The 72,089-nt window shown below is 37.1% G+C and overlaps 2 protein-coding genes, 1 long non-coding RNA gene and 1 pseudogene across 4 annotated transcripts; 2 read left to right on the top strand and 2 right to left on the bottom strand.

Moving 5' to 3' along the window:
* Window positions 1-18,786: 18,786 nt before the first annotated feature.
* On the top strand, window positions 18,787-48,467 carry LOC147510960 (ARM repeat superfamily protein). Its single transcript, XM_086602776.1, has 23 exons — window positions 18,787-19,088; window positions 19,168-19,378; window positions 19,783-19,864; window positions 20,930-21,230; window positions 21,942-22,044; window positions 22,146-22,282; window positions 26,771-26,944; window positions 28,892-29,094; window positions 35,068-35,211; window positions 35,301-35,389; window positions 38,153-38,300; window positions 39,412-39,464; window positions 40,498-40,553; window positions 41,482-41,645; window positions 43,452-43,642; window positions 43,915-43,966; window positions 44,076-44,148; window positions 46,386-46,487; window positions 46,914-47,010; window positions 47,075-47,203; window positions 47,289-47,560; window positions 47,686-47,826; window positions 48,007-48,467. Exons 1-23 carry the CDS (start codon window positions 18,846-18,848, stop codon window positions 48,205-48,207), a joined length of 3,366 nt encoding a protein of 1,121 aa, XP_086458902.1. The 5' UTR covers window positions 18,787-18,845; the 3' UTR covers window positions 48,208-48,467.
* Window positions 48,468-49,421: 954 nt separating this feature from the next.
* LOC147510959 (uncharacterized) lies at window positions 49,422-51,216 on the bottom strand. Its single transcript, XR_015219131.1, has 3 exons — window positions 51,077-51,216; window positions 50,874-50,981; window positions 49,422-49,730 (listed from the first exon to the last, which is right to left on the bottom strand). It is a non-coding gene; the product is annotated as an uncharacterized LOC147510959 (long non-coding RNA).
* A 43-nt stretch (window positions 51,217-51,259) lies between these two features.
* Window positions 51,260-56,148, bottom strand: LOC147510958 (ATP sulfurylase 1, chloroplastic-like; annotated as a pseudogene). Its single transcript, XR_015216023.1, has 4 exons — window positions 55,856-56,148; window positions 52,427-52,836; window positions 52,021-52,281; window positions 51,260-51,925 (listed from the first exon to the last, which is right to left on the bottom strand). The product of XR_015216023.1 is annotated as an ATP sulfurylase 1, chloroplastic-like (transcript).
* A 3,643-nt stretch (window positions 56,149-59,791) lies between these two features.
* LOC147510957 (4,5-DOPA dioxygenase extradiol-like) lies at window positions 59,792-60,635 on the top strand. The gene is made up of 2 exons (XM_086602777.1): window positions 59,792-60,285; window positions 60,429-60,635. The coding sequence occupies exons 1-2, from the start codon at window positions 59,879-59,881 to the stop codon at window positions 60,616-60,618; spliced, it is 597 nt and encodes a 198-aa protein (XP_086458903.1). The 5' UTR covers window positions 59,792-59,878; the 3' UTR covers window positions 60,619-60,635.
* The last annotated feature ends 11,454 nt before the right edge of the window (window positions 60,636-72,089 follow it).

The raw sequence follows: 72,089 nt of genomic DNA, 5'->3' as shown, positions 1-72,089 counted from the left end.
AAGGATTGCTTAGGAATGAGTTTTGGAGGTGTCATGTTTGATGAAGATGCAATGTTTGATGAAGATGTCATGGTGGATGAAGTAAAGAAAAGGGTAAGGATAAAGGCAAACTGGATGGATAAATGAGTATGGAAGAAAATAGACCCTCCTGTAATGACATTGAAAATCACATGTTAAAATTATTTTAGTCACAACGTAAATGATGACAATTCTAGTAAGCATTTCTTACAAAAGAAAATACAAAGGTAATAACAAAATTCATAATATGACCAAAAATGCAATGATATATTCGATTATTTATTTATTGACTTAGGATTATTATTTTATTTTTATTCAATCATAAAATCATGGATTATTATGTTGATTTCGGAGACGCATATCGTGCACCAGACTATTTAGTTCTTCAATTTGTTGGCTGAGCTGCATCTGAATGTCCCCTTGGCTGGTAGAGAGTGTAGTTTGATTCTCCTTTAGGAGAGCGTGATTTTACAAGGACTGAGAATGATTTTCCAAGATTTCCTCCTGTTCAACATCATGCATTGCTTGACGTTCTTGGAAATCCTTAAGAGTTGTAATGATGATATTCTGACAAGCGTGTAGTTCCCGCATGCCTTGATGAAGAAATTAAATGTCTTCCATGGGATTAAAAATGTTTAGCATGACATTTTCATCAAAGAAATGTTTAGAGTTTGAGCTTGGGTCATTCTGTTCATCTGTCAGAGTATCAGGAGTCCAAAAACCAATAGAGTAGTTTGTGTGGAGTACACTAATATTTGCTCTTTGAAGGGGTGTCTCTGGAGAAATTACTGGATAACCCCAACGCATCATAATTTGCGTGACTAAAGTAGGTAGAGGTGCTGACCTTCTTGTTTTCCTGGTGATCGCGTTCCAGAGGTGTTGGATTAGACAAAAATCATTCCTTTGAGTCTGCAAAATCCAAAGTAGGTGAAGTTGAGGCTTTGTGACTTCTGATTGGTGTGATGTACCTACCACATTGTGTCCCAACTAGTGGAGCACAACTCGTTGATTCTGTTTCAAAGAGCGTTGAAGAACAACGTGATGTCTATTTCCGACTTCGCCATGAGATATGGTAGCTCGTAGTAAAGTTTTGACGGAATCAAATGATGACTCTGGAAAAATGAACTCCTGGGTATTCATTGGGATTTGAATTATGTCGGAGATAATTTCCCTAGTCAATTCAAATCGTCGTCCATAGGCATTGAAGTAGAATTTTCCATTTTCAGGTCCGCTAAATTGGTAGAACATCAAAACCAATTCTGAATAACCACCAACAGACCGAATGATATAGAAGAAGAGGCCCATCCTCGACGCATAATTTCGTGTCAAAATAAGGAGAAAACCGCCATCTTCAAAAAAAAAAAAAGTCTTTCTCAGGCATTATTTTTCTTGGTTGATCCATTTGGAAGTATTACGGAGGGAAGGATAGTGAAGAATGCTTGAAATGAGAATGGCTGAAAAGAAGAGATTTATAGCCAATCCATGAGTATGTACCAATCAGGATTCCAAGTGTAGTTAAATCTAGAATTAATATATGAAAACACAAGTGACTCATGTGTTGTTGTGACACCTACCTTTAGGAACAACAACAATGGGTATCCATAGTAAGTCTTTTCATATCAAAATCCCAAAAACAATTAATGAGATGTTTCAATGTTAGAAAATACGGAGGAAAGTTTCACAGGGCAGTTAGACCTACACGTAATTTCAGAATTGATGATCATACCTTAATAATAGAAGATGGATAGAATAATCGAGCTGCGTGTATGACAAGTGTTAGGCGTACCGTGTAGCGCCCACGATCTATTCCGAAAACAATAAGTTAAGATTGATTTATTTTGGTGCGTTATTAATTTTGCTTATTTGTTATTGTTTTGATAACTATTTTTCGTTTATGATAAGGTAAAAATACAACTAATATACACAATTATTAAATATGGTACTTCTCCATTTAATACGTAACCCGTACAAATGGTGGAGAATTATTTAACACACCATAGTAATATACAAAGCGACAAAGAAAAAAAAAGATGTCGGTTACGTAGATCTAGATATTCTGGAGCATGTTATGCATGAGCGCAGTAGAACAATGATAAACACGGTTATCACGAATCCTGTGACAACCCATTCGCGTTGCTCCTGTTCCAATCGCTCGATCGGATTCATTATTTTGAATGAAAAGATAATATGTGAAGATAAAACTGTGGAGAGTGAGAGAATGGGATGAGTGAAAGTGGATGAGGTTGGATTTTATAATGGAAAATCTGACCACCGTTGGGTATCTGACCGTTTGGATCAGTCCGTTGGGTTTTGACCGTTGGGCTTAGAGAGTAGACCCAGTGCATCAAGGAACAAACTAATATATTAGGAATTACAATAATTGCATAACAAAAATAATTTCTCATTCAAACCGTCTAGATATACAAAATTATGAGAAATCAAACGATATATAATTTTTCATCACTAGAAAAATAAAAATGCAGTGCATAAGGGAAATAAACAACTACTGGGAATCCTCCGGGTTAGCAGAAGATGAACCAGGGTTTCTACTTCTTCGACCACAACAAACTCTTGGCTGAGCTGACTGGTCTGGAATGTGGCCTAAAGACTGTAGCAGTTGATCTTGGAATTGCCGTTGATTTGCCATCATCATTCTCTGGTAACGGCCTTGGCGATTACGCATTTCTTGCTGGAAGTCATTTTGGGAAGTAAGCATCTCTTCCTGACGAAGAAACATCCTGCGCATGCTAGTGTTCATGTGTCTCAAAGCTTCTATGGGAGTGCTGATTCGGCGCATGGTATCCTCATTAAAATAGTTGGGTGGTGAAGGAGGAGGGGGAGGTACGTTATCACGCTCAATATCATCTCTCGCTATAGGGTCCCAGTGATCCACACAAGTCTCGAAAATCGCAAATTTTTTGAAAGACCTTGTTTGAATTAAAGGACTAGCGGACTAGAACCCTAAATTAATCATAATCTGTGTAACAAGTACAACAAGAGGAGCTGACCTGTCAGATGCAGTTGTGAGGAAATGGACCATGCAAAAAGTTTCCTTCTTCTCCTGAAATATCCAGAGCAGATGCAAGAACGTCTTGTTGACGTCAGACGTCTTCGATGTACCGATGACGTTGTAGGCCAGCCATTGCATGACTGCCAGTTGGTTTCGTCGGAGGGAATGTTGGTACACGCATCTCGAGGCATCATTATATTTGCCCTCAAGAAGCGTGTCAAACATCAACTCCATTGTATTCGGATACTCTGATATCAGCAGTGTCGGACTATCAGAGTTGATTGGAATATTCGCCGTAGTCGATATCAACTCCAACGTGAGTTCATATTCCAACCCATCCGCCGTTATCCAAAACTCATTCCCCCAAAAACCTCCATTGTTATAGAACTTCAACACTAAATCTTCGGAGTAATGAGCTAGAATTCAATACAAAAGGTATTCCCACTCCCTACTAGCAATTTCCTCATCAAAAAAGGGATGAAACATGTCGGAATTATAGAGATTTGTAAAATTTCTCTCAACTGTGATTCTCCGATTTCCAGCCATAGAGTTATCGAGATGAGTTTCTGAGGGTATATATTGGTTGTGCGAAGTGAGGAGATGGTGGTGTAAAAAAATTGGACGAATCGGTGGTGTATTACTCGCGTGCGCGAGGGAGTTTGAGGGGAAGCAAGATCCGGAATTTTGGGGGGAAGAAATGGGAGAGGCTGACGCATGGGTTTCCTCGCGGGTTGGGTTTTGTGACCGGACTCGTGAATTGGGTCAGGTTCTAATTTTTGGCCCAAGCCCAAATGATTTCCAGAAATTCCCCTTATGTCCCGAAATTTCAAACGTGGAATTTCGATTTGTTTTAACTCCAAATTGAAAGAATGAGATATCAAAACGATCGACATTAAAAATGTTATCCATTGGAATATGACAAAATCACATTCAAACCTTTTTATTTTTATTTGGGGGGGGGGGGGGTTTAATCTTCTAAAAACAGAACGCAACCCCCCATTATTTTTTTTTTAAGAAGTTTTTATTTATTTACAAATTTTATATACAAATCTACAAGGGTTATTTATTTATAAATTTTATATACAAATGTACAAGGGGAGATGAACGTGTCAACAACACCGGACTTCAAGAAGAAAATCATTACTGTAAAATCAGGCAACTGTCATGTCGGCTCTGGAGCGAACCCAATCTAGCTAGACTGTGGCTTAACCTTTATGTTTTGGGGGCCTAGGGTTCAGGACGGTACCATCCTTGACCAATGTGCAATGGTCTAATAATAATATTACCCTTAGTACATATGGTATAGCCTCAAACCCCGACCGTCATCAAATAGAAAATTATTTGGGGTTGGCCTGGTGAAATCCATTGCCCGTGCGAATGAGGGACCATCCGATGTTGCATATCACGACTCTCTTTGTGCACAACACTTAGTGCAACGGTGAAAATAAAAGACACGAGTATATACATGTTGAGTCTTTTAACGTCAGATCCTCAAGACGAATGTGAGTCGTTTAATGTCAGATCCTCAAGACGAATGTGAGTCTTTTAACGTCAGATCCTCAAGACGAATGTGAGTATTTTAACGTCAGATCCTCAAGACGAATCCCAACCTGTGGGAATAACGGGACGACGACGAAGTTTATCCTGCTGAGCTGGTGTCAGACAATAATATACCTTATACCGGCTCATCTCGGATAGCATATCAAGACCTGGACAGAAAGGTGTTTGACAATTCATACACCACCCTATCATTTTCGCACGTCGCTTTCGAGCAAAAGTACTATGACCATTACCTATTCGAGATGGGTGAGATTTACACCAAATGATTAGTTGAAGTTCGCGAGGAAGAGAATAGAAAAAGGAAGAGAAGGAAGGAATTGAAATTTTTGGTACCCATTGTTTACCAGAAGGCACGTTTGCTCGATTAACAGAAGACATTTATACTCAGTTCTGAAGTAGAGTTTTTGTGGACTAAGGTTCCGGCACTTGCAACCACACACTCTAGGGATTTTTAGAAAAGAAAATAGAAGAGGGTCTGGCTACCCTAATGGCGTACTTTCCCTGTTTATATCACATGGAAAGAAATACACTAGTGAATCTATTAGTCTGTGTAGATTGGATCTTTGAGAAAAGTCTCTTCGACATCTGGAGAGCGCAACTCATGATAATGTTTAAGGCGTTGACCATTTACTTGAAATTCGCTGTCATCATTTAAGTTTTTCAAAGATATAGCCCCATAAGGGGTGACAGCAGAGACAATGAAAGGACCAGACCATCTAGTTTTTAATTTTCCTGGAAAAATGTGTAATCTTGAGTTGTACAACAAAACTTTTTGACTTTGAAATCTTTTCTCAATATGTGCTTGTCATGCACTCTTTTCATGTTGGCTTTATAGGATTTCGAGAGAGCATAGGCATCACTCCGAATTTCCTCAAGCTCATTAGCACGACATGCCAACACGTAGTCAACTGCTACCAGTATGTATAGGAAACCATGAGAATTTGGAAAGGGACCCATGAAGTCGATGCCCCATACATCAAAGATTTCCACAATTAAAATGGAATTTAAGGGCATCATATTGCGTTGAGTAATGCGTCCTAGCTGCTGGCAGCGGTTGCATGCTTTGCAATGCTCATGTACATCTCTAAACAGTGTTGGCCAATAAAATCCACATTGTAGAACCTTGGCCGCTGTTTTCTTACCATTAAAATGACCACGACAAGATTGTTCATGGCAGAAGGATAACACGTCATTGTGTTCCCAGTCGGGAATGCAACGACGAATTAGTTGGTCGGAACAATACTTGAAGAGGTAGGGATCATCCTAGAAATAAAATTTCACAGTGGATAAGAACTTTTTTCGGTCATTACGAGACCAAGATGAAGGGACTTCCTCGGTAACTAAGTAATTTACTATGTTAGCGTACCAAGGGGACGAAAAAACGGAATATAAGTGTTCATCTGAAAAGGAATCACAGATAGGTTCGGTATCAATATCAACATCACTGACAAGTCTTGATAAATGGTCTGCAACCACATTTTCTCAACCTTTTTTATCTCTAATTTCTAGAGTAAATTCTTGCAGAAGGAGAATCCATCGGATTAACCTCTGTTTTGCATCTTTTTTCGCTAATAGGTAACGAAGCGCCGCATGGTCAGTGTATACAATTGTGGAAGAACCCACTAGGTAAGGACGAAACTTATCCAAGGCATATACAACGGTGAGAAATTCTTTTTCAGTGGTGGTATAGTTACGTTGAACTTCATTAAGGGTTTTACTCGCGTAGTAAATGACAATTGGCTTATCTTCTCGGCGTTGCCCTAGTACAACTCCAATGGCATAGTCACTCGCGTCACACATTAGTTCAAAAGGTTTAGACCAATCAGGTGGTTGAATTATGGGAGCGGTAGTTAAGGTGGATTTTAAAGTCTCAAAAGCTTGTTTGCAATTGAAACTGAAGTCAAAAGCGGCATCTTTAAGCAAGAGATTGGTTAAAGGTCGAACAACCTTTGAGAAATCTTGAATAAATCTCCTATAGAAACCTGCGTGTCCTAAAAATGCAAGAATGTCGCGAACTGTTTTTAGTATAAGAAGTGAAGCAATTTTTTCTATCTTAGCTTTGTCGACTTTGATTCCGTCCTTTGAAATGATATGTTCTAAAACTATTCCTTTTGTAACCATGAAATGACATTTTTCCCAATTAAGAACAATGTTTTTCTCTTCACAATGTGTAAAGACCTTTTCAAGATTTGATAGACAGCTATCGAAAGAATCTCCATATATTGAGAAGTCGTCCATGAATACTTCCATAAAGCGTTCAACCATATTACTGAAAATATGAAGCATACAACATTGAAATGTACCAGGTGCATTGCAAAGGCCAAAAGGCATTCGTTTATATGCAAATGTACCAAAAGGACAGGTGAACGTGGTCTTTTCTTGATCAGCAGGGTCTATGACTATCTAAAAATAACCTGAATAACCATCAAGAAAACAGTAATATGCATGACCGGCTAAGCGTTCAAGCATCTGATCGATGAAGGGAAGTGGAAAATGATCTTTATGAGTGACTGCATTAAGTTTGCGATAGTCAATGCATATTCGCCATTTCACTGGAATATGAGCAGAAATGCATTCATCTTTATCATTTTGCACAACTGTAATGCCAGATTTCTTTGGAACCACGTGTACAGGACAAACCCAAACACTATCAGAGATAGGGTAAATAATACATGCATCAAGTAATCTTAAAACTTTCTCACGTACCACATCTTTCATAGTTGGGTTTAGACGACGCTGCGGTTCGCGCGACTTCTTAGCATTTTCTTCAAGGTGTACGCGATGGGTGCACACAGTAGGGTCAATGCCTCTAATATCATCGAGGGACCATCCAATAGCAGAACGATGTTGTTGAATGACATTAATTAAACGAGATTCCTGATCGTCAGTACCATCTGGATCAAGCTGTACGTATTTTAATTCCGAAAGAAGAGGTTTTAAGTCAGGGGTGGGTGGAGTGGGTATTAAAGTTTCTTGAGGAAAGTCGTTTTCCATAGAGTAAACAAATTGATGTTCATCCAAGTCACTGGACATCACAGTCGTAAGGTCAAATAATGGTATTGACTCTAATAACTTGTTTACTTCTTGTGTATAATCATCGTCCTCAAATTCAGATTCGCTAAAGGAAAGAAATTGGTATACTTCATCTTCAGGAAAAAAAGTTTGTTAAATACTTTTGTGCAATGCTGTCAACCCATTTCACCTCACCATCAATGTCAGGCTCTGGAATTTGTTTCATCAACTTGAACACATTCACCTCGACCGAAAGATTCCCGAAGGATATGGTCATGGAACCATCCCTATAGTTAATAAGAGCATTAGCAGTTGCTAGGAACAGACGTCCTAAAATGATAGGAAAGGAATCACATGCAACTTCTGTATCCAAAATAACAAAGTCTACAGGATAGTAAAAGTCTTGGACTTTTACAAGGACGTTTTCCACAATTCTTTTTGGATACTTAATGGAACGATCGGCTAACTGTAGAGTCATGGTGGTAGGTTTAAGCTCATGAAGACCTAGTTATTTAAATAAGTAATATGGAAGTAAGTTCACACTAGCTCCTAGGTCTAGTAGCGCAGTAGCCGTATATTTGTCACCTAAGGTGCATGGAACCGCTGGTCTACCAGGGTCCTTGTATTTGACTATACCATTGTGTTCGGTGATGGATGGAAACTGTTCGATGAGGAACGCTTGTTGAGGAACATTAGTTCTCCTTTTTGTGGTGCATATATCTTTCAGAAATTTTGCATGTTTTGGCAATAGCTTTAAGGCATCGAGAAAAGGTAAGTTGATTATCAAATTCTGAAAAGTTTCTCGAATTTCATCAAAATTCTCATCAGGTTTATTCTTTGTCAAAGCGTCGCAGGAAAAAGCGTGCCTTAGGGGCTTAAATTTGGCAAAGGTGTCTACTGGCTTGTTTCCTAAATTCTGAGATGTTGACTTTGTTGGATTTGGTGAATCCTCCATAGGTTCATTATTGGAAATAGATTCCTTGGAACCGTCGGATTCCTTTGGTTGATCATCTGGCATACGTATTTAATTGTCTACAGTTTTTCCAGATCGAAGAGTAGTGATTGTGTGCACCTCACCTTGGTTGGGAGTACTTGTACCAGGTGCATTGGTGAGTTCAAAGGCAGTGTTTGCTGGCTTAGGATTTGGAACTGCTTGTCCAGGAAACACGCCTTTCTGACTCTTTTCTTGCGCCAATTGTTGAAGTGATTAGATAGACGTTAAAATTTGAGATTGTTGGTTCATGTAAGCTAAGAAAGTCTCGCTTGTCCTATCCGTAACGAGTGGCGCAGGTTGTGCAACAGGTACTAGTTCACGATTATTGTTGAGAAGTTGTTGATTATAGTTGGGATTTGGATTGGCTGGAATAAGGCTGCGGTTGGTTTGATAGTTAGCATCGAAATTATTTTGAAATTGATTTTGACTTAGCATCGACCTGATTATTTCCTTGGCAGTATGGAATAAAGTTGTTGGGTGGTCGAACAGGTGGATTTGCAAAACCTGGAGGAGCCCCCATCTGTTGGTTATTTTGGCGCCAAGCGAAATTCGGATGTTGTCTCCAAGGTACATTAGGAATGTTGAATGCACATGCCTCCTCCGATGGTTGAGTAGGGGAAGCATATAACAAGGGACAATACGCATCAGGATGGTCAGGACTAAGACAAAGAACACATGGAGAGGTGTCAACGTTCATGACCTGTTTTGGTAGTTGATCGTTTATTTGAACTGCAAGGGCATCTACTTTTTTAGTTAGGAATTCTATCATTTTTTTTATTTGGGATCAGGTATTACCTCAAAAATAGATGTAGCTTTTGTAACAGTATCATTTGATGACCTAGACGACTCAGTGTTACCCCAGTGTGTACCTTTTTTCGCTTGTTTTTCAAGAAAAATATATGCTTCAGTAGCTCCTTTGTCCATGAAGCAACCGCCGTTTATTATATCAAGAGTTTCTTTTTGATGATCAGAAAGTTCATTAAAGAATGAATGAACAAGGATAGCTTTGTCTAGTTGGTGATGAGGACATTCTAAAAGAAGATCAGTAAAGCGACTCCATGCTTCCGTAAAGGATTCATGAGGATTTTGACGAAAGAATTGAATTTTCTGAAACATTTCAGTCGTTTTCTTTTGAGTGTAAAATTGAAGCATGAAAGCTTGAACAAGTTTATTCCATGTGTCTATGGATTGTGGCTGTTGTCCTGCTAGCCAAATTGACGCTTTCTCCGCTAAAGTGAATGGAAACATCCGAAGCAAGAGTTGTTCCTTAGAGACGGCTGGATGGTGAAATGTTGTGGCCACTTGTTGAAGCCTACGAAAATGATTGTACAGTTTTTCGTGATCCAAACCATGATACATAGGTAACAAACTAAAAACGTTTGGCAGAATTCGAAAATCACCGACAATGTCCTCAAGTTTGATGCAGGAATAATGTCCTTCTTGTAATGCAGTATAGAAGTCTGACAGGGGCTTCTCAGTTGGTGGAGGATCGTCGGCCATAACGACATAAATTAATGGCGACGAAAGATCTTGATGAAGGTAATTAACAGAAGAAGAACAATTTTTAGGTGAGAACTTACGCAATTGCTTATTGTATTTTTTTCGACGATAGGTATGTTCAAATTCTTTAGTGGAACCATACCTTAATCTCATGCAAGCATAAAATTAGATCTAATTGACAGAAGGAACTTATTATTACTTGAATTTTATGATTCTCTTAAAGTATTAGAGTTGAACAACGTAGGCCTAAGCTGCTGCTAATATAGCAGTGAAGCGAGGAATACATGTGCATAAACCAACGGCCAGGTTACAAGAGAGATATGAGGGAGGCTTTCCGTGCAAGCACGGTTCTAATTAAGTAACCTCAATCTTTCAAGTTTTCTAGACACCGTTGGAATATGATTAAGATTTATGGAATGAAAATTTATGCAAGGTCTTTCTTTATTATTATTATTTTTTTTATTATTTTTAAGATTTATGTAAGGGTGAAAGTACAAGCATGCAAATACGACCTACTCATACAATACTAGATGCAGTAGCATGTGAAGATACTCTACTCATATGTATAGCAATACGAATAGGCAAAGATGTATCATCGATAAATACTTTGATACGTCTGAACAAATATACATCGATAATCATTATATATGCAGCTAATTTGTAAATATATATTATGTAGACGGATATCTATAGTTACTGGCAAATTTGAATCACTCATACGTATCTAGATACATTAGCATGCGAAGAAGTATACGTACGCGGATAGATACGACAATGCGAAAACTAAACATGCAACGTATTATACATAAACTAAAATACGACTCTTGTATTGCATAATAATTCGATTTCGGCAATACTCATTGAGATTGCGAGTGTCATATAGAGAGCAGCTTCATCCCGTAGGGTTTAGAAACAATTTACCCAACTCAGATTTTAACCCTCGTTGGAATGTTCTCCTCTTTCTTGACAAAATCGACTTATTAAACAAGATCGTGTACTTATACGTAGAGAAATACTAAACATGCAACAATAGACACTTATACGTATAAATAGAGATAACCATGCAAAACAGTACCATTTGTATATATATATATATATATATATATATATATATATATATATATATATATATATATATATATATATATATATATATATATATATTTACAGTATTAAACATGATTCATGCATGTTTCTAGCCTAATACGTAAATAATAATCCATAAACTAGTACATAATAACTACATACATAGCATTCATGCAAAAATAGTATAAAATTTGGAACCTGTAGCGTCCCGCAAGTCCGCCAAAGAATTAAAACAGACGTTTCAACCCGTCGACGTCGTTAATCCCAGAAGATATTTGAAGTATCTGTTACAAGTCCAAAGAGTTAGGCCTGGAAATGGAACAAGATTTATCAGTGGATGCTGGAGATGGAACAGGAGCACCAACAAAGAATAGACACCCGCAGATGCGAGTTCCACCAGCAGACGCGAGTCCAGTATCGCGCACGCGCAGGATTCTTCCACAGAGAGCTCAAATTTGCACAACAACCTTATATTATGGTGTAGTTTACTTTCCCGGTCCTAACTTTTTTTTCTTTGAAGTACAACAAAAAATCTGAAAGTGGTCAGGTCTTTTGCGCGGCAAATTTTTTTGAAACAAAACAAAAAAAAACGTAAAAAAACAGAAAAATGAAGGAAGGATGAGAGTGGGGAGTTCCCCTTGGAGCAATTTCTAGTTTGTAGCACAAGTCCTTGGTCTTTAAAATGGCAGCGGCGCCATTTTGATGTTCACCTTTTGCGTATCTTAGAGATTTGAATCTCTTATTGGACAAAGTGCGAATTTAAAGATAAGTCCTTACTCACGATCTTCGTGTGCGTATAGTTTTTAAGTAGGGATTCGAAGCAACATAAATTCTAGGACCACTTACAACTTGGTTTTACTCTTTCAGGAAACTAGTGAGTAAGTTTAGCTATGATTGTATTAATACTACTACTTGGTTTCTTTTAATGCACAAAAAATGAAAACCTTAAGTTACGTAAACATGCAACTAAGACAAGGTAAAAATTGACTAAGACCAAAAGTGGAGAGTTAATTTTCCTCATGTGAAGATAACCTCTATTGTGTGATTTTAAGTTCTTGCATCTTAATCTTTCTAGAACTCATAGACAAGTCCTAATAAATATTAACTTGATCCCTAACACTATGACTTATCTCTAAGATGATACATGCTAGCATGTAGAACCAAAGCAATGACTTATCTCTAAGCTCATCACTTTGATTCCTAACTAGACTCTACACTAACTACCATTTTGGGATAGGATGTAGGTCTAGTTGTTCTTCCTAAACAAACTTACTAAAATCAAATAACAAAGGTTATCCCTCATATGAGCATCATTAACCCCCCACAAAAGGAAGGTTTAGCTCATGATCCTTGGAATAAAAGAAGAAAAGTGCATAATATAAATATCAAATGAGAGAGAGAGAGAACAAAAAGAAGAAAAAACTATATTTATGAACTCACTTGCATTTAGATTTATTTTTAACTAGAAGAACACAAAGTTTCTTCCATTAAAACTATTACAAGCTTTCTCTAAAAACTAAAAACTCAATAAAAAATAAGACTAAGGAACTAAAATAATGCATGGTAAAGAAAAAGAAGTCAAGGGAGTAAATGGAGTGTCTCCCCCCTTGTTTTGTTTTCTTCTCCATTTGAGAGAAATCTCATTTCCTCCCACATGAAACACCAAACCACATTTACTTCCTTCTTAACCACACAATCCACAACAAAGTGACACCTATCTTTTTTCACTATTAACACCTAATCTCATCTAACTTTATTAACTACATGCAAGGTGTCACTTTTGCACCAATTATTTACACCTTTGTCTTGACTTGTATGATGACTCATCAAATCTTATGGGCCCGCATAGTAGGTCCACGTGCAGTCTAGTGGCGGTCCGGTTTTTTATCAATTTTACAACTTTCCGCCTATGCGTAGAGTTCATCGCCCTGATTGTCTGAGCAGCTCACTTGTCGCATTCGGAGTCCTGGTTCAAGAGGTAGGAGCTTCGGAAGTTTGATGATTCTGTGCGAATTTGTTGGGCTTTACATGGCTGATTTGGAAGAATTTATATATACATCGTTCCCCGTGCTTTAATGCAGGTTTAACTAATATTTTCATGTTTACTACGAATACCTGCAAAAGTACGAAAATATATTCATTTCATGATTATTAAACACATAATTAACCAAATTTATATGTCTCAATGGGGGTTTCATATTACAGTTTTGGGTGCTTATCAATATGTCTTATGTAGTTGATCGTGCCCAAGTCATGGAAAACAGTGAGGACTTTGAACGGTCTTATTTATTTCCAGGTTTGATAGCTTTCAATTGTGTCCATAAGTTTGTCTTACAATTTATTCAGTTACATGCAATATTAGTTTCTCAGTATACATAATTAGAATTTGTCTGTGACACATTTATGCGATCGACATCTCAAACACATTGTACAACACTACCATTTGTACAAGATGAGAGCATAATTCTGCAATTGATTGGCTTGCAGCAATTGATTGGCTTGCACGAATAACCTCATTAAGCAATGTAGACCTAGACCTTTCCCTGAATAATCTTTAAGTCATTTTTTTTGTTATTTGGAGAATGCAGAGTTTAGCTTTATATCATAATGTACAAACATAGTTTGAAAAGCTATGGTGGCATTATCGAGATTTGGATAGTTAGATTTCAAGTAACATACTCCATTTGTAGGTATGAAGTAAACAATATTTAGTATTTTGACATTATGTTCTCTGAATATCATGCTATTATTATTTTTCCTTCAATATTCGTGAATTCTAACTATATGTATTATTCTCCTATTGTTGTGTTGTTTTACTCTTATGTGCTCAATTCCTTAGAGGTTCATATGTTTCATAAAGACTGTATAATTCTTAGTATATTAGTAGAGTTATACGTTCTATTACAGTACTGAAATTTATAAGCCTCAATTTTATTGATTAAGTTTTGTAACATGTCCTTCATACCCTCATTTGTACTACATTGTGATTACCGCTATGTCAAATGCACATTGCGAGAGCCTTTCTTTTACTACGAATCTATGACCATGTTCGTTTAGCATCTAATCATAAGTTCAACAACTTGAAGGCCTTGAAGTCACATTCCACGTGTCTGTGAGTTCATATTTGGGATCCAAACAATTGAGTTTGATTTTCTTTTGTATGTGAACATTATAGTTTCAGAGACCAATTAAAATCAAGATGCTGGATTCTTTTAAGGGGTATCAAGACATGCTTGATCGAAGCATTTAATAATTCTTTGCTTGGAACTTCTTGGTGAACTAATATATAGAAGTTAACATTACTCATCCCTTATAGTTAGTAAACCAATTCGTCCATGGTCCTTAAGAGTCACCAATGTTTTTGACGTTTATAGTCTATGACTCTACAAGTTTGTTTTTTAATTAAACGAAGCAATATGTTTTCTTACTATTGGAAATATCTTTGGCTTAATCTAATAATGGTTTAATATATTTCCACTTTTCAAAACTTAAATGTTTCTCATATACTTTCTTTAGACATGAATGGTTGTATTATTTACTGGATTGAATGTTATTTTTTTTGCAGGTTATTAGGCTTGACTGTGATAATAAAAGAGCGTTGCACCTGGGGAGGAGAACCAAGTACCAACTATATTTGATCACACATTAAATTCGACACACGTAGAACTCTTAAAGCAATTATCAATTCAAGTTGCATTACGTACCGATGCCATTCTTCTTCTGCTCCATGGTTTATGGCCAAGTGACCATCGTGTGTTGCACTGATTTAGCTTTTCTCTACAAGTATTTTATTATGACTGCTAGATCACTATCTACTCAACTTACAAATCCCAGTAAGTATTTTTTGAAAAATGCTTTGTTACATTATGATTTTTTATTTGGCGTTAAGACCACTTACAATAGACTCGCAATGTCTATTTTCTGATATCAAAATTTTATTTTAAAGACATATGCTACAACTGTATCATGTAGAAAAATGTTCAACTCCAGTAGAATGTTTTTATTAGGGTGAGTAGTTACTCGATGCAGGAATATTAAGTGGTTTTAGTGATGGCTAGATAAATGACGGTTCTTTTATAAAAAAAAAAAGTGATTGAATGTTCAAAGTACTACTGCATGGCTTTCAGTTCATGTTGTAGAACCTTATGTTAGTATTTATGCTTTGGATAGGAGATACATTGTAGCAGACTTATACTCGACGTATGTCTCCACAAGTTTGTACCAACATGGGTATGTCAGGTTTGTTGAATGTTTGATAAGTGTAACTCTAACTGCAAGAGGAAGTGTCAGAGTAATTGGTTAGAATTATTTATGTAATAGTATGTTTGTTTTTTTTTTTGCTGATAGTATGTTCGTTAAACACGAGTCTATAAGGGTCTATACAAGTTGGTGTTACAAGCAAGGTATAACACCAACCCGTATTTGAACCATACATCCCGACTATTTAGGATATAACACCAACCTATATAACATTTCTTTATTTCGGTAACACCAACTGTTGCCATCGGCCCTTCTCCTGGCTATCTTAACATAATATATCCAAAGCATCAAGTACAGTGTGTGGGCCAACACTACCAATGGAAACAAAAAGTTGGATGCTGGATACCAGGAGGCTCAGGAAAAGTCTGGTGATTGTCATATGCTTCATATTCTAAGGACAACTTCCTATGTTCCATGTTCAACATTTTGGTTTAATCAGGTCTCTTCTCCAATTTTCAGGTAAACACCAGTGGGCAATTTGTGGGTCTCACAGAGATGGTGGGTCAGTTGATTTTACCAAGAGTGTAGAGTACTGGCAGCAAGATAAGTGGAATGGATACTTCTCTGTCAAGTGGCACATTGTAAAGGATGCACTCGGCCAATTAATAGTTTGTCAAAGCATCCAGTTGCAACATAAATGAGAAAGATGCAGCCAGTTATGATGGTCAAGTCATCAGTAGCCTTAGTTCATGTTGTAAGCGGATAAAGAAAACAATAAAAGAGACAATGACAGAATAAAAGGTAATAACCAAGGCGCGAATTAGGCTGTCCTTAAGGAAATATTTCGCCCCTTCCAATGGTGCAGAAAGGCAAAAGTGGTGTCTTCCTCACAGGATTCAATGGTTAACAGCAGCCTGACTTTGCACTAGAACAACAATATAACTCTCACACAGCAGTGTTTAGGTAGAGAAAGCAGCCGGTTACCAGATGGGAAAAGGACTCCTCATAGTCGGTTTCACAAACAGCTAAGGAGTCCTCCCTCCTAACACAAAAGCATTTGTACTCTAAGGGCACACCCTTATGGTAGAGGAATTCCTCATATACCTCACTTGCTAGTGGTGATTCACCAATGTGGGACTAAACACAATGCATTAAAGTGGAGAGAATACACATAGTTAATCTCCTCCACTTTGCAATACTCTTGGAAATTCCAACAGTTCAGAGGCAACTTTGGGTGGTGTACCTGAAAGTTTATATGCTAATCAATTTGATGATGTCTTGAAATTAGAGGCATATGAGCGGATGTTCAACTCACAGACAAATGGGGACTGTGTCTGCTGTCAACATGTGCACGAGTTTGGAAGACAGTTTGGCAAATTCATTCTTTCCCAGGTAAATGGAGACAGGAGTGCATGCTGCTAAAAGGCTTTGTGATCTCGCAACATCTCTCTACAGTTGTACGCATATTCAAGTATCTGGGAATTCTCAAACTCACTCATTCTTGCAGATCTGCATTTCTATATATGCAGCGTCTCTTCCTCTATTTGATAGTTTCTCAGACTATTTTGAAGAAATATACGATTCAATTTGTGTGGTTACCCTGTGATGAATTAGTGGCTTTGGCATTTCAAGATTTTCTAGGAAACTTTAGGATCAAGAATGATGGCATAACCACCACTTTAGACTTTATATTTCTTTTTTGTAATTTCTACGTCTCATTTATGTTTTGAAGCAGGTGTATGCATCAGTTGTATTTCTTTTCATTTCAACGTATCAGATAGGTTCTATAACCCATAGGGAAGCACTAAATTTTGTCTATTTGGGTTTCTTTCTATTGATAGGAATGGCCCAAGGGTGTATATTGTTTTCTGTTGGATATACCTTTAAACGTGTAATTCGGTTCTTTCTTTCATCTGAAGACAGAACCTCACCTCTTATTCTCTTAAAGAATTTCGGCCATAAACATTTGACGTTGTTTTGTTTATACTTGATATAACGAGCCTGTGACAAACAATTGGGATACCCACGAGGTGGTTGTGCTCTGACGGTTACTTTTATCATATTTTGGAGACTCCATCTCCTCTTACCAAATAAATCACATGATTATATTGTATAAATCTTAATGAAACGACTTATTTTATAAGGTACCCTATATAGTACACTAATGATGTTGCACCCAAAAGTAGTGTTTTCCACATTAAATTGAATCTAGAAAAAAGAATTTAACAACTGAACAAAACTAAAGAAAAAAATTGAGTGTTGTTATTTTCTCTGTAAGAACAGAGATTGAAATCTATTGAGTGGGATGGAATATGTCTAGATTGATGCCATTGACTATAGTGTGTAAGCTCATCTAGAGATTGGGTTTTGGCAAGAAATTAGCCGTTTGGTTTGGGGATGAATTGATGAAGGACAAACGACTTCGGATAAACTGATAAACTATTCGAACATTTACCTTATCAGTTATCACACCTACTCAACATGTTTTTTGTTTTTTGAATGACAACTTACCCACTCCCTCAACATGTTGATACGTGAGAAAATCTATCAAACTAAAAACAGCCCACTTTAAAATGGACCAGGCTAGTTTAGTAGTTGACTCCAAGAATTTTGTAAAGCCCAAAACACAGATAAAGCCCAAACGTTTAAAACATAACAATGAAACAGGCTAATTCCTTATAGAATTGTTGATTGAGTGCTATTTTTCGCTTCATATATACATTTTATAATATTTATCTAATAAAAATGAATGGTGTGGGGCGCCACAGGGCTCCATCCGATGGCTAATATTGTATTTCACAAATTGTGACATAATATTTTTAAGTGAGCTCAAATAGTGCTGGTTAGCTAAATACTGTTGGGTGACACTGGATCAGACTTACAAGTCAACAAGGACGGTTAGATTTGGGCCTCTGGGTAAAAGGTTTAAAGGGTCTGTGTCTTGACTGTTCATCGCTCATCGCCAAACCGTAGGCATGGGCATCCCCTAGTACTGTAATACTGTATATTCTCAAAGAGCTGGGGATCACACTTTAGACTTCGGGGTTTTAAGGATTTGGTCTCTCCAAATAACGATTTATTTATTTGTATTCATTTTTCCTTCTTTTTTTCGCTAAATGTATTCAAATTGGGATAATGACTTCTGGTTTGTTCCCTAAAAGTCTAGTACAAATTTTCAGTTTACATATCCATTACTGATTACCAAAAACAACCAACTGATTTAACCATTGTTTGCGAGGCTGGGTCCACCGGTAAAATATTTTCTAGCTAATTGTTTGATGACACCGTGCCACATTTGGTGTTTTATATCGGGGCTGCACGGTACAGCTCTTTAAAAGAGGGGTTGCTCGTACAATCTGGCTCCATTCACTCATTTATAAATCTGCAACTTTCGAAATTTCATTCCATTCATTTCCAACTAACCAAAAACTAGGGTTTTAAACAAATAAACCTCCTCTCAAAAAAATGGAAGAACAAATAAAAAAATCAGATTCCACTTCAATATTTTCGTCAAATCTCGGTCGAGTAATCAACACACTTCTCACTTCCCGTCCTAGAAAACTCGAAACCACTATTTCTAATCTCGGTTCTAATTCACAACAACAAACTTCTTTAGAGGAAGCACTTTGTTTTTTAAGGAATTACATTAGTGACGTGGCAAAGAAAGGCGAGAATTTGGACCAAATTCTCGTTCCAATGATTGAAAATGTAAGACTAATAATAACAATTTGTTTCTTTTATTATTATTTTATTCAAACCTTGATTATTTTGAAACTCTTTTTTTCAGTCATTGAAGTCAAAGGAGTCAAAGCACGGAAACCAAGTTTTGGTACTACTCAAGTGGCTATTTCGAGACGAAATTGTTTTCCGGACTTTGGCGAATAATCTTGCTGAAATTATTAGGAGAAAGGATGACCGTTATATAATGCTTGGATGGTGCACCTTAGTATGTGGACTTGTGGATTATGAAACTACTACAAGTCAATATAAAATTACTGGTAATGTTATAGATATGATTATAGAATTGCCAAGTCTTCTATAAACGATTTATGGGCCATTGAAATTTGATTTGATGGTTTTAGATAGTTTTGAAGTTTGGTTTGCATTTAAATTTTAAATGCAGGTCTACTATTATGTTCCTAAATTAGGTTTACTTTTAGAAACATTGCCGTGCTTCACATACGGACAGATGCTTGTTTTGTATTTGCTTTGATTTTTTTTTTCTTTGTTACTTAAGTGGAAAGAGTTCTGCAGCTTTTTTGTTCCATCTTAAGTGTATAACCATCTCCCGTTAACCTACTCATTTGTAAAACCTTTGTATGTGCTCATTCAGATTTTTTGTTTTTGTTTTTTTCATTGGGTGTTTGCTCATTAGGTTGCATCTTACTTTTGTCAATATCAGGGACACAGGAGAAGGACAGAATTCTTTTGCAGATTCTTTTCAGTTCGATATCACATCTCTTATTTGTGTTATGTAGTGGAAGGTATTTATATCTACACCAAGGCAGAATATATCTTGATGCTTTAGTCTGTACATGTTATTTTGTTTATCTAATGGACAAATATATTCCATGGACTTTCATTATTTTAGAGCAGCTCAATCCATCATAATGACTTTTTACCTAGATGTATTTTTGTTTGGTATGTTAAGTATAAATTCGTGGAAAAGCATATTGGACCAAAATACAAAAGTATGTAAGGGTAATGACATCGAGAAAGCCATGAAGTCATGATGAACTTACTTGTAACCTTCAAATAAAAAAATCAAGTGAAGACTCACAAGAATCTGGTCTTAGAACACTCAACTATGTTGGACCAATTTTAGGACAGAACCTTGTTCCCTTTTTTTCGCGTTTTCCTTTACAAAGCTTTGACTTTTGCAATAGATTTGCACACAAGTTGACAAGCTACCACATAAGCCTAGTCCTTCTATAGGGGGAGCATGCGAATGGACACTATCTCTCCCTTAATATGTTAGCATATTACTGACAAAATTACATACAACATTAGCTAAGGGAGGAAGAAAAACATTGCGTACCACTGGGCCCGTTTAAGAAGCTAAGCATCCAGCAGGCTTGTTGGTTCCTGTATAGACATCGTAGCAGTATTTCCTGTCAAGTAGGTCTGATTGAGTGGACAATGTAAAAGAAATTCCAAGGAAGTATTTTCCCTCTCTTGATTATCTTTATGGCTCTGAGTTGAGTTAGAGAAGTCTCTATGCTTTTGTATTTCATCTTGCAGTAATCTCTAGACCTTTGAGTAATGCCATTCTCTACGAAAATGCCATATATACTTCTTTACCAGACTATAAATCTTCGAGTTTGAACCAATCCTCAGACATACTTGTACAGTTGTACCGTCTTTGTGAAGCCTGGAGTCGGTCATTTTTTCGTTTTCTAGAAAAGCAGTGCTTTTGACGTCCTTCTATGTCAATTTGGAAATCTTAATCATTTTTTGTGGTGGATTATTGGGTGTTTCCTTATTAGTTTAAGTCGTTAATCTTGTTTTAACATATTTTGAGGAAAGTTTTGACGCACTTGTATTTGTAGTGTTGTACAGGATGGGTTTGAATTACCGACCCGCATTGCTGTGGCTGCTGCGGACTGCATTTTGGTCCTGACTGAAAGATCAATCATAGGGACAAACACTTCTAGGATTTCAAATCCAAAAACAGAGTCATCCGAACAAGATTTGCCAAACTATGTTGGTAATTTATCATCTAGTCCTAGTGTTGGAAAGAAAGTTAAGTCAGCTAGTAGGCTTTTGCAAGGTTCTGAGAACATGGAAATGGAGGTTTTGCTTTGGGATCATTTGGATGACCTCATCACACTTGTGCAGAGACTCATGGCTGTATGTTCTGGATAAAGCCTGTTTGCTTTCATAGTTTATATTGCCAGTTATATTGCGTTATTTCCTTCTTTTATTACATCAGTTTCCATATTCCTGAACCTAGTAGTTAGTAGATGCATGCGTGGAAAAATATTTTGAAGGTAGAAAATGATATAGGTATTTGAAGGATACTAATTGAATCCGATACTTCTAATTATGGTACAAGTAATTGATGTATGAATTCATTTGGGTATCCAATTTTAATTTTTGAATTTGGTATTGATCGACGTATGTTATTAGATATGAAAGTAGAATCCCTGTATAAGTTTACTGCTTGAAAAAAGTTTGATATATGACACTTCTACTGTTTTGAATAAGGCAATAGAAGAAATTTCTAGAAAAAATGTTATAGCGATTTCTGGTCTTATAACGCATTAGAAACCAAGCCATAGAGTATGGATGTCATCATTATATGCATATATGGTTGTGTAGCTATATTAGCCACCACTTCGGGTGTAATAGTTCTCATTTTGAATGAATATTTCTTTTATTGAGGAAAATATTGACTGTTTATGGAACTGGAATTTTCAGTTTAGCAAACGAGTGCATGCAAAGTGCGCCTCTATAGTTGACTCTTTGGAAATACACGTAGAAAAGTTTGTAAGATACGGTGTTTCTTATTAACTTGAATCATAGTGAAGGTTGAAAAAGCTCATATTATTTTCCACACAGTGGAGCAGAAAAAGCCGCCCTTTGCATGGGAAAGGGTTGGAGCAAGTGCAAAAATGGTTGGAGGGGATAAAAGGGCATTGTGGTTCTATCAGAGTTAAGGCAGGTCCTATTCTCAACTTGTTGTTTGCTTTTTCCGCATTATATTTGTTAGTTTAGGTTGAATCCCTTACCCGTGCTTCCTTTTCTTAAAAATACTTGAAATAGGAGGAAGTATACTCACAACAGGACTGTCACTACTCTCCTCTTGTTGGAAGCATTACAGCATGCTCCTGCGCTTAGTGGATCACAGATTTTCTCAACAATACCTGGCGATGTTGAACCAATACATTTCCGGCATTGAGGTCTGTAATTGTTTCATATCTGATAAGACAAAAAATTGAATAAATTCAATATCATTGCAATCACGTCCACCAAACATATTAAAATAATATGTCCTATTTTTTTTTTTTTTTTTGGCAAGCCTGTTTTAAATGAGATTAGTAACTCTTTGATGCTGGTGGGGTTCGAGCCCCAGACCTTTGGTATCATCACCCAAAGGTTTTACCGACTTTGCTAGTCGACACCTGTATAATATGTCCTACTTGTTTTGTCCAAAATCTAAAAGACCTAGAACAATGGCAAGTACGAGTCGTTCCACAAGGACTTTTAAAAAATGATTTTTAAACTAAAACTACAATTATTATTTTTTCTTAATATCAAAGTCCTATTGACCCAACATAGATTTTTAATTAATTAAATGAACTTCTCTCGGCTTTCCCAAAGATTAAAAAGTCCAAATAAAAGAATGTCTGGTCCTAAGAAATTAAAAATATACAACTCAAAGCCTACTACAAAATTTCTAAGAAAAAGCTTAAAAATGCAGTGATTTGAACAAAATGCTTTGTTCAACAAGTTTCTCTGCTTCAAATAATCAAAAAAATTCTAGAAATCGCACTCCCTGAAGTAGCTTGTGTCTACAAGTCTTCCTGCTCGCCTGATCTTCTAGCGGTAAACCTAAAAACAAACATGTAACCAAAACGCGTTAAAGAGAACAAAAACTATTTTTTATTTTATTTTTATTTTCGGTTCCCCTAATCTAACACTACATTAAAACTGAATTTTAAATCTAAAAACCAACTTAAAGTCCCTGGCGACACTAATTTGATTAGGCAAAAAATTGAATATCGTTGCAATCATGTTTACCAAACAAATTAAAATGAAGTATTCTACATTTCTAAATCTAAAAGACCAAGAACAATGAGAAGTACGAGTCATTCCACAAGGACTTTCAAAAAAAAAAAAAAAAAAAAAAACTTAAAATATAATTCTTAACTAGTAGTCCGATTTTTTTTTAAGGAATTTGGAATGGATTTTTAAACTAAAACTAAATGATACCAATGAAGTTGTTGTGATCTAAGGAACAAGAAATACTAGGATATTGGATTCCACACATTAACATGCAAGCAAATTGATCAATTACTTTCCAAACGAATTTCCCACTTGTATATTAAATCGAATATAATTCAATATAAGTGATTTTAGATGTTCTTTCTTTAAGATTCAAATTAAGTTTCTTATGTATAGTTTCATTCACTTCAAAATTATGATTTCTCAATTTTACAAATCAATCTATGAGTATAATCCATCAAAAGACATTTTTCTAAGCTTGAATTATCAAACATGGAAGCATTAGCAAATTAAGAAAGTCATTTAAAAAAATTACATCATTAGTTTAAAGAAGTGAAACATTATTGTGTGCGCAATAATTTGGATGAGTAACTAACAATTAAACTTTAATACTAATCGCTTCCTCCTCAATCCTAGTTAAGGGAATTAGCCACTTATAATTGAGCAAACAGTATGAGGTGAATAATTAATTATTAATGAAATTGAAGGAATTGCAGAATTTCGAATTACACCACTTCTTTATTTGCCTCCTCCCTTATTACTTTTCATATCTCAATTTTTGGTTGCCCCCCACACTTCAACAAAGTGTGATTATTCTATATATGTGATTGGTAGGGTTTAGGGACGCGTGAAATTGCGATAGAATGGAATAAGAAAGAGGTGAAGGAATAAGGAAAGACATGCGGTGAGAATAGTAGGTTCACGTGGACAACAAGGTAGTGTTAGTAAGTTGATCTTTTGTGGAGGGCATGTGGTCATAGTTACCAAGGAGAGAAAGTAAATATGAAGAGGAAAGATATGAAGAGTAAATATGAAGAGGAAAGTAAATAAGGAAACAAAAGGTAGGGTGGAAAAATTTGACCAAACAAAAGAGTATACACTAAGGGCTAGGATCAATATACAACACTTTTTATACAACAATTTATACAATGGCCTTCATCTTTCTTTACAAATTTACTTACGACTTGATTTTTTGTAGATATCATCTTCCCACAATAGATAACATCCCTTCTTAATATAGGCTCATTTGGAAATTTTTAAAGATGCCAAAAGAGAATTGCCAAAATTTCAATCCTGGCCGTTGAAATAAATCACATTTTCAAATCAACTTTTAAAAGGGGTAGAGATTTGAAACGATTTGAAATTTTGTGGACATGATATTTATAGTGGTAAGATCATAATCACAAAGTTTTAGCCATTAATTCAACTTACAAAAGGGTGTTGTATATGGATCCCTCCCCATAAACTAATATCTCTTGTACCATCTCTTCTTTCAAACGTCTCATTTTATGCTATTCTTTGGCCCACACCCATCTCGATAACTAAACATTTTACCTTGAATTTTAATCTAATTCTTAGGTAGAAGATAAAGTACCAATGATACTGAAAATGAAATAACAACAAAGAACTTTTACAATGTTACCAATTGGTTTTTCAGAACCTTGGTATTGTTAAGTCCTAGTGTGTTTTCTCTCTCACACTCTCTAGGGACTCTAGGTCCTTATATAGGCCAAGAACAGATTTCTTAACCTTGTTCAATTTAGATTTGAACTCTTATTTGTAATCTTTGTCCTTTTCTGAAAACTATTTACTTAGTCCCCAAGCCTTCCCACTTATTGACAAAACTATTGTCAATATTGTGATTGGTGAAACTTGAGATTAGCTGGCTTCTCTCAGGTTGCTTGACTGTCCAGAAGCTCTCTTGCTACTAAAACTTGCTGGCTAAGAAAACTTCACTGTTAAGGAAATTTGCTGGTTAAGTAACTAGCTGAATTCCTCATACTAGTTCAGGTGTTCCCTTTTCTAGTTTGAATTAGTGGGTTAAGCAGAAATGGGACCAACTAATAAGATCAAATTTAGTGTTTCCAGTAGCACCAAGTACAATTTACGGACCCAAGTACTAAAAGGCATTAAACATTTCCACAAAACGCCTACATCAACCATATTTGGACCATGTATGGTCGTAAGTTCTTGCACTCTAGCCGCCATAAATACCCGACAAGTTCCAACTTATAACAAAATTACTGCATTACAAAAGAAATGGAATTAATTAATCATTTATTCTAATCACATTGGGGCATGGGGTAATTAATATAATGTGTACAAATCACACAAACATACCAATGAACTCATGAGAATGTGTACTTTGCAACGGTATAAAGAAAATGCATGGTTTTACATCATGATAGCAAATTATGGGCGACGACAGTCGATATTGCCCGTAAGAGATATAGAAAATACAGAAACTTTTCCACTTATCAATTACTCGTCAAGTATTAATTCTCATTCATCATATCCTCAAGATATTATGATATCGAATGTGTTATTTTTGACGTCCTATTATGATCTAAAGGTGGATATCATTTGAAGGCACTCTCTATTTGATTGGTAAGGGTAAAAGTGTTATTAAATACCAAACCTAGAGAAAGGAGGAGAAGATGATGTTGAGATGTTTAGTATTGGTCTATATGGGATGCTTAATTCTTGCAGTATATGTTCATGGGCCTCTCTACTCATTACCAATTGATTTTGAGTTGGATGCTCCAAATTTTAATATGGTATCACTATTGTGTTTGGCCTGAAGGGACCCACTTACTCCACGTTACCCTGGTATGTTTGCCCACCACACGTGAGGGTGTGTGATGAGATGTTTAATATAGTCCCACCAGCACAATGGCGGTGGGGGAAAGATGTGAAGGGAAGGGGTCTTATTCGAAAGAAGCCGATGGGGCGTAATGAAACGAAGAGGGCGAATAATATTTTTTTTTTTTTTGGCAAAAGGTGGGGGTTGGATGTTTAGAAGAGTAAAGGGAAGATACTTCAACTAGTTTGACAGGAGAGAGAAAAGGAAAAATCAAGGTCGAAATGGAGGATTTATGACAACAGATAGGGGAGATTTCGATGATTGGGAAGATTACCAGGAGGTAGACCGGCTGGAGCTCGAGTGCTCGAAGGAGATTGAATACGAGGAGAGGGGGTGGGGGGAGGGGTGGGTGGGGTGATGGTCTGATGGGTGGAGATGGTGCAGGCCCTGGGGGAAATTAGTTGATTTGTATCTGTTTCCTTTATTCCTTTTATTATTTCATGTTTTTCGGTTGTTCCCTACTGGGTGTAGGTAAGATGAAGTCTTGGGTGTTTGGGGGTCTTGGATGCTCCAGCTTGATCCTAGTACTACCAGCTGGGTAATTCTAGGTGTTGATGGTGATTTTACCTAATTGTATAAATATTTTAATTTTTGTGAATCAGAAAACAGAAAAGAAAGAAAGAAAGCAAAGTTCAATTGGTAAATCTTGATGAAATTTGAATTCGGTTTTCCTTTGATATTAATTAGATTTGCAACAACCTAATCCTACTTTGAAATCCAAAAAAAGCCAAAATTTTCATTTTATTATTAGTTACGTATCTTTTAATTGGTTACTGATCTAACAACACTTATCATGCAGTTTTACATGAATGAGTACTCCAATCAACATTCTGGAGCTATAGACGACGGCATGGAGACGAGGAAGTTCTTCTTGATTAGCATATCCCTTCTTTTGGGTCGTCTTGACAACAAGCAGTTTGAAACTGCAATGTCCGAGCATGGGTTGCAGGTATCACGTCTTTTGTTAACACAGGTTAGTAACAGGTGGGTTGACTATACTGTTTTAACCCGATTTACTTTAGTCTGTTTAGTTTTCTTGAAGTTGTTGTAATGTTTTGTAGGATATCTCATCCAGCTGCTTTGTATTCTCGTTTTATCTATACTAGTATACTGCATTGCGGTGGGGGCGTGAGCGGAGCCCCTGTGTATGCTATTGTTATTCGACAAATTCACTCTCCCAACATCAGACTACATGCAAAGAAGTTTGATATCAAAGCATAACCAACAAACAAGAAGTTAGATATTGCATGCACAACAGACTGAATATACCCAACAATAATGTCAATCAAGTTTAACACAACTAAATCAATTGTAAGGTAAGATGTACTCAGTTTTACTGACCTGCTAACAAGTTCCAATATACATGCAACTTAACAAGTTCCAATATATGCAACTTTCACTAGCTCCTTTTCTAGTACATAATGTTATCACCACTTGTTTAAATCGCTGCTCTGTCCTACAGAAAACCAACAGAAGGAGATAACTAGATAAGACTATGAATTGGCCTAGATCATGACTGCTTCAAAGTAAATACACAACTTGAGATACTCACATGAGGCACTGGAAGAAGTAATATTACTAAAAAAAAACATGTGTAAAGAATATATTGCAATGCAATGCACCTGCCTACCCAATTCAATTGCTTCAAAACCAACACTCAAACGTAAACTAATGATACTCACAATCGTAACCTACACATTACCCTAACCAAACTCAAACTCTCAGCCCACAACTAAACCTCCTCAAACCCCAAAAGAAAAGCATTAATAGACAAAATATTCTGCAGAGAAATTTCATCAAACACTTTCTACGCATCATCTAAAATTAATTCGAATAAATTTGGATATTGATTCGAATAAAACCCAGATTACTGACATTCAATTGCTATTTTACTTTGAACAAATTTAGCCCACGCAAAAATGGGAAACCAAAGCTACGAAATCCTTAATTAGTGTTCTACTTTGAAACAAAAAATCAACTAAAATTCATAAAGAAAAAGTTATAAACACACGTGAATTATACGGGTTAAGAGAAATAAAACTCACCAATATTTGTTGCAAGATCCAAGGAGCGAGATAATGTTGGGACCTACTATAGAAACGAGAGTGAGAGAGCTGAGGAGTTATCGAGTGAGGAGAATGAGAGAGATAGAGGAGTTATTGAGTGAGGAGAGTTTTGGCGAGAGAAAAGTGGACAGACAGACAGAAACCAACCAAACAATATTTTGGGCCAGATACCCCCCTCGCCCAGGACGTTCGCTCCGCTCACTTGATAATTCAACATATACTGATAAAAAAAAAATTGGTGGTAAGATTGATTTTATTTTTATTTATTTTTTTATTTTGAGAAATAGAAGGTATCTTTAATCCATTGATATTATGTGCCTGGAGCATTTTGGAGCTACCGAGACCTATAGGACCGAAGCATTTGTTGATGTGTTGCGGGTGCTTGTTTGATGATGATGCTTGCAGTTGGAGCTTGGAAATTTTATATCTTTGTATTTGGAAGGGAGACTTTATGTGATCTAACTGTATATGCTCAAGGGAGAGTGTTATCTGTTGATTAGTTAATTGTTTTTGCAAGCTTGAAATATATATAATTTGTATATTTCTGCTTGAGGGGGAGTGTTGAGAATGTTAGGTCTTATCTGTCTTTTATTGTGTAGTGGTATTTAATCCTACATTTCTCCTTTTTTGTCAGCGTGAGTCATTGGTAATTGCAACTGTTGCAATTATCAATATAATTCTAGATTTCTTGTTTTCCTAATCAGATAATCGGTGCTTCAAATTTTTTGGCAGTATTCTAATAAATTGATTTTCAAAAATGGATTGGAATGTGTATGTACAGACGTACAATAGAAATGTTTTCTAATGAAAAATGTGTGTGTTCCGCTAATGGTCTTACTTTTGCATTCTTGAAGCTTCAATGCGTTGATGGGGATGTCATAGAGGTGGCTGTGGACATCCTAAGGGCGACCATCTTTAAAACAAACTCTTTCGTGACAAACAGTCTCATTAACACTCAGCAGCTGGAAACAGTCTTTCCCTTACTGCTAAGCCTTTTAGATGAGAGGGACAGCACATCGAAAGCCATTGTTATGCTCACAGCAGAATACTGCTCCAGGTATTCATTTTGTACTTTGTGAAATCCTTTATGTTTCATCTAGTCCACGTGGGAAAGGATCTTCTATGTTTTTTGGTGGTTTATTTCACGTACAAAATAATAATTTATAATTTAATTATTGTATTACAAAAAAAGTCGCATTGCAAATTGGTAATTATTTCTCGGGAGATTTGGGGTATTAATAACATGGATTGGATCAACCTACCTTCTGTGGGGACAGCAAGAGGGGTGTGTGCTCTACTGCTCTTTAATGTGAGGATAAGGTGATGGTCAGCAGGTGGGGTGTGCTCTTTGGGATTAGGATAAGGCGGAGGTGTCTGATAATATTGTTGGGTTGTATGTAGTGTTGCTGGTTTGTAAGTTTGTTGGGGAAACAAATTCTAAATTGGTTACCACTGTTTATGAGCCTCTGCTAAGAAGCCTCTTTCTAGGGAGAACTTGATAATGTCTATGCCTTTAGTAGGGGAGGCTCTTAGTGTGTAGCGGGTGACTTTATTGTGGTTAGGCTTTCTCGTGAGAAGAAGGGCGAATGTCGTATATCTTCCAAAATGAGTGATTTTTGAGGAGTGGGTGCGGATATGTGCGCTTCTTGACCTTCCCCTCACCAGGGCAAGTTCACTTGGTCTAATAAGCATGGAAACTCACCTTTTCGATTTTGGACAAATATCTTGTGACTTGTGAGCAATGATGTGAGGAGGGCTGGGCCTCGTTTGATTCAAGTTGTGGTCCCTAGTATGACTGAATATCACCATCCCCCAGTCTAGTTAAAGAGATAGGTAGGGGCAAATCCACTCATTTTAAATTTGAGCTTTATGTGGTTCCATGATCCTAATTTAGTGGGGATAGGATTACAGAATAGTGGGAGGTTAATCAAGATGGAGATAGAGCTCTCATTACGTTTGCTAAAAAAATGCAGTCTGTCAAGGTTTAAGTTTAAGGAGAGTGGAATGATTTGGTCAGAAACATTAACTGCAATGGTCTTAAAGCTAAGATACTGGGTGCAAACATCAACTCTTTTCTTGAGAAAGATGGGATCATTTGGACTCCAGACCCAAGAGGGACTTTTAGTTCCATCTCTGCATACAATGCTCTAAGAATCCCTAGGGAGAGAGTTTGATGGTATAATTTGGTCTGGGGTAAGATGGTTATGCTGATATTCATTCACGCATGGCAACTGTTTGCAGGTAACTTACCTACTCAAGATAGATTAATTAAGAAAAAGGTGTTACATAGTTCCTCTTGTTGTCTGTGTAATCGAACTATTGAAAATTCAAAACATTTATTTTTTGAATGCCCTTATTGTTAAGGCCATATGGAAAGCAGTTAAACTGCATCTGGGACTGCATATTACAAATGTTAGCTCAAATGCTGAATGGTTGGAAGTTATAAGAATCTGTAGCAAGAACTCTATTGATGCAGAAATAGTAAAAGCATATGTATGTGCTACTGTCTACTCTATTTGGATAGAGAGAAACCTGAGAAGATTTCATAACAAGATAAGGTCATGGCAAGTTGTCAAGGAGAGTCTACTCAAGGAAATGCAGGTCTACATTCAGGGCCAACTTGAAGAAGTTAAAGATTCCCCTAAGTTGAGAGTGCTACTGGATAGGATTGGTATAAGGGCTAAGTATAAGATCCTTCTTCAGAAGCATTGTGTGTGGTTGAAGCCTGAACAAGGTGTTCACAAACTAAATGCAGATGGTGCTCTCTCAGACTCAAGAAGTGGTTCAGGAGGAGTCATTAGAGACCATAATGGTGATGTTGTACTTGCCTATACTGTCAGATCACAAGAATAATTGTGGCTTCAGATTCTCTAAGGGCTATAATGATTCTCATTGGGAGGGAGGAAGCAGCATGGTACTGCTCCAACCTGGTGGAAGAGATTAAATACACATCTTTAAACTTTACTTATGTTAGGTTTAAGCATGTGTATAGAGAAAGCAACAGAGCTGTTGACTTCTTAGCAAGTATTTCAAATGTAAATGATGTATCTTATTTTGTCCCTCCCCTTGAATTTGGCTTGCATGCTATTGTTGAGGAGGACAAGATGGATAAAATCTATTTAGGATCTTAATGCAGGTAAGAGTCTGCCTAACCCAAAAACTTATTCAAAAAACAAAAAAAGTTGGAGAGGAGTAAGAGGGTGTTCGGCAGGCTGTATATGAAAAATGATCAGCTTTCTCTTGAGGGACAAGGATTTTAGATATGAAGGAGAAGGGAGTAGTTGAAAAGACATGTACAATAATTCAAAATTCGAGAAGATGGTGAACTTGGAAGAGTTATCTTGGCAACAAAAATCAGGAGGGCCAGTTGAACACTAAATATTATCACCAATGTGCAAAAGCCATATTTAGAGAGGATTTTCTTGATGGATTTTGGTTGAATGCGATGAAGGGAGTTCGGAGGATAATCTCACATATAAGGTGCCGAGGTATTATTTAAAGTTGTATATGCAGCCTAATCATATCAGCCCTCGGGTAGATAATCTTGTTTTATATTGCATATTGGATGGGAAAAAAAGATGAGTTGGAAAAGGACATGGAGGAGTTGTGGGAATTGGTCTCTATGAAGTGTTTGATGAGCGATAAGTCTCCTGGTCCAGATGGTTTTCCCATTGAGCTTTTTAAGAATGTTTGGGATTTGGTGAGAAACAGTTTAATGGATATGGTCTGTGATTTTCTTGATTCAAGTTTCTTGTTCCATAGCCTCAATAATACCTTCATCAAGCTTATTCCCAAAAGGAAGTGTTCAAAGTCTAACTGGAAGTGTTCAAAGTCGCATTTCCTAACTTCATGGAGGGAATTAAGCTAGCTGAGCACGGGAGTCCTATCCTTGAATTGTTATGGAACACAGGTTTGGTGGCCGGCATGGTAACCATATGGAAACAGAGAAACAAGCTCTATTTTGAAGACATCACCCCTGATTTGAGGTCCTCTAAACTCTTTATCAAATACCAAATCAGATGCTCTGCTGGCCTTACCAAAGCCCATATGTTTAACTCCACTGATGATGATATGAGCATCTTGAGATCCTGGAATATTTCTTTGAGACCTCGACCTGCTCCCAATATATTCAAGAATGTCAATGGGAGCCACCAGAACCCAATGTGATAAAGCTCAAAACTGATGGCACTAGCTTTGGGAATCCAGGTCCTTCAGGCATAGGTGTAACTTATAGAGATAATGAGGGTGCATTCAAACTTGCACTCAGCAACAACTTGGGGATAGGCACAAGCTTCAGAGCTGAATGCAATGCTATTGGTATGGGTGCTGAAGTTGCTCTTGGAAGAGGGTGGAATCAGATACGGATCGAATCGGACTCTACATCAACAGTAGGTGCTTTTGGTACAGGGAATGCCCCTTGGCAGCTCAAGGTGAGATGGAATAACTCTGTACACAAATTCCAGTCATTAAAGCTTACCTTGATTTGGAGGGAGGCAAATTTTTCTGTAGATTTGGCAGCGAAGAACGTAGTGAGTCTTTTGAACAACTAAAACATGATATATGAGGGGCGTCCTACATGGTTACACAAGTGGGAGTCTCTGTATGGATACTACTATAAGTTTCCTTAATTTGCTTGTATGGTGCATCATTGGTACAATGGTTGCAACAGTCTGAACTTTTGGGGAGGGAGATAATGTAACTTTCCTCAAAACCATTGTACATTCTTCCTTTTTAATACATTTTTAAACTTACCAAGCAAAAAAAAAAGTCTAATTGGAAGCGTGTACAAAATATTTCCAAGGTTATCCTACTAGGTTTAAAAATGTGTTATCTAGAGTGATTGCTCAAGAGCAATAGTTTTTTTTGTTTTTGGGCGACAAATTTTGGATGGAGTGTTAATTGCCGAGTTCATTCACGACCGGAGGAGTGGTATCATTGACGTCTTATGCAAAATCAATTTGGCTAAAGCTTATGATCATGTGGATTGAAATCTTTTAGATTTAATTATGATGCGTATGGTTTTGGGGTGGGGTTAAGTGGAAAAATTGGATCAAAAGATGTCTTAGCCGCCTCCTCGTCCATTCTCATTAATGGGTCACCAACGAGAGTTCTCGAGGTATGAGGCCGGGGATCCTTTTATGGTGAAACGGTTGAGAGGGCTAATATGTTAGGGGTTTTAGAAGGCTTAAGAGTGGGTAAGGATAAGGTGTTGATCTCTCACCTTTAGTTTGTGGATGATACATTGGTTTTCGTTGGGTATGACTTAGAGCAGTTAAGATATCAGAGGGGTGGGGCATACTCTATTGCATTGAGGCAGTATCGGGTCGTAAGGTGACTATGGAGAAGAGTACTATCTCTTGGGTGAGTGGTGAGGATAGTTTGGCTTCCTTGGTAGCTTGTAATGCCGGTGCCGGTACCCTTCCTTCCAGTGGGTCTTCTCTTAGGAGCTAGTAATAGGTCTAGTTCCTTTTGGGATTTGGTTATTGAGAGATATAGTCAACGGCTAGCTAGGTGAAAGGGTCGAGTGAGCTTGATCGAAAATATTTTTTCTAGCCTTCTTGGTATTATGTCCCTTTTCTACATGCCCAATAGCGTTGCAGCTAAATTGAAGCCAATTATTAGAAATTTCATTTGTCCCATCCCGTAAGACCTAATAGAGATACGAGGCTTTGGTCTACGACAAGAAAGAGAGATTTTCTTCTAGATGTTTGTCCTTCAAGCTCTGTTAACTAATCCTTCGTTGTGGTCTTACAGTCCTTCATAACTTTCCTAGTCATATTATTTTATTTGGAAATCTAATGTTCCGTTAATAGTTGCCTATTTTGTTTGGTTTGCTTCTCTAGGTAAAATCTTGGCTATAGACAATCTTAGGAAGAGATGTGTTAAAGAGTCTATTGTCAAATTTTGTCTTTTGTGTTTAAGTGATGCGGAATACATGAATATTCTTTGTCTTTGTCGTTGTCCTTTTTCTTGGTGGGTTTGGCGTCATTTTACTCTAGAGTCGGGGTTTCTTGGTTTGTCTGGTTTCGTTGATGATTATTACTTATTAGCTAAGTTACATTGACACCGATAGGTGTGTCCATGTCTGACACGGATACAAAGTGTTGCGAAATATAAAAAATTGAGGTATATCACATACGGTTCCGACACGGACACGTGGATATGTATCCGACACAGATTATTTTTGAAATATGGCGTGTCCATGTTACATAGCTTATTAGTCATTAGCCTTATTGGACTTGAAGTCCATTCTCAAAAGGGGCGCCAACTTGGAGCATGTTACCTTTTGCATTTCTGTGAGAGAGTCTGTGAGGTATTTGGTTGGAGAGGAATAAGAGACATTTTAAAGGCGTAACATTTTGCAAGGAGAAAGTTGTGTTGGACTTCAAATCACTTTTATTTTTATCCAAGTTCTGGTTGAAGGCCACAATGGCACAATGAGATCTGAGACATACCATTTGAGGCGTTTGTGTTTAGATGGGAGTCCATTATGAGATACTTGGACTTGCATTTTTTGTTTTATGTTTTTCTTTATCTCCTTATGCTTCTGTAATGTAGAATATATCTCATCTTATAGTATCCTTGTTCTCATATATATAATAAAATTATACTTTACCTATCTAAAATATAAATATGAATATATCGGTAACATCTTAGTTATTCCAAAAACACTGGCTCACGTGAATATACGTCCTCATATCTTAGATTGCTCGTATTAAGATCCAACATACTCATTTTACAAAAGTGATTTTTCGGTGCAAATAACTTGGTGCAATATGGAGTCTTTCTTGAAGAATCCTGTTGTTGCTTTCTGTTCAAATACTCGACCATGTTGCATGAATAGGCATTTCCAGAAAGCCTTGCCAATAGGTGACAAGTGTTGATACTTGATAATAGGATCTGATCCATAAAGTGATCTTACTTCATTAACCTGAGATCCGAAAAAATCCTTGCCAATGATGGAGTAAATATTTTCGTTTATGTTACATGGTTTTTGTTTGGAATTTAAACTTGACCAATGATTTCCCAGAAATAAAGATGGTCAGTGTCTTCACGAAGTTTTCAAGCGCCTTGCTGCAGAAAATCTGCTACAGAGGAGGAACGCCATTGATGTCATTTCAGAAGTTATTCATTTTTCTTCTGATTCCAGGAACTCACTTTCTCTTTCAATGAGGTATCGACTTTCTAAAATCTTGTGTAGTTTTTTGTACTGTTATTTCTTGAAAAATGCGATTATGATGGACAGGTTGTTTACATTTGCAGACAAGATCTGGCCCAAAAATTACTAGATCGCCTTGCGGATGGTGAACCTGCAATACGCGTGCAAGCATCTAATTTACTTTCGACTTTTGGTTAGTTCTTCCACCTTCTGATATGAATATCCAGCCTGGACTCTTTTCCTGTCATTTCTATAGTTCTAGGTAATTTGCAGAAAAATTTCATCTATGTTGGAAATGATGGTTATCAAGAAACACTTCCTCGATTTCTTAGAAGCTTTATCTCTGAAGTAGTTAAATATTTCAGATGATATAAAGGAAAATGGTATTTGTCAATTATACAGTACTCTATTGCCATAGTAGTCACTAAGGAAAGTGGTTGGGTGCTGGGCTGCTAAGAGCATCTCTAGGTGGGTAACAGAAATTCTTGAAACTTGCTACCAAGTTTGAAGAATTTTGCAGGCCAAATATTGTCATCTCTAGATGAAATCTCAAATTGTGCAAATAGGGACCCACAAAATCTAATAAAGTTGTTGAGTGCATATTCTTTTATTTGTTCTTTTTATTTTTTTTATTTTTAAATTTCAATTATCCTAAAGAAGTGGCGAGATGGATTGCTTGGGTTTTAGTCTAAGTCACATACACGGATACAAAGTATCAGACACGGCAAATATAAAAAATTGAGGTATATCAAGTACAATGTGTCCAACACGGACATGTGGATACGTATCTGATAACGGATTACTTTTAAATTATGGCGTGTCCATGTAACATAGGTTTTAGTTAAAAAGTCCACTCGATAACTCATGTGTCGCTTCATATCCGAGAAAGACGAGAAAAAAAAAAGTCAGGTGACATTTAAGTTCTCGTGCGACACTCTCTTTGTTGTGCCGTATCCACAAATTTGGTGGAAAATTTGTTACCAAGTTTGCTACTAGAAAGTGGATACTACCTACTTGGTATTCACCTAGAGATGGTTTTTTGTGTTTTTTCAGCAAATTTTTGGTTTCATACCAAGTTGATATTCACCTAGAGATGCTCAAAGAATTGCATCTTCTTGACAAAGATGACTCTAGTACAACTTATTTTCACGCTCAAATGACTGTAAGTACGCCTAGAAATGTATTTTAGGCCTTCTCTGCATGAGGAATGGTGGGCCGTTCGATGGATTGGCTGGGATGTTTCCACATGTCCTTCAAGAGATAGTTGAGAGGGGGTAGTTTCGTGATTTTAAATGGAAGGGTAGTGGATGTCATCCAGGAGAGATGAGTATGGTCATTGGATAAATTTAACAGAATCTTGACATGTGTCATTGAAAGACTTAAACCCTACTCAGGTCTTGTGAAAATTAAGAGGCAGAAGAGTCATTTTAATCTTTAAGGGCTTATTGGTCGTTTCCTGTGCCTTTACCGAAAAGATAACTGTCAATGAGGGTTGACTTGGATGTGTGTTTGTCTTCCGGGAGGGAGGCATGTCAAATAATTGGAAGAAAGTAAGGAGTGTCTATTTTGACTGTAGTCGTGGGGTTGAGCAGGTACGTCTAATAAACTCTTTCTTTTTTTTTGTGCGTGTGTGAAGTAGTTAATTTGTAAAGCATTACCTGCTAATGTTACTTATATGTTGGTGTAATTTTTTATTTACCATATATTCCATAATGCCAGCCTTTTCTTTTTCCTGCCAAATCTTCTCTTCCAGCACTTATTCCTCGGCCCTCCTCAATTGAAAAGAATATTACTTTTCTATTTGTGGGTTGTTGTAAGTTTTGGATTCAAGATTTATTTTCTCTTGCACTAACTATTTTCTTCTGCCCTTGCATAGCCTGGTCCCTTGGAAAATAGCTAATCTAGAATCTGCTTTTATTTGGTTCAGTAATTTAAGTTCTCAAAACCCAAGACACAGTAATGGTCTTACGCAAAAAAGCAGATATTTATCACTTTCAAAAGTTCGTATCCCCCATTTGGCATTGGTTATTTTTGTAGTAAAGCAGTTTTTATAACGCAGTTTATAAAAAGTAGGTGTGTGTTTGGCTCCATTAGTTAGAAAAACACTTTTGCTTAAAAACCTTAAAAATCAAAATAAAAAAGCATCAAATTGGTGCTCCCGAGTTATCTGCATTTTGATTACGGCTTTTTAATTACTTTGTGCAACTTAACCTGGTTTTTTGGTTGGTAAACACAATTGTGACATAATACCAGCTTTTAAGCAATGCCAAATGGACCCCGAATAAATTAGTATAGACTAATTAGTTAGGAAAAGTGGTACACTAAAATCACTTGCTGAGTTAATTTACGAAACAACTCAGAAGATGGATAGGTTGGTTCAGGATTCCAAACAAATAGAAGTCTTGTTAAACGTGTAAGATGACTCAATGCTAAGTTGGCATCTCTATACAGTGTCATATAGGATACAGATACACTAGTAGAATTCCTTAGGTCTCAGGTGAATTATTTGCCTATCCATGCATTGCCTTTTGAGTTACTTGTCTAACATCCAGATAGAGTCAACTTCGTCATACACAAAATAACTAATGATCTCACTTTCGCGCATGGAATGTTCCGTTGATAATCGTTTGAAAAAAAACAATACATATTGCGTCACTATCATGATATCATTGGGTATTCTTTCTCTTACGGATGCTTCGTTTGTAACTTAGAACTTAATGGTTGGTTGTCTTTTTTGTTTGCCTTTGTCAGTGTAACTTTTACTGTTTAAACTGTGGTTAACATCCTCAGTATTTCTATGAAATAACTATGTGATGCTTGGGCATCATCTGATAGTAAGGAATGTTGAATGAGAAAACCTTTGTATCATCATCTGAACCACTTTTGTTCATTTTTCTTAGTAATGAGAAATAGCTTTTCCTCATATCTTTTACAAACCACTTCTTTTGGCATGCAGATCCTTCAGTAGTTGTGCCTGAATTAGTCTGCCTTGTTTACAGTTCAATAGATAGAGTAAGAATAGCTGCTGGTGATACCCTTGTTGCCGTGCTCAAGTGTCATAACCAGAATCCTGATGCGATAATTATGCTGATCGACTGTCTCAGGTTTTATGCTAACCTCATTGTGTGCAAATGATATTAAGATATGTTTTAAGAAATTAGGTTCTTAATTCTTTGGAAACTGCTCCATTTATCTAGGCATACCAAGGAGCTTGCCTGACAAACAAGGCAATGCGAGGTGCAATACAAATTTTAGAATTCCTTGTTTGGAAGATGCATCGACTAAAGTGAAAAAGGCACGTTGAGGCCTTTAAGCCAAACCTTTGGATTCCAGCCTGCTGGAAATCTCCTCTCTTTTCAAAAGAGTTTGGAGATCCTTAGTAGCACCTGTTCTTGAGATGAATTCCTCTTGTATGAAGCCCCTTTATTCTTCCACTTTGTCAAATGGCGCATTGATACTTGATTTCTGTCAATTCGGGAATCAACCAGTTCAAAGACTTCCCTATTCCACACATTTTGTTTTTGTTTGTATCTGAGTTTCCTCCACCAAATCACACTTGGGGAGCCCTTGAACTAAGATGTCAAATTGATATAACATTAAAATGACATCAATACTTAGGGATCTAACCGGTGGCTACTTCATCTAAGACCAAGAAAGTAACCCCATGACCCTTAATTAAAAAATTAGCAAAGACCAGAATGGAAAACCAAAATAAAATAAATAAAAACAAGAAAAAAAAAGCCATAAGGCTGATACAGAAAACAGGGCGAAGGCCATGAACCACCACCAAGCTACTGCTCACCACCCTGCCGACCTGTGGACCATCTTCACCCTTCTCTCCAGTTCTAAGTGATCATTGACTCAATATTACTGCCCCCAATCCTCCTCTTCTGAGCATTCGAAGTCTAGACATACCTTGTCAAAGTCATCTACCTCTGTTTCGAACCACGCAAGAATCTTCCTTGAGCGTTAGATACCAAGGTTCTCTCTGTCTTCGAACCGCATAATGTTGAACGTAAAAGTTCTCAGCCGAGAATCCTGAGTAGTACGGTCTGGGATAATGGGTGTTTGGTCAGAAAATTTTTTAACGCAATTTTCTGAGTATTCCGAAAATGACTATCCCAATCAGGCAAATTTGAAAAATTACTGAAAATATGCTTGTCGGTTGAGCTATTCATTTAAGTCTAAGTGTCTAACCTTGTACCTCTTTTTCAGCAAACTTTGTCAGGGTCCAGAGAATCCAAATCCTGCAGGAAGAGAAGTGAAAGGTGAGCATCCTACTGCCACAAGTTTCAATCAGCGAGAAGCATCATCATAGTTATCTACTTATATTTGCTTTATTTTTTTTCTTCCTATTTTCGCTCATTGAGATCTTAATAAACTCATGTCCTCTTTAAGAATGTTATTTTTGTGCTGGATACATAGTAGGTTGTGCTGAAATAAAAAAAACAAAAGCTACTTACTGTCTTTCTTTTATCATTTTGTTTTTAAATATCTTCTCCATTAGGATTTTGGTTTTATATATTTATCCACATGCCCCTTTGTTATCAATGTTATTGAATGTTTCATCGAAAATCTTGGAAATCCTCTCCTTCCAAATACACCAACACATGGAATGCAACAGGCAAAGCCACGAGATTCTGCCAGTTTCCGGCAAATGAACACGTGTCCAGCCCTTTAACCAATCCACTACCTTTCCAAGAAAAGTATGCCTACATCCAGGAAAGTCACATCCAAAGCTGATCATCATGTAGTCTCATATCTCATTTGCAAAGCAACACTCTCTAAACAAGTTGAATATAGGCTCTTCTTCCCTGCCACAAGTCAACATCTTCTACCTATCCGCATCCCTTTCTATCTGAGTATCCGATGTCAAAGTTCTTGCAAACGCAAGTGTCCACCTGAAATATAACAGCTATTCTCTCCCTACCTGAACTCCATAGAGCTACACAATAGTGTGCCAATTAGAGCTATTATGACCTGAAGTTTCAACTACAGCTTTAAAATTGCAACAACAAACAAAAAGGAAAGAGAAAGAAAAGTTGGTAAATGAATAATTTTAGGTGCATGTGAGTAGTGATCCTGGGTTTTGTGGTGCATATCCAGTCACCAAGTGCTAAAGTAAATTTGTCGTACATTAAAATACCCAATATGTGATATTTAAATATTTAACGTGGATCTTTTGAAGTCTTCTTGTTCAAAAACTCTCTTCTGTGTTGGACAATTACTGTCTCTGTCCCTTGATTTGTGATTTTTTCAGCCTTTTCTATTTATGCTTACCCTTTCCTGATGTCATTTCAGGATCAGTGTCTGACTCCGACCGATTACTCAGGCTGATCCCGCAGTGGTCAAAAACTGTAAGATCATATCAATATAAGTTATTTATGTAATTGCATATCTGATAATCATGCATCTTCTTTGACTGTTGTGAAGACAAACATTTGGGTGAGAACCACAAAAACACACTAAAATTTGTTTGCCCTCTTTTTTTTCTCCTAACTTCGGTTAAATTTACATCACTTTTTCGTTTTTTGTATGTTTTTTTGCTTATTGTGGGTTATTTACTTGTAGGACTACCAACCATCTTCATTTTCAATCAGTAAACAACTAATGCGACACATTGCACTTCTAGGTTTTCTTTTTTACATATCTATTACTTAGACCCGCCTTAATTTTTTGACTGACCAAATATACACTCACTTTTTGGTCCATCATCTTCTGTGTTTCAATAAAAGCAGGTCCACTGACCCTAGTCTTTTCCTTTATTGTGTTTAGATAAGTAATTACAATAAAAAATTGAGATACAATGCTCCCAGAAATTATGGATTACAATAGTCGTGGACTCAACTTGCTACATTATTAGCAATATCTTATAGAAACTTATAGAAAGATTTTGGCTGGGGGGTGGAGGGAGGGAGAGTGGAATTATAAAAGTTCCTCTCAGTTTTTGAAATGCAAAAAATAGTATTTTCTGTTGAATATTGAACCAATGGCCTAGTAGGCTACTACAACTTGTTATGGTTAGGGTCTTAGACTCTTGGCCTCATGCCTAATGTGAATCTTCTTGTATTTCATGACATTGTCTTTTTTTTAGAGAAATCGTGGAAATAAAATATTTCAGATTTAGTCTGAGATCCGACGCCATTTGATTTATTCCATCATTTTATTGGTGTGATGTACAAATTACCCTTATCAGTCCTGCATCCATATTGTATTTGGGTATTATTAATTATAATTAATTGCTATTGCATAGTCTCATTTTATTGCTGTTCTTAAATTGGTTAGGTTCAAAACTGGAACATATATATAGAACCGTTGGTCGACAAGATGTTCACGGAACCCTCTAATGCAGTTATTGTTCGGTTTCTGAGTTATATAAGTGACAACTTAGCAGAAGCGCAGGATGTGGTCCTTCATCATGTTCTCTTGTATATGCAAGGACAAAAACAGTAAGTACTGTAATATGAATGGTGTGCGGCCTCATGTCTGTGACATGTTTGTGTCAGCTTACTCTTCTGCGGATTTATAGTAATCTATTTTGATGATTGCTATGAAAATGCCAACTCTTTCTGTCTATATATGTACATGTAAGATAATTAGGAGAAAAGAAAATAATCCAATGAAGATCATTGACACCATGCAACTAACCATCTCGACTTTAGATGTTGCTCAGTATTATCATTTTCTTTTGACTTGGTTTGTGTTACATTTGTCCTTTAGATATATATAAGAATTAGATTAATGATGAAAGCAAGAGGGTTTTGAACGACATGGCATTTCTAGACATGTTATAAATGCATTAAAACTTAGAAGCACCACAGGTTCCTTGCTAACTCCTCGAGAATGTACCGAAGAAAGTATAGAAAAGGAAATGAAAATCCAACAATAAAAATGGCCAATTTGGACTCTAGGGTGCAAAATATTCCAAAATTTTTATAGATTCAAAGGGGTTTTGTTGCCATAAAGATCTTGACCTGTCCATGTATAGGTCTTTTAGAGTTCAAAATTTTCGTAATTACTAAAGTTCAACTCAAATTTAACTAAATCAGTGAGTGCAGCAAGAATAGATCCTTTGCAATTACAGCTAATAGTGTGGAATACTGGTTGAGAGTACCAACACGAAAAGGTTCGCGGTATACGTGATTTTCATTAAAAGGAGCAACAGTTTCTAGTTGGCTCCTGTTCCGTCACCAGTGACTTATTTGAGGGGGCTTTCATTTAACTGTATTGATTTCAGCTGGGGGTATTTGTTCATGTCTTTTTGTAAATTTTGTTGTTTGGAACAATAAGTTCTAGTTGGTGGTGTGGAGGCTTGAATGGGAATAAGTGATTCTGAAATCTGTTTTTTTGGTCTAAAAGCATGAAGAGGTTCAAGTGAGACACCGTTAGAATTAGAGTCAGATGGTTAGCAGCTAGGTTCACTCTTTAAGTATTTGCGATCAGCTCATTAGAGTCATGCTGAAAGTAAACTTTTAAGATGTCAATGAGATCGGTCATGCTAAGTAGAGCTCTAGATCTGATTGTTGGTTAATCAAGAGATGTGTCAACAAAATTAGTACAGAAAAGGATTTTGGTTTTTAATGGCAAAGCGATAATCTTTGTATCCAATGCACAGAGGGGCTATGGGTAACTGCTTTACTTTATGAACTCTTAATAAATAGAGAGCCTAAAGAACGGGAGTGAGAGCAAGGGAGGCAGTGGCAAGCCTAGTAGGACATTTGGTTACCAACATAAAAGCATGAAGAAAGATAAAATAAGAAATGAATACATAAAATATTGGTCTATTCCAGTTTATGGTGGACTGAGGTTTCGTCGACTCGTGTGCAGATTAAATGTTCAAATAGATTCAGGTGGAAAGTCAATGAGGATGTTGCTAATGAGCAGATTTGCAGACACTTGAGTTAACACATGGTGTGGGTAGTGATAGAAGTTAATCTTGTATAGATTGACATATGCAAATTTACATGTTATAGGTTCTGATCTTTTTTATGCCAATGTTGTTTTTAGTATGAAAAATGAAAAGATAGCCAATTCTGCTACTGTTAGTCTTGGCTTGATGTGAACATTCTGTCAAAGACCCAAGAAAGCTCTGAATGTTCAATGTCCCGCTGCGTTTAATTAGATATAGTAAACATATCTTAATTATCATGAATATACATATTTTTATAACAAATGTCTTTCCTTTTCTAATTGAGTACTTTTTTTCTTGAAGTCTTCGCTTTTATACTTGGAATCATACTGCTTTAAACTTTCAGGGGAAATGAAATGTTGTTGTCTGGTGGAGCCAGTGGTACCTTTATGTGTGTTGAATTTGATAAGTCAAAGGATTGTCTCTTTGATCGTCTCTGCCCTTTACTCATAATAAAGCTGCTACCTTTCAGAGTTTTTAATGATCTGAACTCTACTGTCATGTATGGTCAGCTAATAGTTCAAGGTTCTCTGCATGGTATGACGTCTTCTGTCTCCTATACTTTTTATTGTTTCCACTCAGTTTTTTGAATGGTTGATACAGTAATTTGTAATTTAACTCGTTCTGAACAATCCATAGCCAGCACATGATAATTGTAGCTGTTGAGCATCATTCTCAGTATTAGATTATTAGTAAACACTTATTTTTTTGTAATGTTAATTTAGGGCTCTAATTTGCCTTTAGAGTTCTTGGACATCTGTTTCTTCCCTGGTATAACTTGGGCTTAATATGTATCTGTTGAAACTTAGACGAAGGAGATAACGCCGGATCCAATTGTATATCTTCAAGCTTGGTAACCAGGTGAATTTGCAAGCATAAATTCATGTATATACATATATGATCTTGTCATATCTACTTTTAACACTTCTTTTACCTGAGACAAGAAATATATTTTATCTCTTTCGATCAGGGCTTTCAATAAGTTCGAATTTGAAGATGTTAGAAAGCTTGCTGCTGAACTGTGTGGGCGTATTCATCCCCAAGTAAGTATATTTCATTGGCATAGAGAGCTTCCATGTGTTCCAAGCTTCTCTCCACTACCAAGTAAACTCTCCTCCCCAAGACCTCCACCCGATCTTTTGTTTTTTCATAGTCAAGACAAACTAAAATCAAAATCAAAATCGAGAACCCCACCCCTAAGAATTATATTCCCCTCTTCAAACATTTTTCTTAAATATCGGGATCATCAAAATCATTTTGTGTGTTAAAAATAATATTGGGTTTTCATGTTTATGGGTTTGAAGAAGAATCTCATCGACTCTATGAATCAGTTTTGTGTCATGTACTGAAAGAAGATCTAAGAAGAGATTGTATATGTTGTTTACTTTGTAATTGAGGATTGATTGTGCCAAATCAGTTTAATTTTTATCTGTTTTCTGACAAGACAGAGATGGCAACAAAAGTGAGACCAAACAGCTTCCATACTAATTTTGTGTTGTTTATACATCTACTGTATTGGATCACATAAACCAGGTTAACTAATACGGATTCTTCTTCTTCCCAACCAACTAGGTGTAAACAAATGAAAAATGACAGGCATACCTAGGCAGTCCCAGCGCCTAAAAACTCTCCCTTGCTTGGTGACTATTTAGAAAAATACGCTTATGTTTGGAGGAGGATAATCCTTGTAGGATAAGGAAAAAGCACATTTAGATTGGTAGCCGAGATGTGAGGGATGGTTAACTTAGGCTATGTTGAGATTAGTTCCTGTGCCTCTCCATTTGGCACCTATTGAGATTATAATCCCATATCAGGTGTCTAATACCTAGCCAATCAATATATAAATCCTGGGGCCTCTCCACTTATCACCAATTGATTTTAAGTTGGATGTCCACCACCTTCAATATGGTATCATTTCTCTGGCCCAAAGGACCCATGTTACTCCACGTCACTCGTTTAAAAATTGTCCACGTGTTAGGCTCAAGATTACGCCATACATGAGGTGTGTTAAGATTATAATCCCATATTAGGTGTCTAAAGCCTAGCCAATCAATATATAAATCCGGGGGCCTCTCCACTTATCACCTATTGGTTTTAAGTTGGAAGTCCAACTTTAATAGGCTACATTGTGTAGGGAAATATCACAGGAAAGTGCATAACATTTCTATGATTAAAGTTCATTTGTCAGAGGATATATGGCGTAACTGCTCTAAATGATTTAACTCTGAGTTTGTATTGCTTGTCACCCAACATCTTACTCTAAGATTGAGAATTTCTTTTCAGGCTAGGATAGCTAGTCTCAGGATTTCATGTTGGGAAGGTTTCTGATTGTTTGTGCCTTTGACGCTTCTGTTGCCAAATCCCAAGAAAATCTGTCTCAGATCACCTCAACTGCCATGAGAACCCCAATCTGTTACAAGATTTTTTTTCTTGTCTGTAAGGTCAAATCAAAATGCAAAATGGTTCCAAGTCGACCTGGCCAGTTCCAGCAAGACGAATTAGAATATTAGATAGTTACATGATGGAAGCTCATGAGCTAAAAGTATGTGCAGCTTAGACCCTGTAGGTCTATTTTGTTTTGTTTTTCATTAATTGGTGTAACTTGGCTAGTTATCCTACCTGTCTTCTTTTAATCTTGATTTGGTTATGTTCAATATTCAGTATTCTGTCAATCAGTCATGGATAAAGTGACTGGTTTTCCTAGGGTCAGCTAAGTGTTTAAGCCATGCGGCCCATGCCACAGTAATCAAAGTGTGGAGGGCGAGAAGGGCAACTGGGAAGGAGTGCAGGAAGACCCCAAGTAGGAGGATATGGTTGCTGAGGTCAATGGTGCATAGAGGACCTTTAAGTGCTGACCTATGAAGGCTATGATTGGACAGTACATGTCAAATATTGGGAAACAATGTCTTCGCTGCACCCTCCTAATCATCTACACTCCACAGTTTTGAGTCGCCATATTATGATACAAGAGACAAATTATACTGCCTGGACATGTAAATTTCTTATATTGTTTGTGATAACTGTGCATTGCATTTGTAGTCTATCTTTGCTTAAGAAGGACTAAAGGGAAGGGAAAAGGAAGGGGGAAGATGAGGAACTGATATAGAGAATTTTGTGTGTTTAATGTAGCTTTGAGTTCCCACTATTGTCTCACCTATTAGTCATGTTGAAAACTGTTGCAACATAGACTGCGTAGCCATCTTGTCCAGCAATAGAAGAACTGGTGTTTAGCTTATCACATGGAAGAATGATTAGCATTGCCTTGTAATATGTGGGCTAGGTACTCTTGCCAATCATCCGATCTCAGCTGGAACATGCCGCATATTCTCGGGATATACTGAAGATGAAGGCTTGCTTGTTTTCAATTTACACTTCTCTTGTGGTAAATTTTTGTGCTATTTATATTTGGGTTAACTAATCCCCCACTAGATGAGCCAATTAGGATTTCCCCCCCACTAGATGGGAAATTAGGGTCTCCCTCCTAAATACACACAAAAAAATTTCGGTCAACCCATTTTGACTTTTTTTTTTTTGTATTTAGTGGGGAGACCCTAATTTCCCATCTAGTGGGGGGGGGGAAATCCTAATTGGCTAATCTAGTGGTAACACTAGTTCACCCTTTATATTTTTTATAAAGGGTAACACTAGTTCTGTCATATATATTTGATTATCCTAATTGGCTCATCTAGGGGTAACACTAGTTCACCCTTTATATTTTTTATACTAATCTGTTCTGTCATATATATTTGATTATCAAGATATTTCTTTTATGCTATGTGCTCAATTATTTGATCTACTCAATTTACAGTCGAGGGGCAGTGATTCAGCTTGTCACCCTGATATGCTCGAAATAAGGAAAATAATTGAGATGGTCTTGCTATGGCCGTCGTTGGATAGTGATGAAGGTAGGTATCTGATTGCATTTCCCTAAGTCTAATGGCACCATGATTCATGTTTACTCATTTGCAGTGTCTAAAGCACAGCACGGGTGCATTGATTGTCTAGCATTGATGGTATGTACAGAGCTACAAGCCCCAGACTTGTCCGAGGACTGCAGTAGAAACAATTTCAGCATTTCTAGAGAGAAAAGAGCTAATGGTTGGTTTCTTAGGTTATTATGTTATAAGATCTTCTTATGTGTTCTTATTTTGGTTGTTTTTCACTCCTAAATTACACAATGCAGGGTGTGCTTTTTCGAGGAATTCGGTGCTCAGATACGTGATTGAGAACTTGACACGCAATAGAAACGAGTTCAATTCTTCTGCTAATTTCGCTGCACAAAGTCATATCATGAGAGAATTTTCAGATGTTGGGTGTGAGTCTAAGGGTTCAATCCCTTACTCTTTCCATCTGTGCATGGCTAATGTCCTTATTAGTGCTTGCCAGAAGATCTCAAACCCTGGGAAGAAGCCTCTTGCTGAAAGAATTCTTCCAGTTCTCATTCACTCCATCGAGGTTTGTTGATTGCCAAGGATATATAGGATCTCAATTCTCCAAGCATTGATTAGTTATCTGCAATTGTTTTGTATCTTCTGTCATCACACTTTTGTTCTTCTTTGGTATTGCTATCATTAATTTAGGGGATGAAGGACTCAGAGATAAGAGCGGCATGTCTACAAGTTTTATTTTCAGCTGTATTCCATCTCAAATCCGCAATTCTTCCTTACTCGTATGATCTCCTCAAACTTTCTTCCAAAGCTCTCAAGAAAGGATCGTACAAGGTTTTTATTGATCTATTAAACTTCTATGTTTGCAGTACAAGTTTCTACTCTGTACCTGCTAGTAACTTCTGTAAATGTTGGGATATGATATGTGTCGATTCTGCTTTTGAGTTCTGTATTATTTGGAGAAATTTCTCCTTTTCTGAATTTTGATATGGGTATCGTCTGTATATCCTGCAGGAAAAAATGGCAAGTGTCAAGTTGATGGCATCCATCATGGCAAGTGAAGATGTGGTTATCGGGACTATATCTGGTGGGTTGTTGGAAGCAAGATCAGTTTTGTCAAATATTGCCTCAACGGACCCTTCAATGGAGCTACGCGAAGTATGTAAAAAGTTGTTGGTATGTATAACTTTTCCCATGGATAGCATTCATTCATAACCATCCTCTAGTCGAACTGTAAACCGAATGTAAAGTAAAATTTTCATTCTATAATCAAGTCTCTCGGGTGATAAGCTTTATGTAGTCAAATGTTTCTTGTATATTGATGTGTCTTGTATTTATAGCTGTAAATTACACAGTTTTAATGAATCAAACTGCAGAGAAAAGTTAAAATACGTGTCACAGCTACTTAATACAATGTCAGTCATCTTTTGTTGTGGATTTGAAAGTTGAAATAATACTCTTTTTTACAGCCAGTATGCTGTTAGTGTTAATTTATATCAGGAAAACAAGTAATTGTCGAGAATATTGAAGTCGATGACATTCTGCCTGTCGGGGCATGTAATGGGAACAATGAAGTTTCTGTTATATTTTCGCTATAAAAGTTTGACTATAAATAAGTCTGGAAGCTGCGTGGACTGGTTATTGGAGTGATTATTTTGCTATTACATCTTTCATTATTTGTTGAAATCTTAATGGTGGGTAATGGTAATGGAAGCAAATTGAATATGTGGAGAACTGGAGTGATATGGAATAAAGTCTGAAACGATGAACAGATCATTCCGCATATGAAAATGTTTCCAAAAGCGTCCTGTTTCAAAAATAAAGCGAGGAACCCTAAACTACAACAAAAGATCATTTCTGTTCATTTCAAATGCAATGCATCATAACAATTTTCTCTATAAATCGCAATTACGTCCGCGTCCAAAACGAAACTGGAGTGATAACTGGCATTTTCATCATGTTTAGTTAGAAGGTTATGATGAATTTAGTGGTCTTCTCTTTAATTCTTTGCCTATATGGAATTGAAGGAGAATTGGCACCCCTCCATTAAATCATTAATCATATAAGTCCATTCTCATCAGGATCAGGGACGGACCCAGGTACTCACTAGGTTATTCAATTGATCTGAATACCCTCACTTGGAGGGAAGTTTTCTCTTACTATGGATTGATTTGAAATTAGCAAGCCACTTACACTTATGAGTTAACTGATCATGCTAACTCTCAAATGTCAATTTGTTTCACAAGTTTTAGTTCTCATGTTGTGGTAGCTTTTATGGTAAACAACTCTAGGACTCAATATCGAATCAACTTCATTGATTTGAAGAAAGCATATTGAATTTGAAAAGCGGCTTCAAGCTACTCCATCACTATATGTACTAGCCAAAAAGCACGTGCCTGCACGTGGATGACAAATATAACATATTCAAGAGTATGTGAACATAATTATATAAAATTGTATGAATGTATGATCATTTGTTTACAAAGTGAGAACTACAATAATTTTACAGAATTTGAACAGTGGAAAGAGACAAAAAAAAAAATGCAATTATTTATTGTAAATTTGTGTCTAAGCTAGAATAATTGCTTTATTTGAATTTGAATAAGAAAGACACAGTAACTACTCCCACCATTATCATTAGGGAATGAGAAAATATAATAACTAAAAGATAATCAGTCCTAAAGGAGTAGCCGATCCTTTAGAGCAACTGCATAACTTTGTACATGACTTTAAAGGACCTGCAAAACATGCGAAGGTTGTATTAGAAATTATCTTTTTGCAGTATTCTACTATTTCAATATTTGCTTTTGCTGATTTTGTCTAAATTAAAAGTCCAAAATAACACAATAGCTTATAATAGATTATAATAGTGCCCAGAACAAAGAGTATAAGCTACCAAGAGTGTTAATACATTTAAAAGTATAAGTTTATATAGAAGAAACATTAGCATTAAATATACATGGTCTTTTTTTTTTTTTTTTTTTTTGATGGTTATGTCTTACATGCTCTCATAAAAAGAGTAACTCAAAAGCAATACATGTCTAACCATTTATATCGATGTCAATCAATTTAAATATGAATTCTCAGCCAAACAGTAATATCTAAGCAATGAGGTATATGATCTCTGCTATCATATAATTCAAATTCTGATGGAAGTGTGAGGTCTAAACGGTCAAGATAACAGTAACACTAACCATTTAAATTCATCTTCAATCTATCCTACAATAGATCGGAGGACTTGAACCCAATAATCCCCAAATTTTGAAGAGATTACAGCATTATCAATCCTAGAAATATCTACGAAATGTCAAAAACTTCCAACGAATCGAAAAGGAACAAAATTGAGGAAAAATACAAAGACGAAAGTAATATCAAGCTCCTTGATATAAAGCTTTTGAACAATTTTGTTAAAACAACATAACAATTTCTAATAGAAAACAACCACTGAATGTACGTAGAGCAACAAAAAAGAAATCTTTGCGCTAACATTTTTCTGCTAGTTGCATGTAAGCACTCTTCTAGTTGCATGTAAGCAAACCATTATTGTCCTTCCATTCATTGTCATCTAAACACCTCAAAATCAACCGATTTTGAGATATCGGTTGGATTGTTTCTAAGAAACCAGGAGAACGTGGTATATTAGATTGGGATAAGACTAACCAAGAATGAATAGACTTCTGATCAAACAAAGAAGCAATATTTGTGGGGCTCCAGAAAAATAGGTGACAACAATGAAAAGTTTATGGGGTTCTCAAGTTAAAAGTGTATGGTGTAGTAATCTAGTTAGGTAAAACGAACCTTTGGCATGCAGTATATATTTAAACTATCAGCATAAATATTTACATGTATAAGGACAATGGATTAAAAAAGCATAGACTTACGATGCCACACAAAGGTTCCTCTGGGTTAATCATCATGAAGCTTCTTCTGCAATTGCACATGAGGCCAAGGGAGGTCATTAACCTTGCAAACTTCTGCTTAAGTGACATCTGAATACAAGTAAGAGCAACATTACAATAACAATAGGAACTTAAAGAGATTTTAGGAAAAATTTGAGTTCTGACTCTTTAATTTTCGCACTTACTTCTTTCGCCTTGTATTATTGGGGAGGAAATGTCATTCTGCAAGTAAGTATGGCTTCCACTGGATGTTCCTCTTTCATGGTTGTCTTCTATGCATGTGGTAACTTTTGTTGCTCCTTTTAAATTGTTTGAAGGTCTTGAAACCTCAAGTGGCTTTTCGAGAGAGGCGGCCGCTTAAATATTATTCTGAATTGTAAGTATATAAAGAGAGAGAGTCTATTCCCTTAGGATTTGATCCAATACCAATTCTTTGACATATTTTTCTAAAAGACAACATCCCCAAAAATTGTTGCCTACTCTAAGAGTATGTGAAATTTCCAAATCGGCGCTAAAAGCGAAGCTTCCTGTAATAGAAGGGGATTAGAAACTTTATGCAATTTTACAAATGTTTGTGAGATATCATCTCTTAAAATAGTTGTTAACAATAGCCGAAGAATAAAAGATTGTCAATAAACACAATTAACAGAATAGATAACAATTACTTTGGCTCAAAGCAACAACATACCTGAGACAACATGACATACAGAGGCCTGCATATTGTTTAACAAAGAAAGCCCCCTCTAAAAGGTTGTAAATGCAAAAATCAGTTCCTTACTCTCCTTATACAATAACAATTTTAATATAAAAATTATTTCCATACACAAACCTATATGTCGTGCATAATTCAAAGTAAACCATAAACAATTAGGTGGAAAAATACCTGTAGAATGCTTTGAACTTTAAGTATCTGAAGCACTCTAAAATTCTTGGAAGCCACTAAAAAGAATAGAAGTTACTGCCAATCACATACTTCAACAACTAATTAAACACCATAGCTTCCATATATCCATTTAGACCGTGGGTTTGTTTACCTGTAGATGTAGCTGAATTGTGAAAAATCTTAATATTTGTAAACTAAACCAGCTACATCCATTATAGATACGAAGGACATGGAAATTTATCACACCTTGAATGGGAGAATGTTTAGCCGTTCAAGCCCTGGAGCCATACTAAGTACCTTCTTCCCGTGATCAACATCATAGAGATCCCTCTTCTCTATCGGGTGGCTCATACCCGCTGGGTCTCGACCCACTATGTAAAATTTTGCCCTAGCATTGATCCTAGCCTTGGCATGCCACTGCACCTCAGTTGGACCTACATAATGCATGGGGGATGGGAAGATAGAAACCATTGTTGTCTCTGGATCAAGCACACCATCTTCAAGCACCTAAAGAAACATTTTGCTTATTTTATTAAGCCCGACTAATTGTACGTTGAAGGAAGTTTCTCCAAAGTAGATCATGTAATGGAGCATATTCATACCATACTGTCATAAACCACAGATTGATAAAATGCAAGAATAGACTAACAGCCTTCTCATGCTGCCTCATTTGCCAATCAAGAGGTACATCATCTGCTTTTGTGTAGCCGCCTAATGGATGAAGCAATAGAACAGGATTTTTGTAACCCATCTCCAGACGCCGACGGTGGTGGTCAGTCATGAGCAGAGCATGGCCGTTATGTACAGGATTTCGGAGCTGGAAAGGAAACACGGCATCAACACCCTTCTTTGTAAATTTCTTGCGCAGTTCTACAGGAGTCAATCGGAACCGATCGAGATCATCAATGTACTTGATTGGTGCTATAGCCTCCAAATCACCACCAATGAGCCAGTTTCCAGTATTGGAGATAGCTTCTTCAACGTATGGCAGACCAGGAGCAGTGGCCGGTTCCCCAAGTTATAGCTATACGCTCTTCTTTATGGTGCTTGTAGATCTCAATCCTGAAAAATCATAGAAAATATCACGACACCATTAGCATAAATTGGTAACTTAGTTGATCAACTAAGCTTAAAAGATGGTCATCATTTCAGCTATTGCACCGCTTTTCCCAAAACTTCTGTCAACATGAATCCATACATTGTCTTTCAACAACACATTTAAGGATGGCCAAAAATATTCAGATCATAAATTTGAAAATTATAAACAATGGTGTCAACGATATTCTTACAACATGTTGTGAGTAAAACACATGTAAGGACATATTAAGATACTTACAGTATTGAGGGTTGGGATTAAGCACACCTAATTATCAATAAGAAAAGGTTGAAAAATATTAGAAAAGCACTTACAGAGATATCTACTCAATTTGGCAGAAGACCGGATTGTAAGCCAACCATCAATTGCAAACTGTACTACACGTTCACGATAATGGATAATCTATTTGGTGATTTGCCAATACTCTGGGATCTTTCCTGGAGCAATCACATTCAAACAGTATAAAAAAATTATTACAATGCTTTATGGCCTGTAGCCAGGGCTTTGTAAGATCCACGGCCAGCCAAAGATGTTAAGTTTTATATGGGATTTTCCTACCAATTTATCAGTTGGGATTTTGTAGGGTTTTATTAGGAAAATCATATAGTAAGATGTATAACTTTTGGAGTGGGTGGTGTGTATAGAGAACCTGGGATAGCTAGAAATTAAAATCTGACACTTTGTGCGTTCCTCTTTCTAGTATCTAGTAGAATCTCTTGCCCCCCTAGCCAAAAAAGATTCAATAGAAAAGTTTTGGTCTGCCATTGGAACAACATCATGACTAAACAAAGTCAATTATCTATATGTTGATCTCAAAATTACACGCCAACTATTTATAGTACTGCCTACTCATATCTTAACTCTCATCTCCTACATACTTGCAACTAAATGCGAATTTATAAGGATGAGCAACTACATTAATTCTAAATGAAAAATATCCCACTGAATCATACTTCATGGTGCTCAAATGGTTTAGAGAAGGGAAAAATGAGTTGAGGAGTACGAATATCCTGAGTCATACAAAGACTGGTAAAGTATGCGAAGATTCCAATCCAAAAATAAAGGTAGGAAAACCTTATCCATTTCATCTAAAAACATACAAAGAAATTCCCCAAATAAACTCAAACAAAATCAAGAAGTAGATGACCAACCTGAAAAAAATAAAATAATGTATACACAAGAAGACATACTTGGGGCTAGGGGTGGGAATTTGGCCCTAACGACCCTAACCCGGCCCTGACCGACCCGACCCTAAGCCCTATAAAGCCCTCACAACTAAAGCCCTCACAGAGTTTAGGGCCGGGCCGGCCCGGCCCTAATGCCTTCTAGGGCAGGGCTAGGGCTAAGATTCTAAAACATAGGCCCGACCCTAACCAAACCCTAACCGGCCCTATTTCATACTTTCACTATAAATACACATACCATAATTGTCCAACTCTTTGTTAAATATTTTTAATTAAAATAACATTGTCCTTTGTAATTTATCACTTACACCCAAGGGTACTTCCAATAACTTGTTTTATATAACAAAAACTTGTCAACTTAGCAGCCATGAAGAACAATGAGCACTAGCCTAATAAAAAATAAGACTTTATTCCTTTGATCATCAAGTCAAAGTCCATAACTTATTATTCTCAATTTCTTTTCTCACTTATTTCTTATAAATTATATTTTTATTCACATCCAAGCCAAGTCTAAAACTAAAGTTTCCTTCCACACCATTAAAGCAAAATCTGAGCGGACATTTGTAACATAGAAACCAAAAACACCCTTTGTCGGAAAAAAATGACATTTGTAATCTCAAACATTTCTCCATCACTTGTTCAAAAGCCAATATTTTCATTTCCATATACAAAGCTTGAATCACTTTTAAATTAGAAGAAAGGTAATATTATATTTGTTTGAATCTATTATAGAAATAATTTATGATATTACAAATAGTTTAACAACTTCCATGACCCTTAACCAAAACTATTATGTTTCTTCTTTATATCTATTACTTCTTCCTTTAAAATGATAATATAATTATTTGTCTATGTATTTCAATGTTAAATGTAATTTCAAATTAGGTTTGAGTACAAGGAAGAACAAATTCGAACTCTCGATGTACTTGAGTTCATTAGATTGTGGATGTGCATTTTAAATTTTGGACTTATACAGGGATTATTACTAGATTGGTTGGACTTTGAGTTTGTAGATTATTGTACATTTTTGTAATATAAATGAGTTTTAAAACTGATGTAGTAAAAAAAAAAAGAAAATATATAGGCCCGGCCCTAAAGCCCGACCCTAAAGCCCTTAAAGAGGGCTAGGGTCAGGGTCAGGGCTTGAGGTTTAGACTTGTGACCCGGCCCGACCCGGCCCTATGCTGACTTTAGAGCCGGGCCGACCCGGCCCTAATATCTGAAGGGCTTTAAATGTTTAGGGCCGGGCTAGCCCGACCCGGCCCATTGCCCACCCCTACTTGGGGCCTCGGCGTCCCCGCATTAAAAAGTGTGGGAGAAGCATGGGTGAACCAATGCTGGGACATCAAATGGTATGCTTTCAAAATAAATTCGATGTCATCCTTGTGGATACCAACTGAAACCCTCATCAACATGTGATGTGGTCTTTCCACAACCTTCCCCTCCATCTTCAATAGATAGGATCTCTCAAGGGTCTTGCAACCAAAGTAATCATAATCGGAGTAAATTGTGCTGCTTCAATGACTCCCCAATTACATATTTTCACACGTCAGTTTTAAAAGTCAATACTTCATAAGCTCCATCTCTAATAAATTTTAGCTACTGATAAAATGACCTAAAATAAAAGAACCTGTCGGATTGCCTAATGATCGTGTTCCCTGGTTACTCGAATTAATTTATTGATCAAGTAAAAGTAGTGTTAGTCAAAAACACAAAACTTGATTAACAAATTGAATATAGCAATGAAGAACTCGTCATCGAAAGGGGAAGAACTTGCCACAATGGATAGCCACCCAATCACCACTGAAGGTTCCAAGCATGATCCATCTTTCCCTTTCCTTTCTTAGTAATATTTTCATCTTTAACATTAAGATCAGGCAAAGGGAGTGACGGCTTCAAATCTATTCCCACTTTTTCCTTCTTCTTTTCTACCATCTTTTCAGTGCTGGGAGAGCTTTGGTTCTCAGCTTGATAGTTGATACTGCTGAACTCAGCTTCTTCGAACCTCTTCTTTTTTGGTGCCAAAGCAACATCCTGCACCTTCTCATCATCATCCTCTTCTGGTAGCATATAAGGAAGGTTTAAGTCGAACATAAATCTACTGGTTCTTTTAGTACTCTCCTTGGGGGTTTCGCTAACCAGTTCTTACCACTCATTAGCTCTAGTTTTTTCTCTTGGTTGGCCATTAGATCGAGTTGGATGGAAAAGTAAGCATGAGATGGAGTTTGCATTAAACTTCAAAAAGGTAAAAGAATAACATTGATATAAAGAGAAAATTCATATTTTTTACCTCGATTGAATTGAATGGCTGGAATTTGTTGCAATGAGAGAACTCAATTTGAAGCGAGAGCGAGAGAGAATGATAGGTCGGTTTACTTTTGTTGCAAAACTTATTTTGAGGGGAGACGTAAAGGTGAATTAATTAAATGGGCATATTTATTGTTTTGAGGGAAGACGTAAAGGTAAATTAATTAAATGGGCATATTTATTGTCTGGGGCGTACAATTCAAAATGGGCGTGGATTTGATTTTTTAATTAATCACTACATAAAATGACCGATTACTCCTATTAAATAGTGTTAAGCAACATTTTAATTGAAGGACAATATCGGTACTGAGAATTTACAAAGACATAAAAAGACCAAGTAGTCCTCATTAATAATTATTCATTCAGGAGTATTATGCGTAAGAAAAATACCCGGATGAATTTAAGAGGCCACGATCATTATAGGATATACTACTAGTAGAGATTTGGTTTGAGCAATTTTTTGGTCTCTTGTTTTGTTTAATTAACAAGTAAGATATGTCACTTGTGACATCAAATGGTTATTATACTTCCAGCTTGGTTGCTCCGTTGCTGACTTGAATACCCTCATGAAAAGTCATGGGTCCGTCCTGCTCACGGTAACAAACTCCCGTAGTCTTTATATACTCGCTGGAACATGTTACCGTGGTTTTGGAGACATCACAGTATCCGTTTGCCGTGGGTATTCAAAATTTGAGGTTAAAAAAAATATCTTTTCCATCAAAGTTCAAGTTCTATCGTAGGATGTGGGAACTCACGGCAACTCGCTGCCGTGGGACTACATTATTCTTCTACCATTTTGCCAAAAGGGTGCCAATCTTATAAAGTGGGGTGTAAATACCGTGCCCCTAGAAAAAAAATATTCTCCAAATCACTCGAGCAATTCTATTTTGTTCTCGGCGTATGTTTTTTTAATAGTACATATTTGACTATATTTAACACTTAATTCCCTTGATTTCCTTCATTTTTTTTTAACATATAGTTAATTAATGAAGTTAATGACCTGATGGATCCATATACATACTCTGCTTCCTTTGTGGAGCAACTATAGTTAATTAATGAAGTTTAATTTATCTATAAATATACATAAATTGTAGGACTAATAATTTGCAAGTTTAGAGGTGCATCTTAGCTTACATTCATTAAAATGGCATAAATTAACTATAATGTTGTCTACTATGGATCTAAGCCTCCATTCCTTCTATGATGTTTGTGTATGTAGGAAAGGGCCGGGAAACTCACATCACATGTTCTTTGATTGCATCTATACTAAAGAAATCTGGTCTGAGGTGAAAAGGAATCTTGGTCTAAATCTTATGGTGATGGAATCTAACCAAGAGTGGTATTACATTTTGAGAAAGACTAGAACAACATCTATTGAAGCAGATATCATCAGAGCAATGACCTGATAGTCTATAACATTTAGAATGAGAGGAATAGCTGCAGATTCAAAGGGAATAAACACCTTGCTAAACAGGTAGTACATGACATCATGAAGAAGATGAAAATATATTTGCAACAAGCTCTGAAGAACGATGGTACTCGAAGAATGATTGAGTGCTTGGGATTGCAATAGGATGGATGTAACGACCTGTAGTACAATGTCAGCTGCAGAAACCTAATACCATGATGCTCAACCCTGATGGTATACTATCCAGCCTAACAACAATGGTTATGGAAGGTTGATGAGAGACAAGGATGACATTGTTCTCTTAGCCTACAATGGCAGTCCAAACTGTAGGTCTATCTTATTTCAGGAACTGTTAGGCATTCTGGAAGGCCTAAAGGTAGCAGAAATGATTGGTATAGACCAGATGGAGGTAAACTCAGACTCTGAGATATCCTAAATAGCTTACAATGTCAATATCCTAAATAGCTTGGAAGCCACCCCTTGATTTTGTATGAACGTGACGGAAGCTATTAGAAAGCAGAAAATAAGTTTCAGAAGGTAGAAATAAGCCATATCTTCGAGTAATCAAGTGAGCGTGTAATATAGTCCATTTCACAACTTAATTAACTATGAGTAATGGATTTTAGTCCATTTCACTAAGCAACTAAGTGTAATATTAGCTAATGATGCTAATGGAGTTTTGTACAATAGATTTTGACATTAATAAAAAAAAAAAAAAAAAAAAAAGTTTAGGATTGAGATTCTTGATGTTGCTAGAAATAAGCCATTTTAATGTTAACTCTTCTTTGGAAACCCCTCAAAACCACAAAAGTTTTGGCGAATCAAGATGGCTGGTCTTGACCTTATCTACCGCCAAGTATTGTAATATGCTTGATTCAACTTGGGCCGGACTATAGTATAGTCCATTTCACTAAGCATGATTCCTTTGTAAGTGTAAAAAAGATTAGACTAATGATGCTTTCCCGGTGGAGTTTTTGGTACAATAGATTTTGACATTAATGAGGGAAGATCGACACTTCGCCTGAGGGTCTGCATGCGTGTGTTGATGATATCCTCGTTGGTAGGGCTTGGGAATGGAGTCTTTGAGGTGGGAGAAAAAAAAAAAAAATTGAAAACACTTAGGAGGCTTCCTTGTTTCATTCCTGATACTCTTTTGGTTTCTTGGATGTAGATGTTGTGCTAGTTATAGATATAGTCAATTCAATGTTCCAAATTTGTATTTAGGAGGTGGACCCATCCAAAACAAAGTTAAGCACACTTGTCCTAACTATTTTTGCCTCTTATCTTTATTAATAAAATTTCCACATAGATATAGTGGTCCCTCCATAACAAAGTTAATCATATTTTTGCCTCTATATAATGGTCCCTGACAATCATAGCAATATAAGTACAACTTCTAGCTTTCATAAACCTAGCAGCAAAGTTAATCTCGATCCACCCTGATGGTGGAGCAATCCAAGATTCCTCAAGAGGTTGAGGTATGTAGCCCTGTATCGATCAATAGTAAGGTCTTTCGTAAAAGATTCTGATGATGTCCAATAATTTTCATAAACACAGATAATAATGGCATGCACATTAGCTTTAAGCTTATTCATTCTGCATTCATTTCTATACTACCAAATATATATAATAAAGCAGCTTGGTCTTTTGATGCTGTTATATCGAGCGGTCGGGGAGAAAATAGTTTTGGGATGATCATGCGGTGATAAATTAGTTTCTTTTAAGAGTCCTACTTACTCTAAACTAAAGAGTCATACTTATTTTTAAAAAATCAGCATCTGGGCATTGGGAGACTTCAGAACCGACAATGAACATCGTAAATGGTCCCAATGACACCATCTATGATTTTTATGGTTTTCATAAATCCATGTATCAAGTGCGTTAATCCAATGAACCGTGACCAGACTTATTTTTCAATCCTTTAATTCAATATTATGTTTTGTCACATTGCTCTTCATAAATGTTTCATTGTCTTATATACAATTGAATAGTTATGGCTGGTGAGATAAGGTAGACTGTTCGGGTTTTTCCTAATTCTACTATTGGTTTAATGCTTTAATCGTAGACAATTTTATGTTTCTGAAGTCTTAATCATAATTAAAATATTTAATGAATTTCCCTGAACTTGGGTTCTTTATACACCAGATTAAGTACCCTGCACTAGGTGCACCAGACCTAGCAATGAGAGTAAAGGAGTTGTTGATAGCGAGCGGCTTTAAACGTGTAAATGTAGAAAAAGGACGCAGACTCGACCATGGTGCTTGGGTGCCCACCATGCTCATGTATCCCAATGCCGACATTCCAATGTGTCAACTTTCTATTCAAACCAACAAAGATGGAACCTATCACTATAACATGGGCGAGGCATTGGCTCCTCTTAGAGAAGAAGGGGTACTTATATTTGGATCAAGAAGTGCTACACACAACTTAAGAGAAATGGGTATGAATAACAGTCATATTGTTTCTTGGGCTGAAGTCTTTGATACATGGCTCAAAGAGTCTCTATTAAACGGAAGGTAACTGCACTCAAAATCTAAGTTTTTCCATTGATTATTTAGAAAAAATATGGAGATAGAGAAAAACATTGTTGGTAACTTATGTTCATAAACAAGGGGACCTCTATAATTATATCTTGAACTGGGGAAGGATTGTTTTGCAGATATGAAGATGTGAACCATTACGAGAAGAAGGCCCCATATGGCAAAAAGGCACACCCCCACCCAGATCACTTTTACCCTTTGCACGTAGCACTTGGGGCTGCAGGGTACAAGTCTAAGGTGGAACAGATCCATCATAGTTGGAGCCTTGGTTCAATTTCTTACGCCTCTTACCGTTTCATGACAAATTGATCATTCACGGATGCACTTTCGACAAATCGTATTTATTCCGGATGACAATAAAAATTGACATTTGAAAGATTATATGTATGCAATTATTGTCATCTCATTTGTTTCTAGAGAAACCAATGAGAAAATGCTCCAAATCAATTTTATTTTTTCCCTTACAGGAATCAAATCAATTAAGTAGGTAAATGGAATGGGACGACGAAGGTTGCTATAAAAGTTCTTTATGAAAACATCTATTCTGATCCAGCTAGCATTTAAGTTTTTTCTTTACCAGTTTTACATTTTCAAACATTTATCTTGATTTTTTTTCGTAGTATTGAGATGACAGACAAAACAAATAGCTTCAAATCTAACCTTTAGAAAGTAGCTACTATAAGTTCACTAGTTCTAATTTTGAAAAGCTTAAATTCCATTTAATATGACGAATGGAATATCAACTTCAACATCAAGTAAAATATACGAGCTTGAAGCAGATGATTGGCTGCTAAAATAAATTTAGAGTAGAACCAAGTGTATCATGGTGGTGGAAAGTAGGTAAATGCATGAGCATGAATATTACCTTTAAGGAGTTCATTGGTACTTGCGATGAAATGAGGAATACAATGTTCTATGTCTATAATGGTTGGCTTTGCAACAAGGATTTCCGAAATTTGAGAGCACCAACTCTTTTCATCTTTCATGGCCATGAGGTCGAAATCACGACCAATATTAGGGAGTGGTTAGGGAAAGTAGAGAACAACCACTGTTGTGTGTTTATAATATTTTATCATTTATATAAAAGGTCGATAATATACTGTTTAAATTCCATAAAAGATGTGTCTGCTACTATTTTGCCATTATCAATAGAGTTCTTGCATTTAGTGACATATGTTGTTGTTGGAATTTGACACAATCTTATTTACTATGCCATTTTGCCTTAATGATTTCATTACTCGACGATTTTTCAAATCTATCATACACTAAAAAGACACACATCATAGTCTTAAGGGGCATCTTGCTTGAGATATCTATAAATGTTTCATATGTCATATGCAGGGAGCATAATTGATTGCATTGGAGCTTCTTAGCAGGGGCAACAAGACAATAACATATTCATCACCATTTGCCCACCACTTGGTTTGGTGAAGATTAAGTTTTATGATGCTTTAAAAAGTGATGGTTATCATGATACTCTAGCTGTGGCTGGAAGGGACAATGAAGGAAGCTTTCAAGGTGCTTGCTCAAGAAAGAAGAAGGCTAATACGTCTGCATAAGCAAAATTATTAGATGCTGAGCCAGCAGGAGAATTTTCACACCATAAACAATGGAGCAGTACTTTTTATGAAGGGGATGGCAAGCAAGTTATAGACGCATGTAGGGATGGAGCTGACAATGCACCATGGAGGTGGAAACCAGTGCTTACAAATATATTTTGTTATAAATCTTTTTGTAATGAACTTCGTTTCTTTTAGACATACCCTTAGATCATGTAACATGTTTGCTAAAAAACACTTGCTTCTTAGGCAGCCAAGAGTGGACCTATAGAGTTATTTTTGTATTGTAATGACTTTTTAATTTTTTTGATAAATGAATGAATTTGATGCATATGTTTATATAACAAAGGTCATCCTAATCCAAAACAATCTAAGTAGCATACATGATAAAACACGTATTTATTCTCGAACGTTTATTGGTTTTCAGTTACTTATTTTCTTAAGCCCGAGGTCAACAGTCCAAAGTCCGAGGTCCACAGTCCAAGTCCGAAGTCCAAAGTCCAACATCCGTATAGTCGTACGTTTTAGTCAAGTTATCTTATTTACGTGGGTTTGGTAGGATAGGTCGAGTAAGGGATCGTCCAAACCTTAGGGCTCGGATATGTTCACAATTGGAATTACAACTTTTGGTGAGTAGGATTTTTAGGTTTCTTTTTAGTTGGTTTAATTAAAATAACGGTAATGCAATAATGTAAATTACTATGGCGAATAGATGTTGGTAAACAAAAATAGAGAAACAGGGAGAGAGTTAGTCATACTCATGAGAGAATCATTTTTCAACAGGTTTATATTTCCATCGTCACTACATCTCTCTACCGTCTCGTTTTTTGAGACGCGGCGTCGAGTATTGATCCCTAGTGCATGCCCACATCTCTAGGTCGCATTTCACTAGCATAAGGAGTTTTAATAATACCACATCTCTCGGTATATTATTTCAGCTCTGGCTCGATTCCACATCACCGACGAATTGGAGAGTCGTCTAACACCGTGAGAGTCGCCATGAAAGACATTTTGGGCCGCCGAGGATGTCTGGAGCATCGGCAAATTCAACTTTGTACAGCCTCGGTCATTTTGGGACCGGATGTCAATTCTATGCCTAATTCCTAAGTAGTGATTCTAGAATATTAACGAGTCAATCCGAATTTTCACACGAGCAGCATAACCCTCCCCCGGGGGGATTAGCTCATGGTCATAGAAGGAATAATAAAACTTGTCAGATACATTAAGTAAATAATTGCAGGACAAGAATTAAACTAGAAAAGAAATGACTATTATTAAGGTAAAAATAACTTATAGTATTTAAGCTGCTGAAATGGAAATGACAAAATGTAAGTACTGAAGAAGAAAATCTAACTAGGCGTAGCTAAAGCATTAATATGCTGAAGGGGTAATAATGAAGGCGACCCCTTCATATATATAGGCTGATACAGGAGTGATCCGTGAATGTTTTAGATTTTGTTTTTATGCTAATTGAATGGTTCGAAACAAAACTTTGTTTTTAACTGTTTTAATTTTTGTCCTTTTGCTGATTTAAGGTTTTGTTTTTAGCTTATGTCAATTCAAACCTGGTTTGAATTGGTACGTGTCTTCTCTCTTGCCAGGTGGTATCAATTTGAAACCATCATTTGCCACCTGCCTATGCTGACTCATCATGCCTTCTGGGCCCGCAAAGTGTGTCCACTTAGTGTGTCTAGTGGCGGCGCCGATTTTGGCGTTTTTACGACTTTTTGTCCTTGCGCAGAGTTCGTCACCCGGGTTGCTATGGTAGCTTCACTAGCCAACGTCGACATCTAGATTTATCTGATTTGAGCTTCGGAAGTTTCCTACTTCTTTATATGTGGGCCCGTTCTGCACTGTTTTTGTTCTTTTGGAAACTTCGGCTCTAGTCAGGCTTTGTTGGGCTTCACGGGAATTGAGTGGGAATTCCAAATATTCCCGTATTCCTATACTTGGCAGCTCCACTAGCCAACGTTGGCATTTAGATTTATCCGATTTGAGCTTCGGAAGTTTGTTGCTTCTTTATATTTGGACCCGTTCCGCACTGGTTCTTTGGAAACTTCGGCTTTAGTCAGGCTTTGTTGGGCTTCACGGGGGTCAAGTGGGAAACTTCAATTATTCCCGTATTCCCGTACTTCGATGCATGTTTTATCACTATATTTATTTTAATTGCGGAATCCTGCAAAAGTACAAAAATATAATTATTACATGATTATTAAACACATAATCGACCAAAATGCTATGTCTCTCGGGGTTTAATATTACAGTTTTGGGTGCTTATCACACCACCCCCAAACAACACTTTGCTTGTCCTCAAGCAAAGAAGAGACATTAAAACGATAGGTGGTAAAAAATGTGTTGTCCTAAGCTAAATCTCATTTCGCAGAGTGCGGTTGCATTGACCGTATGCAACAAGGCCTTGAACCACTAGGAATTCCCTAGTGGACGAGTTATAGCCTCGTGAGAGTTTTCCAGAGAAGATACTCACAAACTTCATTTATACTACAACGACTTCAAGAACAAAGGCTTGTTTCCTTAATTAATCTCGAGGTATCTAGACATCTCACTAGCTTGGGGAAACAAGGATTTTATTCTTTCGAAATTCAAGTTAATATACATACAATAATTGAAACATCTACGTATGAGCATGCATGCAGTGATCTAATAATGAAATGTACGGCGGGGCGTTTCGGATCCTTTGGATATCGCCCTTAAGTAGGTTCTCACGGTATGTGTCGAAACACAATTTCTCTCTTATTTTTCCACTCAAGCTTTGCTATCTTCAATGTCGCGGTGGGCACACGTTTCCTCACATACTCAATGACAAATGAGGAGGAGCGAGGTCGAGAAGTCACAACTACTACTTATTATCACACTATCCTATTCGTGAATTGAGCTAGAGGTCTTTATTAGGTGTTATGGGGCTTAGGTGGTAGTGTAGAAGAAAATGGAATGGAAAGTTCAAAAATGATAAGTATGAGAGAATAAGGTCTTGAGATATTTATACTAGAGAATCCTTTATTTTCTTCCCCCGCTTCTAACATGGGTTTCCATACTTGGATTTTTCAAGCTTTTGTATTCCCTTTTGATTTGATTTTTTTGGGGGGAATTCTAACCTTGACATTTCTTTTGATTTTTGGAAACATATTTATATTTTTTTTTTCTTTTCTTCTGAAACAGGTAACTGATTTTGATTTGTGACAAGGTTTTTCTCTTCATTTTTCTGTATTTCATCCTATTTCTCATACTCATCATCTAAGTAGGCTTATTTATTTATGGTTAATAGATGGGTAGTGATTTTTTTGGTGAAGGATTAATGAAAGGTTCAATGTGGCGACTAGCGGTAATTTTTTTTTACAGGTGTGAATTTTTTGGCTATATCGATCCAAAGAAGGCCTAAATTCTCGCCTAGGATTTGGGTAGTGATCAAGTAAGTAGACGTGTGAACTTCTCTATTCGGAAGAACTACTCCTCTGTGTCATTACTCATATATCACACATTTTGAGACTTTTGGTTAGATTCTTACAGGATATGGAAACTAAGTTATCTAACCGTGGATCCTTAAACTTCTTCGGCGTGTACATTTAATGATAGTCGGTGCATGAATGCTCATGAAAAGATGTAAAAACTATTGCATAATGATTAAATTAAGTTTCTAAGAACAAGTCCTAATTTCGATGCTAGGGTGAGATTTCTAAATATTTTTCATCATAGAAAGAGAAACGAATTTGTCACTAAATACGTTTATTTAGACATTAAGTAAACTATATACAACTATGCATGCCTAATTTTTGCAAAGGTTCTCACCACCCCAAACAAATGGGACACCGTGGTCCTCAAAGTGTTAAGAGGAAGAAAGAGTATACGAGAGGCTTTGAGCAAAAATAAAGTGACATCTTTCGGAGAAATTTATTGTAACACACTATATATTATACATCATAAAAGTAGAAGCACACTGTTAGAGTAGCACACCATTAGGTTATTTATTTATTTCACATCAAAATGTAAAACAAATATGTACATGCATCAACTCACATTGCCCCAACCTTGAACTAGGGGATAGTCCCTCCTTGCCTCGTCCCTGTAGAAATGCCATTCCTTCAAGATCCCCGCCAATCTATCATAGCTTTCCGGACTTCACTCCACTTCCTCTTCTTTGCATTGTCTAGATGAGCTATCATTTTATCATCGTTAGGGAAAAGAACGAACTTTCTTAAGATACCTTTGCAGGCGTGTCCATGTCCCAAATCACAAAGAACTTAATTATCTTGTTTGTTGGACACATAGAGTCGACCTTTACCCAAATCTGAAAGGTGGCTGCAAACTTCGAGGAAGTATCGTCCCTCACTATCCCGCATCTTTAATCGCGGGGTGATATAGTGTTGCCGAAAAGACCGAGCCTTCTTAAGATTCTCAATTACTAGTTCTCAGAATGTCGAAGGTGGTACGTTCTTTGGGCCAATGCATGGAATGTCTTACACGCTGCCTTTGATGCCATGGAAAAATGCCAATCTCCCATGATGTTCAGAAGAATAAATAACATGGCAGTTCCAACATTCATGGTCATACTGGCTAGTGGAATAGTGAATTCTGGCCATCGGCCAGCTTCGGCACGTTCTTTGATGTAGGCAAGGCCATCGCCATACCGGGTAGCAAAATCTTCCCTAGAATAGTCATTAAGGTCATTCTCTATCATGTATTGAATGGGGAGATTTGGCTGAAGAGGAGGAAGGTCTAGAGCCATAGCCACTGTTGCCTCATAAAAGCGTGTCGGTGTTACCAATAATGTAGTGTAAACCCATTCAAAGGGGAAACCCCGGATAGCGTAGATCTTCCATGTTATCATAAAAATAAACTGCCAAACCTGGGGAGTATGTCTGCTCCGGGTGTAGAATGAGAGAGTTCCAACCAACTTGAGTGATGTAGTCTCTGAAAAGATGTCCATATGCCGGAGAATTCAGCAATGAATGGAAAGATTGTTCTGGGATCATCTTTGGAGCTTCCATTGTGTGAAAAAATGTGACCTGTTTAGACAAGGATAAACAAATATTAGAGTATGATGAGAATAATTAAGTAAAAACAAATTACCATACGAAAATTAAAAACTAAAAAGAAAATGATAAATAATATAAAATTGCAAAATTTAAATGGTTTCATTGGCCCAAGTAACGGCGAGGATCCTTTTGTGGGAGGGATGCGTTTATAAGATTTTCTATGCCGTCAATCCGTGTAACGACCGCTGTTGCAACATTTTGCTTTCTCATGCGGTAAATCTCGCGTGGTTCTCCATTATGAGAGTGTGATTTGCCAAGAATTGGTTGTGGTCTGTGCAAGAATTGTGCTTGTTCCTCTTCGTTTATTGTCCGCAGTCCCGAAATTCAAGAAGGCCGGTGATAATAATGTTCGACGTTGGAATAATGTCATCGGACCTTGTTGAATTAAGCCGGCCCTTCCATGGGATTAAATACGCCAGATAATGCATTTTCATGAAAGATGTTGTCGGTGGAACAATCTTCGTTGGTTCCCCGCACCGACATGGTTCTTTTGCAACGTCGGTTTCGAGAATCCATTCCTACATACTGAGTGAATGGTAAGAATGTTAGCTGTTCAAAGAGGTGTGTGAGGAGAAGTACTAGAAAAACCCCAATGTATCATGATAAGTGTCACAATGGTTGGTAAAGGGGCTGCCTTTTTCCTGGCACGTGCGATCGCATTCTAGAGAAATTTAATAATGCAAAAATCATTGCAGTTAGTCTGCAACACCCAGAGTAAATGGAGGAGTGGTTTGGTTATTTCGGAAGTCTTGGATGTGCCGATGACATTATGAGCTACCCATTGGATCACAGATAATTGGTTCTTTTGCAAAGATCGCTGATAAACAATACGGTTTTTCCGGTTGTATTCGCCGTGAAGGATAGTTGCAAACATCAGATGCCGGATATTATCGAAAGGTGAATCCTGAAGGTGTACTCCTTGGTTTGTAATAGGAATTTGAAGTACCTCAGAGATGATTTCCATAGTCAATTCATGCTCGCATCCGTTCGCACGGACAAAGAATTGTCCGTTTTGGAAATAACCGCTTTTATAAAATAACAAGACCAATTCTCTGGAATAAAATGTTTGCTTATGGTGTAAAAGAGGGTACCATCCTCGACGTAATATTTCAGTGTCAAAAAAAGGATGAAAAAGACCATTTTGGAAATTTTCCATAAAATTTTGCTCAGGCACGAAACTTCGAGTGAGGGCCATTAAAGATGGAGTGGTGAAAAATTATTTTGGAAAAAGGGAAGTTAAATTTTTGAGGTGTCTATCCTTGTTATAAATAGGCACCCATCTGAAAATGTAAAAGATACGTTTCGAGGTGTCACAGGGTAGTTAGACCACGTGTATCTTCTAAGATATGCGCAAAAGTGGATGTAGTGTGGATGAGAAGAATGGGGCATGTGACAAGGAGTGCCCCCATTTTTTTTTTTTTTTTTTTTTAAGTAGAAGGACAAGGAAAATGTAGATATACTATCACAATAAGATGTAAGAACGCGTGTAACGGTATGGAGACATATCATAATGATAATGAGGAATTAAATACAAACCTAAATACTAGATAGAACTATATGCCACATTAACAACATGACTATAATAAAACAACTGAGCATGAAGACATGAGTAGCATATTCAATCTGCTACTGCTCAAACTTTTCTAGTGCATCCATGATCTTGAGCTTGGAGTGATCTAAAAATGTTTTTTAGAATAAGAAGTGTAGAGGGAAAAATATGAAATGAGTGAATATGGAGGAAGAGTTGAACTTATTTATAGAAAGAAAATTTCCGTTTTCTGACCGTTTTTTAGATGTGGTTCATGACCGTTTTTTGATGCGTTTTCATTATCGGTTTCTGAACGTGTTAGTTACGTTAAAATTTGTTGTTTAAGTATGACATGTGAAATATATTTATATATATGTATATAATTTATTATTACCAATATATGTTCCTACCTATATACTATAATATTAGATATAGCTAATATATCAAGAAGAAATATTTAGGAACCATCTACTATTAAGCTGGAAAATGCAAACACGTAAATAAAGTATTTGATAAAAATATAATACAAGACCAGAAAAAATAAATATAGCTACTGATGATCCTCGTGTCAGAGCGTAATCCTCGGGGGGCTGAAGAAGAAACGTGAGTCCCGGCGACGCCGTGGCGACTGAGCCCCGTGGAGGCTAACTGCTCTGGATATCACCAAGAGTATCCATCACCGAGCTCGAAATCGATGTTTGGCTCGCCATGAGCATTCGCTGGAACTGGTTCTGGCGAGTAAGCATATTGTCTTGAAATGCAGTCATGGAGGCTCTCATTTCTTGCTGGAATTCGCCCATGCTGTCTGTCATCGACTCGTGGCAAGTGGTCATATCTTTCCTTAACTCGCCCAAGGTACGTCTCATCGATACCTGGCGAGTGTACATGTCTCTCGACCAATCGCTTCACCGCATTAGGGCCTCTATGGGTTGGGTGATCTTACTCATGGCAGTCTCAAAAGTATGGTGGGTGAGAGGATCCTACGCTAAGCGTGCTCGGCAGCCCTAGGTGCCGTGGGTTCCCAAGGGTCCTCAGATGCATTTCTTGAAGACAAGCATATTCTCATATTGTGGTATAGGGAGTAGTGGGGCGGCGCACGAAAACCCAGATTAATCATGACTTGCGTTACTAGAACGGCAAGGGGGGCTGACCTAAGAGTGGCATGTGTGATAATATCAAAAAGAAAGGTAACGATGTAGAAGTTACCCTTTCGCTCCTGGAGGATCCAGAGAAGATGGAGGAAGGTCTTGTTGATGTCGGAAGGCTTCGAGGTGCCAATGATGTTCAGTCCCAGCCATTGAGTCACTGCTAGCTGGTTCCGTCGCACCGAGCGCTGATACGCGCATTTCCCGTCGATGTTGTACTCTCCCTCGATTAGCGTGTTGAGCATTAGGTCGTAAGTCTGTGGGTACACGGACTGCTGCTGAGTCAGTACGTGGTCGACCAGTGGAATGCCCGTGATCCCGGAGAGCAACACCGGTGTGACTTCGTGGCGCACACCCTCGACGGTGACCCAAAAATGGTCGCCATTAAAGCTTCCATTGTCGTAGAATTTCATCACCAAATCCTTGGAATAAAGCCCTCCATTGGCATATAACAAACTCTCCCATCCTCTAGAGTGAATTTCGTGATCAAAGAATGGAGCAAACATCCCGTTTTCAAACAAATTCCCAAAAAAAATTTCAACACAAATCTGCCTGTTTCCGCCATTGCCGGGTCGTAGAGAGGATGGCTATTGATTACTGATGAGAGGGAGAATTGGGATGATCCGACGGAAGGAAATCTTGATCGAGCTGCTGGGAGGGTCTCGCCACGACCTCGGTTTTAGTGTGGGCCTCTGGAGTGCGAGACTAATTCGAGAGGGGGCAAGATCCAGTTTTTTAGGAAGACGAATCGTGTATTTGTGACGCATGTTATCGCATTTTTTGGGTTTAAATGGACCGAGAAATCGATATTTTGGTTGGGCCAAAAATTTTCTCGAAGCCCAAATCAAGCCTAAAGCCTGATTTAAACCTAAAAATCTAATTGCGTACCCACGACTCGTTTGGACTCCGAATTGGACGAATGAGATATCGAAACGATCGGCACGAAAAATTCTATCCAATTGTATGAGTCATTCTTGAAAGTCACAATTTTTTTTTTATTTTAACTAGAAAAGGAGAGTGTAAAGGTTTTATTTACATACAAGGGAGATATACGTGAAAAACACTAGATGTCCAGGGGAGTCACCATCTTAAATCATAGACAATTGTCATGTCGGCTCTGGAGCGAACCCAATCCAGCCAGACTGTGGCTTCACCTCTATGTATTATGGGGTTAGGGGCAGGACGGTACCATCCTGGACCGTGCGCGCTACGGTCTAATAAAATTGCCCTTTTTACATACGACTATCCTCAAACCGCCCCAAGGGACTCAAAGTAACCAATTCTAGGGTTGGTCTGGTGGAATCCATTGCCCGTTTGTGTTCCAAGTATGCAACATCTGAGGTTTAACACGAATCCCTTGTGCAAAACTTAATGCAAAGGAAAAAGGTAACAAAATAAACATATTTACAAGGTGAGTCTTTTAATGTCAGATCCTCAAGACGAATTGAGTCTTTTAACGTCAGATTCTCAAGACGAATCCCATCCTGTGGGAGAAACGGCGCGGCGACGAAGATTATCCTGCGCAGCTAGTGTTAGACAAAAGTATACCTTAAACTGGCTAGTATCGGATAGGAAGTCCGGGCCTAGACAGAAGGGTGTTTGGCAATGCATACACCAGCCCATTCTTCGCGCACGTCGTTTACGAGCAAAAGAACTATGACCATTCCCTATTCGTGATGAGTGAGACTTACACCAAATGATTAGCTGAAGTTCGCGAGGTAGAGAGTAGAAAAGGGAAGAGAAGGAAGGAGGTGAAATTTTAGGTACCCATCGTTTAACGAAAGGTACGTTTGCTCGTGTTGCAGAAGACATTTATACTCGGCGCAAAGAGTTTTCGTGGACTAAGGTTCCGGGCGCTTGCAACCACACACTTCAAAGAACTTTGGAGACCATAAGTAGAAGATGGCCCGCTACCAAAATGGCGCACTTCTCTATAGAAACAGGATCGAAAGTACGCCAAACGAAACATCTAGTCGAGTATACCGGATTCAAGAAGAGTCCGTTCAACATCCGGTGAGCGTGAATTGCGGTAATGTTTTAGGCGTTGTCCATTGACTTGAAATTCAATCGTTATTTTGGATTAAGCAAAGAGATTGCCCCATAATGTTTCACGGATGACACAATGAAAGGACCGGACCATCGTCGTTTTCAATTTACCGGGAAGATGTGTAACTGAGTTGTACAAGAAAAACTTTTGGCCAATTTTGAAATCATTACGCAAAATGTGCTTGTCGTGCACTCTTTTCATATTAGCTTTGTAGGATTTCGAGAGATCATAAGCATCACTCCGAATCTCCTCCAGCTCATTTAATTGCAGTTTTTGCTTCTCGCCTTCCTCGATGATATTATAATTGAGGCTTTTGATGGCCCAAAAGGCACGGTGCTCAAGTTTAACTGGCAGATGACAAGGTTTTCCAAAAACAATGCGATAAGGAGACATCCCTATAGGTGTCTTAAATGCTGTTCGGTATGCCCACAAGGCATCCGATAAGCGGAG

The sequence above is a fragment of the Coptis chinensis genome, chromosome 3, assembly GCF_015680905.1.
Source record: "Coptis chinensis isolate HL-2020 chromosome 3, ASM1568090v1, whole genome shotgun sequence".
NCBI classification, from domain to species: Eukaryota; Viridiplantae; Streptophyta; class Magnoliopsida; order Ranunculales; family Ranunculaceae; genus Coptis; species Coptis chinensis.
This window is presented reverse-complemented; position numbering and strand designations above follow the sequence as displayed.

Excerpts from the sequence above, each read along its gene's own strand:
- LOC147510960 (XM_086602776.1), top strand. The coding sequence starts at position 18,846 with ATGGAAGAACAAATAAAAAAATCAGATTCCACTTCAATATTTTCGTCA. Across the intron at positions 26,945-28,891 it reads CACGTCTTTTGTTAACACAG|CTTCAATGCGTTGATGGGGA; the intron begins GTTAGTAACAGG and ends GCATTCTTGAAG. Across the intron at positions 43,643-43,914 it reads AGTTCAAGGTTCTCTGCATG|ACGAAGGAGATAACGCCGGA; the intron begins GTATGACGTCTT and ends GTTGAAACTTAG.
- LOC147510957 (XM_086602777.1), top strand. The coding sequence starts at position 59,879 with ATGAATTTCCCTGAACTTGGGTTCTTTATACACCAGATTAAGTACCCT. Across the intron at positions 60,286-60,428 it reads GAGTCTCTATTAAACGGAAG|ATATGAAGATGTGAACCATT; the intron begins GTAACTGCACTC and ends ATTGTTTTGCAG.